Below are 72,089 nucleotides of genomic sequence, written 5' to 3' on the forward strand. Positions count from 1 at the left end.
TTTGGTGTAGTGAAAAAACCTCGTATTTCGTCCACAATGTCCATAGACCGGTGTATTTACATTACGAACACTTCCAACACTAGCTATCGGTGTAGTCTGTGGTCATAAAATACTCAGTCTCGACCCATCTCTACCAGAAATCCCTGACGAAGTGGTGAAACGACTTTGAACATCTCTTGACTTTTTAGATGGAGGAGTCGAAAAAGATCTGGTTATACTCCATTTGTCAGAATCTCGAATCTTAGATTTTGCTTGCTTTTTCTTCTTATGCATATCCTCAATTTTCTAAACCTTCTTAAAAAAAATAAATTCTTTCAATTCTAGAGCTTCTACTAACATATGTATATCCTCGTTCAGTCCCCACTCGAAATGAGTACACATTTTAGCTCCAATAGATACAAGTTCTCTAGCATATTTACTGAGGTGGATAAATTCTCATTTGTATTTAGCTACTAAATATCTCCTTATTTTAGTTCCATAAACTCTTTCTTTTTCTTCTCAAGATACAACAGACTGACATACTTCTTTTTAAACTTAGTTTAGAAGAACTTTTAATTTACTCGATCTTTCGAAATAATAGATAACAGAGTCATCCACCACTAGTATGCTTTCTTTTTGAGTAAAGATACAACACATCAATTCATCAAGAACCCGTAGAGTATTTTCTAGCCAATACTCGGCTTTCACGGGGTCATCGTCTTTCTTACCTTTAAATTCTTCCATTATACATTTACAAAGTTTATCAATTAGAAGGAGGTTAACAATTACTGAATTAGGACCTTGAGGATGAGGGTTGCCATAGGAGGCACAACCGGGGAAGGATGGTGTATTTGAGGTTGTGGAGTTGAAGGGGTAGCTCCCATGTATTGGGTGAACCATTAATTCATCATCTGGAAGAAGGTATATTTTTCCTCACTTCCAAGCCCTTGCAAAAAGACAAAAGTTTGGGCAACCCCTTGTTTGAAAGAAAGAACATTACTATCAAATTCATCTAATATAGCTCGATTGGATTCGACCGACATGGTTTATCTATATAAGAAAACATAGCCAATTCAGATTAGAAGGAATGACACTATCAGAGGTTATTTTTGCATGTATTTCTAGACTCAACAAGTACTACATTTCTATCCTAAAATTGACTAAATTGTGGCACTGATACCACGAAATGTAACACTCCTCACCTAACTTAATCGTCGGGTCTGAGCTACAGGATACTACATTCGTTGCTGGAGCAACTACAATTAATTTACAGTAAAATATTCATGCGTACATGTAATTTAGTGCCAAACACATTTATTTATGGTTAAACAATCAAAACCAAATCTTAATTAAGCTTATGAAAGCTCTTTTATTGACCCAAGCACAGAATATGACCAAATTGCAAAGTTTTAAAACTTCAGGGCTGACGTCGTGACATCATCTCTTTTAGGCTGTTACATCGCCAAGAAATTTTTCATGTCATGATGTCAGGCCATTGGACATCGTTGTAACACCCCAGCTCTGGCGGGTACAAGGTTTGGCGTATAGTCCTAAGGTAGTATGATTGGCGGAGTAGGCTTCACCCAAGTGCATCTTTCGGCGTATAAAGTGGACATGTACAGTTATGTGCTTAAATTAATAAAGGATCCTTGTCAAGTGGCGATGTTAGTTGGAATAAGATTATCGATCAAGTAAAATGGTATCGAGAGTATAAGTTTATGTCAGGGTATAGTGCATCTGTTAATTGTGGTACTGTGCAAGTTAAATTACAAAGTAAGTTGGTTAAGAACCAACTAAATGTGAACCAAGGTAGTTAAAAGATAAGGCGATGCTCAATTAGGTTTCTCGAAAGTTGTAGACTTTTTGATAAGACAATTCAGTAATGATGTGACATTTTTCAAGTTCCCATAAGGACCTTAATTATAATAATGGATATTCAAGTTTGGGAAAGGGAAGTTCTCTTCTTCTTTATTAAAAAATATGGTTATTCGAGGCTTGAAGAACCAAAGACATTTCTTTAAGATGATGTTGAGATCCCGGATATTATCAATGACTACTCCATGTCAAGTGGTTGTTGCAGTATCTTGATGAAGGTTGGATTTGGAATTCAAACTGCTATACATGGCTTTCAGATTAGTTCTTAAACTGACTCTTGCATGTGTATTGTTCACATGAGTTGCTTTTGAAGGAATTTTTTGAACTATGAAATTGAAATTAGAAAATTATAGTAAGAATGTTTGTTGGGAATAACATGTATATTTTGTGTGGAATCTGTCTAGTTTAAGTGTTAAGAATTCTGATGTTGAAGATGGTTGTATGGGTATATCTAGTAAATATGAAAAGAGATGTGAATTAGTTTAGGTGTATGTTAATGTATGAAGTGTTGAGTCTTAAATAATGTTGGTGTATGATGAGCCTGTCTAGTGAGCCTATGTATGTTCATTGCGGTAGATTCTAAAGGGGTCTGTCGGGACTAAAAACACGACCTCTTATATGAATTTTGAAGGAAAAGCTCATAGTCATGGCACCTTCCTAAAGGAACTAAAGGACGGTGATTACCAAATAGGGTTCTCTCGTGTATCCTTATCGTAAACATGTCAAGAAGGAAAAGCCTTTGTGGAAAAATATGAATGAAAGCCTTTGTGGATAAATAGGAAAGAAAAGCCTTTATGGCGAAATATCAAAGGAAAGCCCTTCTGGCAAAATTCCATAAAGAACGCCTTCGTTGTGCACTCTTAAAAACCGCCCTCATGGCGAACTATGAATGAATAGCCTATGTGGCAAACTCTGACATGATATCCTTTGAGATGAAAACCTGAAAGAAGGGCTTACATGATGAAGTCTACAAGCAGAGGCCATGTGGCATGTCCTAGTAAGGCTCTCAATGACGTACCCTAAAGGAATGATTCATGTGGCGGATTTTGTATTAAACTATTTTAGGGCAATTAGTATGGCTTGTAAGTGTAATTAGAAAGATCAGAAAGACACAATGTGTTCATGGGGTACGATAAAGTGTTATCCAAGACCATGATTCGATTGTGAATAATGAAGTGATGAGATGTAGAAGGGACGATGGGAAAAAAATAAAAGATCCATATTTTGAATAAGGATTTTTCTAATTTTATATCTGAAGGAAGGTACCTGTTATCTGTACATGTGATAAAACATGAATTGTGGTAAAATGATTGCTTTTAAAGTTACATATACAAGAGTAACAATGTCTTGGTCGAATGGACCTCTGTAAAGGAAATGGGTAAAGACTTATGAAAGATTAGATTGAAAGAGGTAAATGATGTATCGAAGATATTAGTGGGTACGTAATAAGTTCAAAGTAGGGTGTGGTATCCATAGAGAATGAAGAATGAAATTTTAAGAAAAGTATTCGCCAGAAACAAGGTGAAAGACCAGAAAAATAAGAACGCCATAACAATTTTTCAGTAACAATGTGCAAGAATTGTGCAGGTAAAGGATGTTTTCCTCACTAAGTTCTTATGAACATACCTGTTTGTGTGATATGTTACAGGTAAATTGATGTGACTCTGCACTAAGAGGGACGATGCCAGTACTACTCCAATAAGTGACTTATCGAGTCATTATGCATACAGAGCAAGTTAGCGGCACATTTAAATTTTAAATTGTTACCTAGAAATCCATGCTTTGGGGTATCTGTAATAGATTAGGTTTTTAAATAAGATATTGTTGCAATTTAATTACCTTGAATTTACTTTACAATTACTCATTGTATTTACTTATGTATTTCAATTTAAAATTTTGTAATTAATAAGTTGTAATTATCTATAAATTGCATAAGTAGATTAAGCTTATGTCTATATTCGTGTGGTATTATCCAAGATCTGGATCCGATTAATTGGACCGGGTTGAGGGTGTTACATTCGCAATGTCACATACTGTCTGTCGGTGTTACAACGAGGAAAAATGGACGTTGGAACGTGGACTCTATTTTGGTAAAAATGAACCATTTGGTACCTATTTCAATGCTTCCAAACAAATTTATCAACTTGTACATCAATTACCAACTTCATTTGAATCAAAACACTCCAAGAACATATCAATCAAGTTTAAATAACCACATCTAACTTCTTAACAACTTTTATCATCTATTCAACCATTAGACTTAACATACCATTGCCATGGCATACAAATCAATCAAATTCTCCAAATACCAAGAATTTACCTATATCAAACCATCTTGAAACATGCTAATTTATATGCTATACATACCTTAAACATATAAGTTAGAGTACACTCAATCAACTAGGCATCACAAATACCAAATCATGTATTTTTAAAACATATGCAAAACCAACAACTAGATCACATATACCAATTTTAATACCATATTCAACTCATAAAGACTTATATACATCAAGACACCTAAATACATGTCATAGCTCTAGGTTTAAAATGATAAAACATCTACCAGTTTAGTGATAGGATAGTGTGAGCTTCGAATGATCTAGCTTGACGCATTCCACAATCTACAAGGAAAAGGGAAAACAAACGGGTAAGCATATAAAATGCTTAGTAAGCTCATATGGAAGTTAAAACTTACCTTGATCATTTAAGCATAAACAAATATTCTATTATCTACCAAATTAACTTTCCTTGGCACTTGAATACATATCTATACATGCAACATCACCACAAATCAAATATGTTATTTAGGTTCTCGAATCGTAATATCGTCAACATTTGAAACATAATTACATAGCAATCTATATGTCAAGCATCATCAATACCATTTCATATTCAATTCATGATTTAAACTTTATTTTCAATCAATTGAACTTCGCCTGATGGAACTATAGTAAAACAAACTAGGACACATAAAAACGTAATGCTCACACAAGCTTATAGTATTTTAGGGTTACTTACACAAGCTAACATTATAACCGAGTGCTTACACAAGCTGAAGTTATTCGATGTTACCCGTCGGGGCTAAACATACGAGAGATATACTTCGAGAATATGCAACAAATGCTAGATCTCATAATAACTAGTAAAATCCTTGATTAATTATGCGTATAACCCTAATGGCGTACCATACATATCCTAACATTTTACTAAGTTCACTCGGGAATCATTTCTGTATAAATAACATTATCATTCTTGTACACCAATTCATATCTCATATAAAATGTATATTCAATCAAAATTCTCATTTCATATAACCAATACTCTCATGAATTTGCACTTCAGTCCCTTTTGTGTTATAAATGCCAAATTCACCAATTCATTTCAATCTAATACATAAATAAAATATAACACAATCAACATAACATTAAATCAGGTGATAAGTTCCATATGAACTTGGTCAAAACAACAAGCAAATTGAATCCTCAAAGACTATTCGACAATTTTGATTTTTCCCTAATTATCTCTGGTTTGATTCAATTCTTGATCTAAACAATTATTTTAGACAATTAATCAATACCAAACATTTTTGTATCACTCCATTATATGCATGAACCTATTTAATTCCATTTTTTGAATATATTATTTATGTATGTATAAAATACCAATCATCGTAAGGAATGCACCCTTTTTGAGACGCATATAGACAAGATACCATCTATTATCAACGTTATTACATCACCATCTTGAAGCTTCTCATCATCATCGTCATGCTTCTTTTTCCTAGAACCCTCTTCACCTAGAAGCATGTCCTTAAATGAGGCTTGATTTCCCCCATCAGATTCATTCACCGGGTCACCCATGTCAACTATATCATTCTCTCCTCGTCACACCTTGGTCGTTTCGCTTTGCCATTTCGATTGCATCAATAATGCAACTTAATTTCTCCTTAGGGTTTTTATTTGAGTAAAATTAGAGGAGATTATAAAGCTAAAAATTTAGTCCAAAGGAAGCTAAAAGACAAGGAAAACTGATTGAAAAATAGACATGAAACAATGACAGAAAGAAGAGTTCTTGGAAGTTATTGGCCATTAGTATCAAATTAAAATTTATTAGTTTAATTCGGTGTGATGCACGAAGTTATATTATATTATGATAAATTTTAAATTTAGTGTTAATACAAAAATAATATTTTTATTTTTTATTTATATTTAAAATATTTCAATTTAAAATAAGTTAATAAAAGTTATTATTATAATTTATACCATAAAAATCTCTAAAAAATAGAATTCAAAAAATAAAATCAAATAACCTAAATTAATTACCATTAAACTATAAACATTGACGTAATGATATATTATTTATGTATGTATAAAATAAAATTAGAAGAACAATAAACAAAGTTGATGTATGCATATAAAACACGTAAATATATGTAATCTCGAAGTAATTATATATTATTTTCTTAAATATTTTACTTATTTAAAAATAAAAAATTTATTTAACAAAATCATAGGAAATTTTGCTAAAAAACCTACTTTTATTTTATAAATTTTCAAATATAAAGTAAATAATGAAACACGTGCCCTATATAGCAATTTACACAAACTTCGAGACTGTTTTCAGCATGTTTAATTTGTTTGAAATGATATATATATATATATAAATTGTTAGTATGCATATTGTTTAACAAGCATACGTGGAATATTTGGATTTTAATATCCGTCATTAAGCTTTTGAGAAAAAACTCAGCGTGTGAATATTTGTTTCATGTGCAAGTTACAAAAAGTTCGAAGGTTGATTTTTGTATTTGTGCAACATCATTTCAAAGAGTTCTCAGTGAGTATACTTTGATTTGTAAAAACTTTTTGGCTTTTTAATAATCTATGGCTTGTACTTAGGCTTTAGTCGTGTTGTTTTGGATATTTGATTTGGATTTATGAGTTGTTTTTATTCTTTTCAAATATTGATATATGTATGGACATTTATGGTGACCTTGGTATTTATGTATATGATTTAATGTTGAGATTTCTAATGGTATGGTTTGATTAGTTTTTAGGCATGAATTTGCATGTATGGTGATGTTTTAATATGTCTAATTTGCTGGGATGTACTAGGTAATATAACTAACTTGTTATGTTGTCGGGATATGGTCCCTTTAGCGTAGTTGTTTTGTCATTCAGGCTTATAATTTTTTTAAATACCTAACTCCCTAGAATTCTTGTTTTTAAATTGTTAAATCATGTTAAATAATTTGATCTACCTTAGTGGTTAAGAGTTTTGATTATGTGCTTTAGGTTTTGTGTTCAAATCTCTTTTCTTAAATTTTTATTATTTTTGTCCCGGCCTCTAACTTAGACAATTTGGCTTATTTTAGATTCTGTATGATTATTGACAAGAATGGGTTTGTTGGTTCAATGGTAAAGTTTCAACTTATTCGGAGGTCTTGTGTTTGAATCCCATGCGTGCAAAGTGAAATTATTTTAGTTTTCCTGTCTGTGCCGCCCATGTGTTTGAAAGTGAGTTGAATTTAGATTCTGGGAAAATCTGATAAGGATAACTAATAGATTTAGTGGTTGGTTTTAAATAAGAATAAAATATTCTTTTGGAGAATTTTTTCTTCCCAAAACACTCACTCAACTGTCCCACTCTCTCCCTTTCTCATCTTTTCTCGTCCTAAGTTTGTCCCCCTCTCCCTCTCACGTTTGTTTTTCCCTCTTCTTCATTCTTTTCTTTTGTTACAATAAAGCAACGATTGTGTCGATTTCTTCTGTTTTCCTAAAGATTTCTTTTTAATTTTCTTTCCTTGTCTTCTTGATTCTCGTTTTCATTTTGTTTTGTGGTGTTGATTGGTAGCACCTCGTTATGGTGTGGTCAAGCATGTTTTAGAGGTTCGGTAAGGTCTCCTAATTGATGGAAGTAAGTTGTGTTTTGTAAGATTGGAAATAAGTTTTTCTTTTAGATTAATCAATTTTGTTGTACGGTTTTGTTTAGGTGAAGATTTGGTAATGACTAATCTTCTTGTGAATTGAGAATGATAGGGTCTATTCCTTCGTTGTGGTAATGACCGAATGCTTTGTAGAGGCGGATTATTTTTGTTAAGGTCGAATTCCTAATCACTTGTAGCTGTATTAGTTGCTTAGTTTTGGTAGATCATTGCTAATTTGTTTATTTTGAATATTGTTTTTAGGGTTTAGATTGTGTCATTACGTCGCTTTTTAGAAACAACTAGGTGTGTAAAAATATTATCGAAAAATCAGTGAATGGCACTAAGCCAAAAAACTCATGATCGTGTACAAGGCCATATGAGCCATACGAGCGTGTGCCAGGTTTGTTGTGTGGGCCACACAGGCATGTAGGCCCATTTTCAAAAAAAATTAGTTTGGGTCGTGTTTGATGTGCGTTTCAAGGTTAGCCACTTCGCAGGGACTGTTATGTGCTATGTATAACTAATATATACGAAATGTGATATTCTGCTGCTATATGTGTAATTTCTAAAAGCATGTTAGCATGCTCTGATGTGTACAGCATGTATGATTTGTGTGCATCTGGATATCTGGTTAGTGAGTGCATATCCATTGGTGCGAGATATCTATGTGACGGAGGAATTGTTGGTAGTTTAACGATCTGCCTTATCTGGTGGTCTTACCACATATATCTGTTATGGTAATTAGACTGCATTTTTGGTGGCTTGACCACCCATATTTGATTTTGGCAACATTGACTGCACATTTCTATACAGTGACATACGCTGACTTATTGGTGTGTGGGATTAGATGGGTATTTATTACCACTTATGGTGTGTTGGGCTGGACGAAGATGGTGAGTAGTCGATGAGGGTAGGATTTGTATCTGTTCTGTATTAAGTGTTGCATTGCATGATATGCCATGTCATCCGTATTTGGTATGATTATTATGTTGCATCGCATAGTACGCCAAGTTTTGTATTCTGTTTGATTTTTTATTTCTATGTGAATTTGCTATTTGTTTTGTTTGTATGGGCTGAATTATATACTGAGCTATGTAAGCTTACCTAATTTTTTCTGACTTCTTAGGTAATCAGCAAACATAGCATTAGGTGACGTACGGGAGCTCGAATTATTTTCTGCTTAATAATATATAATGGTTTATGTTTAATTCATTTTTGGACTTTTGGACTGTAAATCTATTTTTTGACTTTGGTTTATGCTTTTAGTTCATTTTGCCAAAATTTTGTATTTTTAACGTAAAACTGCAAAATTGTACGACTTATCAAATTAGAATTCGATTTTCAAAAATAAAACTCTAAAAATTTCTACTGCTATACCAAATAAATAATTAAGTGATTTTATTGTAAAATAAGTGTTTTCAAACTTGAGATTCTCTAAAAACGCGTAAGAGGTTAGCTAAAATTAATAATTTTAGATCACATGATTTCCAAAACTAGATTTTAAATTGGGTTTTCAAACGAGAAGTGTAATACCTCAAGATCTAGCCATAAAGTCTAGGTCAGGTGTGGGTTATTACATTTGGTGGTATCAGAATCAAGTATAAAACTTGGGTTGTGGCTTTGAATTCTTTAAAAACTCGAGTGTGGGGTATTACAATATGGATTTGGGGATTGTGGGTCAGTAACTGGGCGACTTCATTCTAATGGGGCTGAGCTGTTTCAAGGTGTCATTAGGATTAGGCTGACCATGACCGAGTATTGGTTAGAGGCCACTGAAAAAATCGTGGATGATTTAGACTGTACCTCAGATAAAAAATTAAAGGGTGTGGTATCATTGCTTCACGATGATGCATATTAGTGGTGGTAGTCTATTGTGTGGGGCATACAGGCTGAGCGTGTGACATGGGAATTCTTCGAAAGTGTCTTCTAGAAAAAAATGTTGGGGCAAGATATATTAAGGCCCGTAGGTTAGAGTTTATTGGGCTTAAGTAGGGAGAGATGACTATGGCCAAGTATCAGGCCAAGTTTCTGAGACTGAGCGGGTATGCTCAAAGTTTGGTAGCCACTAACTATGATAAGAGTGTCTGCTTTGAGGATGGACTTTGGTATGATTTGAAGGTGTTGGTAGCTCAACAGCAAGAACGGGCCTTTGAAATGTTAGTAGAGAAGACTAAGATTATTGAAGAGATTATACCTGTGGAGCGCGAGAGGAAGGAGCATGAAAAAGAAAATAATAAGAACAAGAGGAATTTGGGTTCTTCTAGTTTAACTTTGAGACCTAAGAAATAGGTTAGGTTTGATAGGCCTCAACAGGTTGAGGCAACATTTAATATTGGTGGGATTAAGGTTTGTGGTGGTTATGGTAAATGTTATCCTAGGGAATGCTAGAGTAGGATAGGAGCATGTCTGCAATGTAGGCCTATGAAACATCAAATTAAGGATTGTTCGTATCAGGTTGAGTAGCTACAAGCTTTGGTTCAAGGTCCGATTTTAGTCGTAGAAGGCAATTGAACAACCTCCAAGGGGTTATGGTCAGGTTAGGGGTGGTAATGGTATGGGTCGTGGACAGAGGACACCAGACAGAGGTGCTAATCAGACTAAGGCGAGGCAACCTACTTTAGTTTACGCGGTGAGGTGTTGTGAGGACAAAGATGCGGCCGATGTGATAGTCAGTACGCTCACTATTTTTACTTATTCATATTTTGCTATGATTGAAATTGGTTTCACCCATTCATAATTGCTAGCTCTATTTCTAGTAATTTGGGAATTCCTGTTGAGGATACTTTTAGTAGGGTTTTAGTAATTAGTCCACTAGGTCAGTCAATGCAAGTTAGTAAGAGTTATAGGAGGTTTCCATTAGAGATTTCAGGGGTAATGTTTTTGAGCGATCTGATAGAGTTACCATTTGGGGAATTTGATATGATTTTTGGCATGGACTGGCTTGTGGAGCATCAAGTCAGTTTGGATTGTGTTACAAAGAAGGTAACTCTAAAAATCGAGGATGGTATGGAAATTTTTATGGTAGGTGAGCATCAAGATTACCTCTCTAATGTAATCTCCGCTATGGTAGCTAAAAAGTTAGCTCGGAGAGGTTGTAAAGCGTATTTAGCTTATGTATATGACACAAGTGTTGTGAGTTCTGCTATTGAGGGTATTCGAAGAGTTACGAATTTTTTGGATGTCTTTCCTAAGGAGTTGCCTAGGTTGCCATCGAACCGAGAGGTGGATTTTGGGATTGAAGTTTTGCCAATGATAGCTCCAGTGTCCATTTCTCCCAACTGCATGACACAAAAGAAGCTTAAGGAATTAAAGGTGCAGCTTTAGAAGCTTCTTGATATAGGGTTCATTAGACTTAGCGTATCTCGATGGGGAGGACCGGTACTATTTATCAAGAAAAAAGATGGTACTATAAGGATGTGTGTGGATTACCGACAACTGAACAAGTTAACAATAAAGAATAAATATCCACTACTAAGGATCAATGATTTGTTCGATTAATTCTGAGGAGTGTCTGTGTTTTGCAAGATTAATCTACGTTCTAGATAACATCAGTTGAAGGTATAAGAATCTAGTATGCATAAGGCTACCTTTAAGACTCGTTATGGTCATTAAAGTTCATAGTTATGCCTTTTGGTCTGACTAATGCACCGAATGCATTCATGGATCTCATGAATAGGGTGTTTCAGCCATATTTGGATCGATTTGTTATGGTTTTCATTGATGAAATTTTGATATATTCTAAGTCTGAGGTTGAGCATGATGAACACCTTAGGGTAGTTTTGTAAATCCTCCGTGAGAAGGAACTGTATGCTAAGCTAAGCAAATGTGAGTTTTGGTAAAAGAGGTTATATTTTTAGGACATATAGTTTCTGTCAAGGGAATTCGAGTAGACCCGAAAAAGATAGAACCTATTCTAGAGGGGAAACAACCTAAGAATGTCTTAGAGCTTTGAAGTTTCCTCAGTTTGGTAAGTTATTATCGAAGGTTTATGGAAGGGTTTTCTGTGATTGTTGCACCTTTGGTAAAGTTGCTACGTAAGAATGTTCCTTTTATGTGGACTGATAAGCAGCAAGCAAGCTTTGAAAAGCTTAAGTCGATTTTGACTCAGGCATCCGTTCTGATACAGCCTAAATCCGAAAAGAGTTTATCATGTATAGTGACGCATTGCACATTGATCTCAATTGTGTTTTGATGTAGAAGGGTAAGGTAGTGGCATATGCTTCTAGACAACTTAAGCTGCATTACGGTAATTATCCAACGCATGATTTAGAGTTAGCAGTTGTGGTTTTTGCTCCCAAAATCTGAAGGCATTATTGATCACCTTCGGACGTACTAATGTCTAGAGTGTGAATATTGCTTTAAAATATAGAATTACAAGGTTATATCCATAAGTATATGGGTCTAGTTGTACTATAGTTTTACAACAGAGTGGGTGAGTACTCCGAGGATCATTCCCAGACGAAGGCTAGATCAATTTTAACCGACAAACTAAAATATCTAATTAATACTTTAATCAAGTTATAGTACAGAAACGTAAATAATAAATTTTTGGGAGTATTATAGTACTAATAATAAAAAGACAATAACATAAAAGAAAAACTAAATTTCAAGAGATAGAAAAAGTAGAAGAAATCAAATTTGATGATGGGTGATTAGCTTGCTTCGGCAATCCCAATCAACTATCGTTTCGGGTTCCTCATTAACCAACTAGTCGCTACTCTAGCAGGATCTTCCGATCTTCCACTAACATAACGAGTTGAGAAGGACTACTTATCTTCTAATCTCATAGTCTAGATTGGTTTGGGGTGAAGGTATTCATGGATGGGAAATACCAATTTTGGGTTAATTCCCGCCTTGATGACTTTCCAGGGTTGTCAAGCCTAGGGTTTGTTTCACGCTCTTCCTTTCCCAAATAGCTGATTCGTTGAGTAACCTAACAAAATAGTTAATAGATTAAGCCTCCACTCACTAATCCCCCATAGAAGGATTAGTTACTCATGGCTTTCATAAACAACATGGAGTAAATGGAAGAATAAAACATGGTGAAGGAATCGAATGTAGAGTTTAAGAAAAGTCTAATTTATATAAATTGTAATAGCCCATTTTGCCCGGGCCCGATTAAAACCCAATAAAAATAAAACCAAGTCCAAAGTCCATTTACAAAATTAAAGTCCATGTCCATATTACAGCAAAATTAACAGGGCCCAGTAAACTAAACCTAATTAGCCTAAGCCCAACACCCTAGCCCAACTAGCCTAAACCAACCTTGACAGAAACCCTAGCAACAACAGCATCCAGCAGCGCCGCAGTCAAGCCCAGGGCCTCCCCGCGCATGCTGCGTCTCCGCGCACGTGCGTTCCTCCTCCGTATGCCCGTAACTACAACAAACGAACCAACAACGAAAAAGAAAAGGATTAACAGAAAAAAAAGCAACACAACAAATAGGAGAAAATAGTTATAAATAAGAAAGTGTAAAAATATATTTCAATTTTTATTTTTTCACTGATTTCGGCTATAAAAGGCTGATTAGAATATGTATTCGATATCTTTTTACGCATATTAAATATAAAAGTAAAAAAAATATTCAAAGAAAAAATGAAAACAGAGTATTCGAAAGGTGATTTTAAATCTTTCCTTTGCTTTTTTTTCTCTTTTATTTACTTATTTGTTCATTATTCTAGTACGATAAAAAAAAGGGTTAGGAAGCGAAGAGATTACCTGGTAGCTAGATCTTTGTTTGCTCCATCATAATCGGAGTCGGGCAAGGGTTTGGAGAGCTTCTCAACAGCCTTTATACGGAGCGGCGCGGGGAACATGTTTTTCTTTTAGTTTTTTTTTAAATGATTGAGGACTGTTAATTTTAGGCTTAATTTAGCCTTTATTTGACAAAAGAAATGACGTTGCTCAGAGCCTGTTGCAGTGGCCATGAGACGACGCCGTTTAGAGGCTCAGATCCGCGTAGTGACCCGACCTAAGGGCAGGATCCACGCATTTTGGTTCATTGGTCTATTTGCGCAACGAGTTCCTCTGTGTTTTGTGTAGCTTCAATTTGATTTTCTTCAATTTTTCTTTAATTTGTACCGCATATTTGATTCTGATTTCATTTGGATCAAAGTTTAAACAGTGTCGTTTTCTACGATTGATTTTGAATATTTAGATTTTTGCGCTTATTTGCTATTTTAGTCCCTCATTTTTCATGTCGATTACAAATTTAGTTTATCTTTATTTTCCTTTTTATTTCTATTTGTAGTGTTTTTTTATTTTTATTTAAATTCCAATTTCATTTTAATCCATTATTATTATTATTATTATTATTATTATTCTATATTCTAAATTATATTTCATGTCTAATTTAGCCTCCAATAGTATAATTTTAAAATAAATTAATACTTATCTTAATACATTATTTCTAGTATTATTTTAATATTTAGCTTGACATTGTTTTTAAACTTATTATTAATATGATTTTTTTAAAAATAATATACTATTATTTTTAAATTATTACTAACATATTTTAAAATTATCATACATTATTTTTTTTAAATCCATGATATACTTTTATTTTCAAACTTGACATATTATTATTTAATTCATCACTTATTAATATATATATTTATGAAAATTTAATATAATTTATATATATTTTGATGTTTTATTTTTATTCTGTTTTAAAATTCACCTTTTGAATATTCTTATATATTTTTATTTTAAAACTTTTATATATAGGATATATTTTTGTATTATCTTGGTGTATCTTTTAAAAATTTGATGATGGATTTGTTTACTTTTTGAATATTAATATTGATATTTGCATAATGTGATTAAAATTGTTGTTGCTATTCTTGTTATCTATTGCTTGTTTATTATCCCTTAGTGTGTATTTAGATTATAAATTATATCTTTTACGTTATACATTACTATTCAATCATACTACATTTGTTTTAAAAATTTTGTTTCATTAGAGCACTAAAATCATTTTATTCCGTAAACTTTCAAAAATACTCAGTGTTCACGATTCTCGAGAGGATTATGCCCTAACTTACTGGGCTTCAATTCTTTTCGATGAATTTAGATAGCCAAGTATTTCTTTTGCAATAAAATCATACAAATTTTAAATAAAAGTTTTTCGGGATTTCAAAATGTTAAATCCTAACTCACTGGATATGACATTTTGCTACCTCGAATTAAGGATTTTTTTTAAAAATAAAGGCAATATTCAGTATTTAGGATTTTGGGAAATTGAACCCTAACTTACTAGGTTTTGATTTTTCATTTGACCCAAATAACCAAATATCCTTCTCAAAATGTATGGGTTTTAAAAGTCAAAAGATAAACTTAATTTTGAAGATTAAAAATGTTGCGCCCTAACTCACTGGGTATGACATTTTATTTCTTTGAAATAAGAGTGTCTTATCATTTAATTCAATTTATTCAAATTTTCTTTTAAAAAGGATCGTATTGTAAAATCTTTTCAAACTTAACAATCAATTCGATACCAATTTTGGGCGTTACAAGGGTGCTAACCCTTCCTCGTGCGTAACCACTCCCGAACTTATTTTCTCAAAATTCGTAGACCTAAAATCATTTTCAAGGTGATCCGATCACACCTCAATAAAAGATCGGTCGCGACTCCCATTTTCATTTTTAAAAGTCGATTCCCTTTTTCAAATAAAAAATGATTTCGACATAAATGATAACACAACTCCCGAGAAGTTGATCTTCTTTACAAATCAGATCTCTTGAAGGAAAGCAACGAACAAATAAGCTAAACTCTGAAAAACCTAAGAAAGAAAGAAAACGAAACTAAATCTAAAGAGAGAATCTAGGTTAATGGAATGGTGTCATAATATGTGCCAAAGGAGCCTATTTATAGCCTTCAAGTGGTCGTCATCCTTAACCCTGGGTTAGTTGACATTCTTGAGCTTTAAAGTTTGACTGTGTAGACTAAAACATCCCTACTTCGTATTTAGTTTCCATCACAGAGTTGATGTCGCGATACACCAGGACCTGTGTCGTGACATAGCAACCAGTATGCTCCTCTATAGCCATCTTTATGGGTATGTCGCGACACCCTAGTCTGTGTCACGACATCGAAGGCAAACTTGTGTTTTCTTCATTCTATTCCCTATGTTGCAACATCAGACCTCCTCTATTGTGACATAGCACCCAATATCGACCTAAAATGCCTTCTAATCATCTCCTGTACACTCACAAAGTACGTTAGCTCTCCCTTAGGCCTCATTCGGCCCTTAAGGTTAATAAAAGACGCAATTTCCACATTTTATTGAATGTAAGTAAAACTAAAGAAACTTAACTAAATTGTAATGAAAATACTTGTATTCAGACTCTTTAAGTGTGAAAACTAGTTTAATCTGCTACACTGAATTATAGTAGATCAATTATCTGTATGGTGAAAACTATATTATTTACACAGATCACAAGAGCCTCAAATACCTCATTACTTAGAAGGATTCGAATCTTAGGCAATATAGATGGATTGAGTTGTTTAAGGATTATAACTGCGCTATAGAGTATCATCCTGGTAAAGCTAATGTTGTAGCTGATGCTCTTAGTTGGAGATCAATGTATGAGTTGAGGGCAATGTTTGCTCACCTAAGTATGATTTGAGGATGGTGGGTTGTTAGTTGAATTTATAGTTAATCTAGCCTGGATTGGTGAGATTCAAGGTAAGCATCTTCTAGATGACTCTCTGGTTGTTTAGGTTCAGTTGATTGATGAGTGTAAGACTTCAAATTTTGGGTTTAATAGTAAGGGTGTTTCGTGCTTTAGAGGTCAGGTTTGTATGTCGAATGATAATGAGCTAGGGCAATCTATTCTGTGAAAAATGCATAGTAGCCCTTATGCTATGCATCCTAGTGGTAATAAAATGTATCGTGATCTTCGGGATTATGTATCTCGGTGTTTGACGTGCTAGCAGGTTAAGATTCAACACCAACTTTCTTCTGGTTTGCTTCAACCCGTTACGATCCCATTGTGGAAATAGGAACGGGTAACCATGGACTTCGTTAGTTGGTTACCCTCAGCACCCACTAAAAAATATTCTATATGGGTCATTATGGATCGATTAACTAAGTCTACTCACTTTCTTCTAGTTTGGACTGATTATTTTCTGCAGAAGCTAGTGAAGTTATACATCTCTGAGATCGTTAGACTTCATGGGGCTCCTAGATTGATTATCTCAGATCGAGATCCTCGTTTCACATATCGGTCTTGGAAGAAACTACATGAGGCTGTAGGTACTCAGTTAGACTTCAGTACAACATTCCTTCCACAGACTGATGGACAATCTAAGAGGGTTATTCAAATTTTGGAGGATATGCTTTGGGGTTTTTTTATAGAGTTTCGTGGTATTTGAGAAGAATTTCTGCCTCTGGCCTAAGTCGCTTATAATAATAGCTTTCAAGCTAGTATTCTAATGGCACCTTACAAGGCTCGGATGGGCGTAAGTGTCGCACTCCACTGTGTTGGACTGAGTTGGGTGAACGAAAAATTATGGGTCCAGATTTGATTAATGAGACTAAGGATAAAGTTAGATTGATTCTGGATAAACTTAAGGCAACTTTTAACAAACAGAAATCCTATATGGATCTTAAGAGAAAAGAGATTGAGTTTGTTGTGGGAGGTCAGGATTTCCTTAAGGTATCTCTATGGAAGAAGGTTCTCAGGTATGGACATAAGGGCAAGTTGAGCCCTATGTTCATTAGGCTTTATCAGATCTTAAGATGGTTGAGGCCAACTACTTATCAATTGGATTTGCCTCTGGAGTTAAACTGTGTACACGAAATTTTTCATGTCTCCATGTTAAGAGGATATCAGTCTACTCCATCTCAAAATGTGCCTATTGAGGAGATTGAGGTGAGGCTGGATTTGAATTTTGAGGAGGAGCCAGTGGAGATCCTGGATCGAGAGGTAAATGTCTTGAGAAGGAAGAGTATTCCTTTGGTTAAGGTTCTGTGGCGTAATCATGGTACTGAGGAAGCCACTTAGGAACCAGAAGACTTGATTCGTCAGCAATACCTACATTTGTTTGAGTTAGGTAAATTTCAATGCTGAAATTTCTTTAAGTAGGGGAGAGTTGTAACGCCCTAAAATTTTTATTTTTGAATTGTTAAATCATGTCAAGTAATTTTATCTACTTTAGTGGTTAATTGTTCTGGTTATGTGCCTGAGGTCATGTGTTTAAATCCCTTCTCTTGAACTTTTTTTATTTTTGACCCAACCTATAACTTAGAATATTTGGCTTATTTTAGATTTTAAGTGTTTGTTAACAAGAATAAGTCTGTTGGTTCAATGGTAAGGCTTTAGCTTACTTGGAGGTCCCATATTCGAATTCTATGCGTGCACAGCTAAATTATTATTGCTCTTCCCTGTCTGCGTAGCCCATATGTTTGAAAGTGGGTTGCATTTGGATTTTGGGAAAATGTGATAAGGATAACTAACAAATTTAGTGGTTGGTTTTAAATAATAATAATAAAATATTCTTTTTGGAGAATTTTTCTCCCCAAAACACTGCCTCACTCATCCCACGTTCTCCCTCTCTCATCTTTTTCCGTCCTAAGTTTGTCCCCCTCTCACTCTCACATTTTTTTCCTTGTCATTCATTCTTTCTTTTGTTACAGTAAAGCAACAGTTGTGCCAATATCATTTGATTTCCTAAAGATTTCTTTTTAATTTTCTTTTCTTGCCTTCTAAATTCTCATTGTCATCTTGTTATGTGGTGTTGATTGGTAACACCTCATTGTGTTGTGGTCGAGCGTGTTTTAGATTTCGGTAAGGTCTCCTAATTGATGGAAGTAAGTTGTGTTTTGTAAGATTGGAAATGAGTTTTTCTTTTAGATCAATCGATTTTGTTGCACGGTTTTGTTTAGTTGAAGATTTGGTAACGACTAATCTTCCGGTGAATTAAGAATAATAGGGTCTATTCCTTCATTGGGGTAAGTGACCAAATGCTTTGTAGAGTCGGATTATTTGTGTTAAGGTCAAATGTCTAATCACATGTTGTAATAGCCTGTTTTTCAGTGGTATCGAAAACAGTGGTTTCGAGGCCACCAAATCCATTGAGTAAGTTAATAAATATTGTTATTTAATATTTACAAGTCAAATATGGTTTTAAAAAGGCTTTTGATTTAATAAGTTATGTTATATAAGTAGTTTATTAAGTTTAAGTGGTATGACCCTAAGGTCAATGGTTTTAGAAAATGAGGTACCGGGACCTCGTTTCTATAAACTGAGCCATAAATATTTTTATAAATATTTAAGAAGTGTCATTAAGGTGGTATTAAAGTTTTGCTAAAAAATTTTAACGTTTCGATGGTTAATTAATTAAAAAGGACTAAATTGTAGAAGATGAAAAATTTGATCGCTATTTGATTTGAGTTATTAAATGGCTTCATTAATGAAAGTATATGTACTAATATGGTAAATATACCATATTACATATGAGTGGCTGGTTGGCTTTGTCTTATTATGAAAATATGCATGTTTTATTAATTAAAAATAAAACAAATTAAAAGGTAAATAATTAAAGTAACATTTACCATCTTTTTCTTTTTATGTTTTGCCAAATTTGAGAAAGGAGAAAGCCATTGTTGGACCTTCAAGCTTCGGCCAAGCTTCATAGGTTGCATGTAAGTCCGATTTATCCCCCTTTCTTGTAATTTTTATGTTTTTGAGATCGTTGCAACCAGCTAGCCCGTACCTTCTATTTTGAAACTGTTAAAGATTTTGAATATTTCCATTGATGAATCTTTTGAATTTTGATGTTAAATGATGAATTTGGAATGCTAATTGATAATTAAAAGTATTTTGTTAAGTTATTTTTGATGAAGTTTCTAATTAAGGACTAAATTGTTAAAATAGTAAAAGTACAATGATTTGATGTGAAATTAATAAAAATATAGGCTGATATCGGTTCCATGAATATTCAATTGTTATAATTTGGTATTAAAAATGGTTAATTTACATGCAAGGACTAAATTGAATAAAAGTAAAACTTTTGGGGTAATTTTGTAAAAATCTCAAAAATTACCAAATTGCATGAAATACATTGTTTTACTGTCTAAATTAATAAATTGAATGAAATTATTAATTTAGAGCCAGATCGGGTGAAAAATCGAGCAAAATAAAAGTTACCAAAATGCTCTTGAACTTTGGTATTTCTGCAGTTTAGCTAGGAAAGTTCGTATAAACTGCATTCTGTATAATTTTGATTAAAATGAATGTTAATATGTGATTATATTGTGATTAAATCAATATATATATGTTAGTATACAATTTACCGTGTTATGAAACGATGTAAATCCAACGACTTACGACGATTATCGAGCCTCGTTTGAACCTTAGGAATTCGTAGGATACAAATGACATGTCATTAGAGTTTACATGATTCGGATGCTAGTCCTGAACATCCTACCGATGGCTGAGGTTCGGCATGTGTTGCAGATACTCCACAGCTCGTATGAGCAGCATCGTGTAGCTTCATTTCGACCCGCAGCTCGTGTGAGCAGGCCCATTTTCACAACTCATGTGAGCATACTTATTCACAGCTCATGTGAGCATACATGTAAAGGGATTGACGGATTACAATTATATAAGTTAGCACACTATGAGTGAGCTATCCTGAGTATCCAACGATATTCTAAATGGTTCAACGGGCATTATTCAGATAAGAAACGGTAAGAGAATGATATGTATCATGACATGTACATATATGAAGATCTTAGATATTATGATACATGGAAATTATGTAAGTTGAGCTGAGTAATAAACTCAAGTGTTACATGTTGAGAATAAATGGTTATCAATGTTGAATTTATATGAAATATGTTCAAGTATGCTAACATGTGTTGTTGTTTGATGCTTAGGTATGTGCCAAGCTATTGGTTGAATGGTATTATGTTTACTTATAAGTTGCATTGAAATGGTAAGTGCTCAAATGGAAATATGTTTGTGTTCATAAAAGAATGGTAAGGTTTAAATTATGCAATTTCTTATGAAATGGTTTATCATGTGATTAATTCAAAAAGCGCTATATTTGAATGCATTAGCTTGTGGCTATGGTTGAATGATATGCTTATTTCTTGTATGTTATGCATATGACACGGGTGTGGAAAGGTAATGAAATAGTAAGTTCATATTTGAAGCGTAAAATGATGAAAAGGGGAATGATGTGGTGAACTGATGTTGTTATTTAAGTTAAAGAAAGTAAATGCAATGGAAAGTAATGAAATGAAAATGAAAATAAGAAAATTTGAAAGGGTTTAAAGTTATTTAAAATCCTACTATGCTAGGGATGATATGTCTATGTGATGTTGTGGACTTATTCACCTTGTGAGTTGTTGAATATGGTTTCATGAATCTTGCGGTATCAGTATAGGATTATTCTTAATATGCATAAATTTCATATTTGAAATGGATTGATATGACTAAAGTTTATACAAGCTTACTAAGTATTCATTACTTACATAATTGTTTTCCCTTACTTTTTAGATTATCGGAAGATTGATCGAGTAAGAAGCTAGTCGGAGATCCATCACACTATCCAATGATTATATTGATAGATTTTGATGTCTTGGTTAAGGTTATAATGACATGTATAGGTGAACTTATGGATGATGATTAGTTGGATGTTAGTTGATGTGTTTGGCATGTATATGTCATTTTGGGTGATGTAGGCTTGGTACATTTGGTGTCTTATTGATAAGTGTTAATTTGATAATGTGTTAAAACATGTTTGCATGGCCAAAGAGATATATAATGAATTGACCTCAACATGGTCAAGATATGGTATGCTTTGGAAAGGTTTTCAACTAGATATGGCATGAATCTAATATGGTGTGGTGATTATGTAGCAATTATGTTATGTTTTGGCATGGTAACAAGTTAATTGATAATTGGATAAATATGCACATGTATAGGTGTTTTTGGTTGATATTTTAGCCCTTATGTTTTGACTTGTAAATTTGGTATTTTGAATGATTGAAATGGTTTATATGTGGATATGAGTATGTGGCCTTTTGATGGATGACTTTATAGTCTTTATGATGCTTTGATGATGGAAGTTGAACATGGTCATTTTGGTATTTAAAATTTAGTTGGTATTTATGGCTTATGATGCTAAATGTTAAATGGTAAATTAGGTACATATGAGTATGGATTTGATATGTGTACAAAATGGTAAGTTTTGGCTAAACTAAGCATTTAGTTATACATGTTTAATTGTTGTGATTGAGGTGTCTTTTAGGCATATTGGTTGAATGAATATGTACCTATTTGGATAGCTTGTTATTGTATGGTTTGGTGTACTTTGGGATGCTTGATTACATGTGGTAAATTGGTTATAGGTGTGTGCATGAATAGGTATGTGATTGTCAAGATTGACAATACATTGTACAATACCCAAATTGAATTTATCTAAAATTCGTTTATGAATTTATTCACTTGCGATGTTCATGGAGTGACTCACCTTAACCTGAGGAAGTAACTATATATGTGTATGTAACTCGTATATTTTGATATGTTAAAATTTTGAATTCAATTGGTAATAGAATCGAAAGTTGGTATGTTAGGTATACGACTTATGTATGGCATAGTGTTGTAGCCCAATAAAGTGTAAATGTGGAATGATGGAAATGTGCAAGTGTACACAATCGCAATAAGTAATAAAGTGACAAGTAAATGTTGAGTTATCATACCCACAAGGATTGTACAAGAAAATTATTTATGAATGCAATTAAAAATACTTTGGTGAAGAAAAATAATAATTTGATTTTGAAGCAGTGATTAAAAACTAAGTAAAATAAAATAGAATAAAAATAAAAGTTACAATGCACGGTTTCAAAAGAAGGGTTTAATCAAGATGACATAATTGTGTTAGATTAATCACATTTCTTAACTTTGAATTGCTAAACTCATGTTCATGTTGTTACAAATAAATTCACGGCAACTCGGTAATTTGCTAACTACTACTCATACAAACTTATTAAAATAACTTTTCTCTTGAACATTTTCTAATGTCAATTCAAACAATTAATCAATCTTCATAAGCACATAAAATATTAAGTGAGGTAACAATGTATTCCTACCTTGAAACATTTTAATCACAAAAATCTTGCAAGTTATGCAAGGCTAATATATCGTCTAATACCGTCACTAATTTAACCCTCAGCTACATTAGAATATTAAACATGCATTGATTAAGTATTGTGTCAATTAATTACAATTTCAACACGATTAAATAATTAATTCATTAGTTACCTTACAATTATAATGCAAGAATAACTTAATCATGATTTTAATTAAACAACTTACCAAGGCTTATAACAACACAAACATAATTTTAATAACTTAATTGGATGAAATGAAATCAACCTAACACGAATTAAATTTAAGAAATATCAATTAAATTAAACATATCAACATAATAGGTATTCATAAACATGTTCATAACAACAACAATAAAAATTAAAGGATAGGGAACTAGAATCAAATCCGGTGTTTCTCCGAAGCTTGACTAGTTTGCTCTGCTCCTCCTTCACCGCTTGTTCTTGTTGAACCGAGGCTTCTATGAGCACTTGAATGCTGCTTCCAATGATGGTTGAAGGGCTCTTTTTCAAGAGGGGAAATCGGCAAGGGAAATGGAATGGAGAACAAAGGAAGGGTTTTGAAGAAAGAGTGTGAGAGAGAAGTGAAGAATGAGAGGATGAGAGGTGTGTTTCAAATGAGCAGCCAAGTGGGGGTATTTATAGGTTGATTAGGCTTCTAAAAATATCAAAAATCAGCAGCCATAGACTTCCCGCATGGCCGACCACACATGTGACAAGTTTGAAGGTTTCAAACTTGCTAAATTTAGCTAGGGGCATATCTAGAAAAGCTTGATAAGTGGAGGGGTTTTACTGCAAATTCAAAGAGACTTCAAGGGTTTTTTTTCAAGAAAAATAATCATCTAAATAAGCTGATTGGATTAGCATGTGTGATGGTTTTGGGCAACCCTATTGCTTGGTTGGACCGGTCTTCTCGATTTAGCACAACTAGACCTCATTTCATAATTAATTAATAATAATTATTTAACCCAAAATTAATTAGATTAAAATTAAAATTAATTATATTATGAACTAATATTCATAATTTGGGCCATCTTAGGCTGAAAAATTAATTCGTCTCGATGCTTCAAAATTGCTTCTCGATTTTGTTCTTCAAGTAGTGTCTGCCGAGCCAACTTTCGCCATTTTGTGCGAATCTATCAAAAATAAATCAAAATTAATTAAAATTAAACATGTTAATAATTTAAGTAAAATTTAATTATTTTATAATTATTATATATTTTTCAACAAGAATTACTATGAAATTGCATAAATTAAAGTTAAAAAGGGCATGAAAAGTGTGTATATTTTCATGTTTCCACACCCCAAACTTAATTCATTGCTTGTCCTAAGTAATGCACAAATTAAAGAGAATCTCCTGAAAACACCTTTGAAAAATTCCTTCAGAACAACATTCTTTCCAAAATTATGAATTTAGTATACTTATGCTCAAGAACAAGAAATTTGATATTTATGCTACTTAAGTATACATATCATTCAAATTAACCTCAATTATTATTATGATAGTAAAAATAGGCTAAATGTTTACTCAATAAAGACATGTTAAATCCCTACCAATTTGATTTTATTCCCTTATTTAAGATTAAGCAGCAGTCATCAAGTTTAATTTATGCCTTTATATGTTGAACATAGCAATTTCTCTCCACTAATGTAGGTAGCATAGGAACTTGAATCAATAGGTCTTTTAAATAGGTTGTAACGTGGCTAGGCTAAGGGTAGGTAAAAGATAGATAAATTTAGGCTTAAAACCTGAGACTCAGTTTCAATCAGACATTCAAAATACTTACGTTCAATATACCAACTTATTTTTCTTTCACATGCTCTTTTATACATCTATTTTCTTTCAAGTACATATGCTCTTCTCTCTTTTTTTCTTTTTCTTTTCTTTTCTTTTTTTTTCACGAGCATTTTGTTGTATGTACTACAATTTTTTGAGCATTTGATACTTCTTTTCAACTTCCCCAAACTTATTTTCAAATAATATTCTAAATAGTACTGAGTCTAGTGTTTGGGACAATTTAAAGATAATTAAGAGAAAAGTGATGGCTAAATATTGTAATGGTTCAAATAAAATTAGGCCATATAGTCTCAAAGTTGAGTTTCAAGGGATAAAAATTTATCAAGGTTACCTTGAAAAGCTCAAACGGTCCAAACAAAAGTTACCTAAATCATTTTTAACATTCCATGCTTCCTGGGATTTCGCCTCAAGAAATTACTAAGTCAATTCTAGAGACTTAAACTTTCATGCATGCCTAGCTTTCCTAAGGAACTCAAAATTTTTATGGTATGATTTATATACTTTATTAGAAGTACATTTATGTCATAATTCAACTAACATAACAATTACTTGAAATAATAGAACTTTATTCATACTGAAGTTTAACACACTTAACAAAAGTTCATATTTTTGAACAAAATATAACCTAATCATAATTAAAAGAAAATTTTATTCTAAGAGGAAATAATTTCAATTTTTTTGGTCCCCCTACTTAAGATGAACAATGTCCTCATTGTTAGAAGTGAATAGATACTATACACTAGGTAGGATTCTAGAAAAGAGGAGGCGATTCAATTTGTTTGCTTAAGTACCAAGCTCTCTCTAAATCCAATCCTAGACATGTATATATCTATTACCACACTTCTTATTATAAAAACTTGTTCATTTTTATTCACGATTTCCATCTCTTATTTTATTATGTGAAAAACTAAAAATCCTAAAATATCCTAATCCTAAAATAACCTAGGAAAGAAAATAACATAAGGTATCCCCCATTTCTTATTTATTTGCAGATCCTTTAGAATCCAACTCATCTTTTGCTCCATCATCTTTTTTTTTTTACATGAATTACTTTGTTCCCTCTTCGACATTGGACTCCATGGTTCAAATATAAAATCTGGAAACTCAGGCACAAAAATAAACGGGTCATTGAATATTTTTGTAATAGCGTTTCTCATTGAGTCATCCCATATTTTTGAATATATCCAGTAAACTTGTTGCTGCCACTGCATATGTTGCATTATGACCATCAACTTTGATAGCTCATCTCGAAGATCTGGGCGAGGCGATTGAGTTCTAAACATTAAGGTTGGGACGTCAGGTTCTGTTACTGGTTCCATTAGTTCTACCTTATTAGGGATTTCAGCTGACTCATTGGTTCGATCTTTGTGAGATCTTATTTTTCTTCTTTTTCGGGATCCTCACTCTCTTCAACTTGTTGTTGTAGAACAGAGTCTCCAACTATTCAGTAGAGGCCTCAATCTGTGATTGCGCCCTAGCTATAACCTCTCTTCTTTACGTTTGCAAGAATTTTAACTTTCAAGCACAAAATTGTAATCTTAAAGGGAAAGTAAGCTGGGCTAGAATGTCTAGCGGCACAATTTCACATTTCTCTTAGAATGATTTTTCCCATATCAATGGTCTTTGTAGTTAAAATTAAGTATAATAAGACCATCCGCTCTAATGAAATTTTAGTCCCATGTCAAATAGGCATAAGACTGAACCGAATGAAATAGAACCATACCTTCACTAGTGGTGTCAAATATTCTCTACGACAAATGTGAATTCCTTGCTTTGACACATCCACTTAGAACATGGAACTGTAAGTTCTTCAAGAATTCTTGCATATTTTCAGTCTCAATATTTCTTATCAAGGAAGAATATTCGTCGTCTTCGAAATTAGGTAATTTAAAGAATTCATTAATAGCTTTTGAGCTTATTGGTACCTTGATTCCTCAGACGAAAACTTCCGTTAATTCGCTTGAAGTCAAATTTGCATAAATTTATGAACTAATTCCTCATCTGCACTAGGTCTTTTCTCACAAAACAACTCCCAATTAAGAGCTTCAGCAATTTGTCGAATGCGCGCCATGAAATCGATATAGTTGCTTTCTTTCAATGTAAGTCCTTTTTTAGGTGCATTTATTGATTCTTGAAAACGCTTTCGTATCTCGCTTTGGCTTTTTCACAGTGAAATTTGTTTTGTGATTCGTCAATTTAGACAGAGGCATGAGTTCTTTTGCCAAGCATGATTAACCTAAACATAAGATGGAAACAAATATTTTCTCAAAAATTCAATTAGTATAAAATATTAACAGTTCAAACTAAATTGAAAAGTTAAATAATTTAAACAAATTAAAATTTAAAAGAAAATTTTCTTACCATCTTTGTATAAAAATTAAAACTCAAAGAAAATAAATATAAATCAAAAGAGGTCAGTTTAGGGATGGTTGGAGGGTGTCTTGATAGTGTGGTGCGTTAGGCAAGGGTGTGCTACTAGCAAGGGTGCGCACATGTTTGAAGCAACACACAGTAGCAGCGCGTGTCCTTGGCGTGAGTAGTTGTATCAGTTGGGCAGCAACTAGCGGCAGTGTGGTGCGATGGAGGCAGGTGCATATAGAGGTTCCACATAAGATTGTTTACATTTTTATAGAGGTTTTGTTCTAAATATTACATAATATAGGATGGGTTTATGGTTTGATTTACAAACTCTTTTGAGAAAATAATTCAAGACAGATATTTTAATTATTTTTAAGGGTTAATTGCTTTATATGTTTCCAAATTATTTTCATTAATAAATTTCAGAATATTTTTAAAATATTAATATCGTATTAATTAAGTTTTTTTGTCAATGTAGTCATCAATTTAGGTATTTAGTACTAGTTCGAACATGATGTAGAGCATATTTAGAATACGTGAATAAATTGCAAACACGTGTGCCTATGCATGAACAATTTAAGTTTAAAGCGTTAAAGGAACAAACAGTGTTAATAAAATTTAGAATGAGCGATAATTATATATGTGTTTACAGTTTATTTTATATGTTTTAAATATATTTTTAAGTTAAAGTGAGCAATTAACACCCAATCTATTGATTAGGTTGACAAAAAAAAATCTGATTATATTAATATTTTAAGCACTTAATTAGAACATTGGAAATTAACAATTTTTTATACATATGAAATCTAAAATTAGGCCATCTATTAGAGAGGAATAATGTGAGGTGCATATGGGCTTGGAACGAGAAATGTAGAATCGGCCACGTTTCGGAAAGAAAGTAAGAGTATTGCACTTTGGACCGATTCTCTCCCGCCCCCACGCCCTTCCTTGGCTGTGCGCCTTACGACTCTCCACTCATTATTACCCCTCTTGTTTTTATTTTCAATTTTTTCTTTTTCTTTTTTATTTTGTCATATGAGAATTCATATGTACTTTTACAAATAAATATAAAAGAAAAAACAATTATTTGATATATCAGAGTTGAAGTTAAAAATTCCCATTACATTATATTATAATCCAATAATAAATATAAAGTAACTTTATTTAAGAGTTCAATATTTTTTTATATTTCAAGTATAATTATGACTATAATTATAAATAATAAAAATGTAAATCAATTATAATCAAAACTAATCATTATAAAGCACATTTGAATTAATCAAAATATATTCGGTATCAAATTAGAATATTTTTGAAAATGATTTATATAAGGTAAGGCTTGATTCTTAAACTCTCAAAATTCTAGGACCCTGACCTTTATCAATAATGTTAAGGTCTCATTGGTAATCCCGATATATTAAAGGGTCATTTAATTCATGGAACGTAATACTACTTTTTGTAATAGGATTATCGAAATGTAAAATTACTCAATACATTACTAGGCATGTTATTATCTTGTTTGATTCATTTAATTACAAAAGTTATATTATTTAATTAATGAAATCCATATTTACTGAATTATCTTTAATATAGAATTTTTTTGGGTGAAAAAGTAGAAAAAAAAAAGCAAATTACAAAAGCTAGACCATCCTCTCTAACAGAGAGATCGCAAGCAGACATAACCCATAATCTCTATGTCGGACCAATTTGATCAAATGGTCAGCTTCCTGATTTTCCTCTCTAGAAATTTGGGGATTTTTACTTAAATATTACAAAAAAATAAAAAAATAACCAAAATATTATATATATATATTATTTACGAAAATATTACAAAAAAACAAAAAATAGAAAAAAAAGATTGCGTGATGTGACAACACCCTAAAGGTGCCATTCTCATAGGCGGCACCAAAGGTGCCATTCCCATGGGCGGCACCACTTGTGTTATAAACACGAGATCCGTCCAGCTGAAGGAGAAAAATAAGAAGAAAAATAAGAGAAAGAGGAGGTGCTGCGGAAAAAGAGAGAAAAAGAGAGAAAGAGAAGAGGAAAAAAAAAGGTATTTTTTAAAAAAAAATAATTGATTATATTTTTTAAAGTGATAAAATGCTGAGAAAAAATACGAACAAATGGCCGAAGTAAATAGTGTTTTACTAACTTTTTTAAAAATTCAGAAAAAATTAATACAAAAATTTCAAACAAAATGTACTGAAATAATATAAAATAATAAAATACGAAAATAATATATTTTTTTGGAAGTAATAAAATTCGGAAAAATAATACGAGTAAAGTGTAGGAATGTGAGGCATCCGCCCATGTCTACAACATCCGAGTTTGTCGTCCGACAAAGCTCCCGATACAACACTGCTAGAACGGCGGAGCCCCACCTATACGAGCGAACACTAGACAAATCAGCTAATAGGGGCAAGTACATCAAATGCACCTTGTTGTTGTTTCCATCGAGCATGAGTACTCCCCACACGGAAAATGAAAAGTGTGGGTCTCCGGGCGCCACCGCTCCACTAGCGCAGATAATAAATCATAGCGCAAGCCGGAGGTCCAGATCAATGCTGCTGTCCCAAAACCGGCTTGCTCCAAGTACGGCACCAATCGTGCATCCGGAGCTTTCTTTAAACCATTCACACGGCCCCTTATTATTCGGTACGAGTCCTAATCCAGTTAAATTACAAAAAAATATTACGATAACATGATTTATTTCTATATATTACGTATATCCTTTTTAAATAAATAGAACCCGTGATTAACAAATAATAAAATCATACTGCCTCATTAGCCGCATCAGATATGTGTCTACTCGGTTTAATCAATGGATCCATTGCGATGCCTGCAAGTTGAAAAAAAGAGTTAGTAAAACACTCTTTACTTCGGTCATTTGTTCGTATTTTTTTCTCGGCATTTTATTACTTTAAAAAAAATCATAATTTCTAATTTTATAACTTTACATTATTTCAGTGCATTATGTTTGAAATTTATTAATTTAGTATGTTTTTTAAATTAATTTAGTGTAAAAAAATCTTTATTATTGCCCTTTGCTCGTATTATTTTCCCGAATTTTATTACTTCTAAAAAATATATTATTTTCGTATTTTATTATTTTATATTATTTCAGTACATTTTGTTTAAAATTTTTGTATTAATTTTTTCCGAATTTTTAAAAAAGTTAGTACACTCTTTATTTCGGCCATTTGTTTGTATTTTTTTCTCGGCATTTTATTACTTTAAAAAAAATATAATCAATTATTTTTAAAAAAAATCTTTTTTTCCTCTTCTCTTTCTCTCTTTTTCCGCAGCACCTCCTCTTTCTCTTATTTTTCTTATTATTTTTCTCCTTCAGCTGGACGGATCTCGTGTTTATAACACGAGTGGTGCCGCCCATGGGAATGGCACCTTTGGTGCCGCCTATGAAAATGACACCTTTAGGGTGTTGTCACATCACGCAGTCTTTTTTTTCTTCTGTTTTTTTATTTTTGTAATATTTTCGTAAATAAAAAATATATAATATTTTAGTTATTTTTTATTTTTTTGTAATATTTAAGTAAAAATCCCAAAAATGTGTCTGATGTCCCATTGTTTAAAACACAATAGTATTTGATGAATTCTTCGAACCAATGCAGAGTTGGACCCTTCAAAAGATCCTTTTTGAATAGCTATAAATGCTTCAAGACAATCAGATTGAATTGATACACTGTCATAGTCTCGCTCCACAATCAAAGACAGGCCTTCCAGAATACTCCACAACTTAGCATAAAAAACAAAATAGCTCCCCAAATATTTATTATATCCAAGAATTTAATCTCCACCTCGATCACGTACTATTCCCCCTGTCGTCGCGAATCTAGCTTCCTCCAGAACGGAAGCCATCTATACTTAAAGGACATAGTCATTAGTTAAAAAAAGAGGCAAAAACTTACCTTGTGGGACGTTTGTCTTACCCCCTTTAGTAGAAACATATTACTTTGCCCAACTATACGACTCCTTGATAATTTCATTATCACTCCATGAAGTACCTTGAAAAATAAAAATATTGCGGTTTTTCCACAAGCGCTAAGCAATGATCCCAAACAGACAATGCTAGTCAACATCTCCCAAATGCCAATCCTGCTGATTTTGCAAATTTAGAACAAGCCACTCATCAATGATATTTTTAGAATTTACAATAAAATTAGTCAAATAGTATAGATCTCAAGATGTATTTAAAATTCATCTTGTAAAATCATTTATACTTATGAAATTAAAAAAATTATGACGAAGTATACATATTTTTAATATAAGTGTAAAAATTAGACTTATTAAAAATTGAAGTCTTCGATAATTGAAGCTGATGTAATTTAAAGATATAAATATTAGTTTTTATTAAAAAATATATTAATATAATTGAAATTCATCTATTTTGTTAAAAAAATAAATATTATTAATTCAAATAAATTGTTCGTTAATTTCATATAATTTAGAAATCTTACATTACTTTACGAAGAGATGACATTAAAATTACTTCTACATTACCAAAGCTTTGTATTATAAAAATTTAGCACAGTTGAAAATATAGAATTACCAAATTAAAATAAGTTTAAAAATTCAAATAAAAAAATATAGTTTTGAAATTTTTTATTACTGCAAAAGGTATAAAATTTCTATCAACAGTCCAAATAACAAGGAAAGAAGGCAGAATAGTTGTTTTATCTCATAGGTGTCTATACTTTTTGTAAATTTGAAATTTAGTTTTTATATTTTTATTTTTAAAAATTTAAATTTTTATTTCTTAAAATTTAAAATTTAAGTTTAATTGTTAATTTTTTTTTTTAAATTTAGGTTCACTATAACACTAATTTTTTAATTGTATTACTATCGAGTGAGTACTTTTTTATTATTTCAATGTCACTCTATTAAATTTAACAAAAAATTTAACATTATTAATAATTAAACTTAAATTTAAAAATTTTAAAAATAAATAAATAAAATTCTTGAAAATAAAAATATAAGGACTAAAGTTTAAATTTATGAAAAGTATAGAACCCTAAGACATATTTTAATTTAATTATGAGAAGAATGTACAAAATGCGCGCGTGGTGGTAATCTTCTAGAAAGATTCTCTGGGACCTCATCTCCCTTGATTTTGCTCCCTCTATGATTAGAGTAAAAAAGAGAGTCTATTTTGCATCTCAGTCCTTATACATTTTTGAAAATTTTAAATTTAACTATTCTACTTTTAATTTTAAAATTTTAATCTCTTGAATAGTCTGATTTAAAATTTTAATATAAAAAAAATTAATTGATAAAACCGTTTGTTAACTTTTATTAAATTTGAATGTGTTAGTTCTTTAATTTCTTTAAATCAAATCATTGAATATTGAAATATCATATATTCGAATTTAGCATAAATTTATTAATTAGATTTAAATTTTAAAATAAAAAAAACTACATAGACTAAATTTCTTGAAAAAAAAAGAGATTAAAAAAAATATGTATAACTACAAATGCATTAAAAAGAAAGCATTTTATGTATTTTTTAAATTTTATTTAATTTTTCTTACATTCTATTTAGAAACATGAAAATTTAATTTTTTTTATAGCTACAAGTGTCATAATTCACTCTATTGTTTGAGACTAATTCTATTTGAGTAGAAGTAGTATTTAAGAGAAACCTTTCTAATAGTGATAATTTCAGAATTTGAACTCAATCTAGATATTTAAAAACAAGTCGACTTTACTCCTTTCAGTCGACTATCAGTGAAGATTGACAATTTATGAATTGCTTTCAAAGTGGTCCATATCAATTTCATTTTATGTTTTATATTTTAATTTCCCCCTAATTTATTTTATACTTCTATCCCTTATCCTACACTCTCATTTCCCATTATTTTATTTTTATTTTTCGACCCCTTCCAAATGCAACCAAGCTGTTGAACATAGAGAACATTGAGCTTAGAAATTGAGTGACCTCTTTTGTAGGGTATTATTGGTAGTATGGCAGGAAGTGTTAGTTGGAGCAGGGAAGAAGAGAAGGCATTTGAAAACGCAATAGCAATGCATTGGATAGACAAAGAGGAATGTGAAGAGCAATGGGAAAAGATTGCTTCAACGGTTCCTACTAAAAGTCTTGAGGAATTGAAGCTTCACTACGAATTATTAGTGGAGGATGTTACTGCAATAGAGGCTGGTCATGTTCCACTTCCTTGTTATAAAGGAGAAGAACCTTCCTCTTCTGCTAAGGATTATTTTCATGGACCTTCCATGGCTCCTAATTCTGATAGGAGATCCAATTCCGGTTACGGAAATGGGTTTTCGGGGTTAACCCTTGATTCTACTGGACATGGAGGGAAACAGAGTTCGAGGTCCGACCAAGAAAGAAGGAAAGGAATCCCATGGACTGAAGAAGAGCATAGGTATTCCCCTCTACTACATCTTTTCTGTTTTTTTTTTTTCTTAAATACTGACTTAAGTATTGGAACGTGACTCGAATTAAGACTTGAGTGCCCTAGGATTTGGGGTCTTATAGAAAATAAAGATATATGCAATGTGACAAGCAACATTACATGTGTCATTCAGGTTATTTCTACTTGGTTTAGACAAGTTTGGGAAAGGAGATTGGAGAAGCATTTCAAGGAACTTTGTGATATCGAGAACTCCGACGCAGGTGGCTAGCCATGCACAAAAGTATTTTATACGCTTAAATTCGATGAATAGAGACCGGCGGCGGTCCAGCATCCACGACATCACGAGTGTTAACAATGGGGATACGTCTCATCAAGCGCCTATCACCGGCCAACAGGCTAACACAAACTCACCCGGTGCAGCGGTCATGGGGCAATCAGTGAAGCACAGGGCTCAGCCGCATTTGCCGGGTTTAGGCATGTACGGAGCGCCTGTTGGGCGGCCGATTGCTGCTGCTCCAGGGCATATTGGATCTGCTGTAGGAACTCCTGTTATGCTTCCTCCTGCTCACCATCCTCATTCCCCTCCTCCTTACATTGTCCCTGTTGCTTACCCCATGGCACCACCTCCTATGCACCAATAAGTTCAAAATTCAATTAATGATTTAAAGGTAACCTAACAAGTTGTGTTTTTGTGAACATGAAAAATATGCAGAAGGAATAAAGCAGATGAGAGAACTCTTCGTTTTTTTGCTGTAGTTATCCATTTTTCTGACTGCAAAAAAGGTACATGTTATTTGACTACAAAGTCCCCTGCCCAGATGAGTCTTTTCACTAAGCGAAGCAATGAAACTGGCTTTAAAAAAATAGCCAGATGGGTTATTTTGGGCAAATAAGTGTTGTTTATGGCTTCCTCTCATGATAAAATGTAAAAACAGTCTTATTTAAAGGCTTGTATTATTCCTACGGGTTCAGTAAAGCGCTTTCAATGCTTTTGTTCTTCATACTGACTGCAACTTTGGGAAGCTTGAACTTAGAGTAGCCCAATAGTAGTACTTCATTCGAATCTTCAAACGACAACGTTATCGGCTTCACAACCATTCGAGGCCCATATGAACACCGCCGCCGCTATATAAAAGGTCTAGGGAGGCTTTTAGGCCCTTGGGCAAATGAAGACATAAAGCCTCTGATTTCACTCCCTTTTAATTTAGTCCCTAAACTATTATTTTCTCAATTTCCTCTTTTTTTCCAATCAACCCTTGGCGTAATTTAATATGCAATACCATAAACAAATTAGCATGATAAAAGAAAATTAGCAAATTAAGGTACAATTAATATAATTAAAATGTACAGAAAATCAAAATCGAATTTAAATTTAACACATCACTAAACACATGGTTGAATAATCAAATCAAATGATTGATATATTTTTTCAAATGAGTTCATGACTCATACAATTATTAAAAATCTAAATTATTAACTTGATTGATATAAACGTTGTTATCAATATAAGACGACGTGAATTCGAGTACGAGATTGTGAAAAAAAAAACTAAAAAAGGACTATTAATATATATAAAAAAATTTATGAATACCAAAGACAAAACCTAGTGGACCATGGATACATTTCTACCTTCGAATTTGACCCAGAACTCATGGGTAGTTTTAGATTATTTCCTTTCCTTTTTGCAGTCACAGCCCTTCCGCTTAATTCAAACATTTTCTCTTCTTTATTCCAAAACCCACCTCGTCCTTGTAATGTTTTGCCGATTGCCGCCGCCACCCTGATATCCATCATTATTCACTCGATAATTGATGGAGGCTATGATAAAGAAATATCAGCAGAAATTCAAGAAAGCAAAAGATGAAATGAGTAAATGGGACGACCTTCAATCTCGCTTAATTTCCCACTTTCGAAATGCTTCTTCCATTATTTCCAGATTACAGGTCTGTTATCCCCTTTGTTTCTCTCTCCCAAATTTTGTTTATTTATTTTATTTCCTTCAAAAAACAGTTTTTTTTTTGTTTTTTTGTTTTGGTGATCAGATTATTCAAAACTCTAAAAACTATGCCAGTTTAAATTGTGTTGGAGGAATGGAAGCTGCAGTGATGCAAAAGCAGATGGATTCTTTGCAAACCATTTTACTTTCCATGAAAAATACAATGTAAGTGTTTAAGTCTCTGTTTCTATTTGCTTTTTGAGAATATAAATGACACTATGATTAATTTATTGAATGATTGATTGAAGTTGGCAAACAAACAAGGCTAAATCTTAGGTTTGAACTAGAAATTGTTTTTAATGTGTTATGTTTTAACTTTAGTTTTAAAAAGATTTTCAGGGAGGACTTTCGCGGTGTTGTTCTTTCCCTTGAGAAGCTTCAACATGATGGTAAACAGCTAGCAAAAGGTAGCTCCAATCAGATGAACAAGAAACAACTGCAACATAGAATTGGCGTAAAACCGACTCTTACAAATTGCATAGATGGGCTTGTACTTCTCCATGAAATCTATCACGACGAGTAATTAACCGTTTCCTCTTTCAAAAAATTTCCCGAGGATGTATTCTTTTCAATATGCTGCAAGTAGGAATGTGTTTGGACCTATTTATGTTTCCCTAGATTTTTCATGATTGCACTTTTCACTGTCTGTGGTTTGAGCAACTTGCTTTGATTGGGTTTTGGTCAAACTCTGAGGTAGCAAGATTCTAAATGACTGATTGTTTTGTATTTGCTAGGTACCTTCTTAAATCATCATTGGTTTCTGCACTTTCAGCTCTTACCTTGAAACCCAAGTAAGGGGAACTCATTATTTTGCTCTTGCAATTCAAAAATGTCAATAAAATTGACCTATTGTTGTATTTTATTTTATTTTTATCTTGCTAAAGGCTCCATATGGGTTCAACTGCAGCCCTGTAAGGTGCAAGGGCACCATGCCAAAGCATTTGGGTGACAAGGTGGGTATGGTGAAGTAATTCCCACTGTGTTGCACCCCTCATCAATGATTGGACACCCTTAATGAGTCCAATAGAATATGGTGCTTGCAAAACGTGATTGTTCTTTAGATTGAAGAAGTATGATAAGTAAAATTTACGTTCATCTAAACTTAGTTTCTATAGCCTATGTCTTTAGCTTGCCTACTTTTTGTCATGTAATACATGGAATAATACCCATGTAAGCCCTCGAACATCACCTTGAACTTGAAAATAAGCTCCCTATCTTTATTTCATGGAACTAGGGTAATAAGTTTTTATTTTTTTTTTGTAAATTTGTAATGAGAACCTTGACATTATAAAATATAATATTTTCTTGAAAACCTTCTTTTGTTGACTGATGTAATCTCTAAAAATTGCTAACACGAATTTATTTGGATGAACTAGATGACAATTACTTGAGAGAATCCTATTTTAAATAGTGTTGGCAATTGGACTTTATTTGCCCATTTTCGGTTTTGATGAGTAGGATTACAATGAAATGAACGATCATAATCTTAATCCACGCAATGACATATGGAGAGGTTATTTTTTGATGTTATCCTAATAATTGTGCTTAGTTATACTTTTTCCACTTGAAAATATGATTTTTTGTTAACTTGCTTCCTGGTTTGTTAAATTTATTTAAACTTGATAAAAAAAAAAAGGAATTTCTTTTACTACATTCTATAATTCATGGATTTGTAATGGTTATGAATCTTTCTTGATGTTGCAGTTCTGGTGATCTGGGTGCCCTCCACCAACTTTTGGTTGATCAACCCAATATATTAAACGAGGAAGGTACATTTTGGACAACGCATAACTTATTTTTTATGTTTTTAGCTTTACTTACCTTTCTGATCAATGCAATATACTAAAAAGGAAGGTAATATTCTGGAAAAGTTAGTCATGCTTACCTTTAGTTATCCTGATTTTCTGTAACAATCAATTTCTTATAATCATAATTATGGACAGACACTAATAGGTGGAGACTGTTGTTCTTACCTATATGATATCTTGGGTTATCGAGTTAACTTCCTATAAATTCATGTCTAGAATAAAATCATTATCAGGTATCTAACCCTGTCAAGTAAGCATTTCCATAATTCCACCTTTGATTTGTACACTTTAAAAAGAATGAACCCACAAGGATTTGGACTGCTCAACAAGAATCTCTGATCCTGCTGAAACAGCTGCACATTAATAGCAATCTTTAGTCCTTTGATAGATACTGAAGATACTGAATATTAATATTAGTTATACTCAAATTAGAACGTATCTCAATACTCTTGCATTATTGAATGGAACAAATTTCTATTTAGCCTTCTTTGGAACTTTATACCAAATGCTGCTATAGTAGCTTCAACTAATCAAATAATATAACCACAAATTTTAGCCTTATACTGGTAATTATTGTGATTTGTTTGCTATATGGAAGTTTGACTTCTATCTTTTCCTTTTTAGAATTCTTTTGCATCATTGTGATATTAATTATTTTTATTTGTTTTTCTTATTTTTTCAGTTTGATGATATTGTATTTGTGCATATTAGTTTCTAACTTCTGCTTCTCATATTCTCGCTTTGCAGTACAATACATATTTGACATCGTATTTGCGGAAGAGATATGTTGATTTTATGCTTGTCTGTTATAGAGGTAGTAGTGTACTTGTACCTTGCTACTGAATTTTTTTAATCTTGAAGCTGTGAACATCACAATATTCGATTCTTTGTCATATAAAGCATGGTAATTGGAAGCTTTCCTTCGATAAAGAGTTAATTGTGACCATCATTGTTTGATCATTGATCATCGTGTCTAGTTATTTGGAAAGTATTTAATGCATAAGTTGGAAAAATATCTTCACATTTGATTGTATGTAATTTGCAAAAATAGTAACTCTTGCAAAAGAATTGCTTCTAAGGTTTACTGTTTTCTCATGGAACGATGTATTTATGTTTGAGGTATGACTTCTCTTATATTTTGCTAATCATAGTTGTACATATGTCACGAGGCTAGAACTTAAGTCTTGTAAATCGCGCGGTCTTAGGCAGAAACTTAGTTTCAAATTTAGCTTAACTCTCGAAAAGTGAGAATTCACAAGGAAATTCTTCAAGGCACTAGGATAAAGCGGAAGCAAACTCGAAAGGCAAAGAAGCTATGAACGAATAGAAAAGCAACAAACATCAAGGGTACGTTTGGTTCACTGTAATTGAATAGAGCTATAAGGGAATAGAGCTGTAATAAGTAATTCAATTGTTTGGTTGAATGGAATGGAATAGAACTGTAATAGTATTTTTGTGTTTAGTTGAATGGAATGATGTTGTAATAGCATAAAGAAAAAAACTAAAATGACTAGAATACCTTTATTAGAATTTTTTTAGGTAGATGATTATTGTTATTGTTATTAAATTTTAATAAGATTATTAATAAAAATAATAAATAATTTAATCATATTTTAACATAATTAATAAATAAAATAATATATAATTTAATAAAATTCTTAATATAATTATTATATGAATTTACTAAAATCATAGTATATAATACTATAAAATAATATATAGTCTACTGTATTATTTTTAAATTGCAATATATATTTAATGTGCTAAAATATTATTAGTGAAACAAATAATTAAATTATTCGATTGTAAAAAAATATTAGAAGTAATAAATAATTTGAGAATTATATTTCACATCCAAACATAATGTTCATATATTAATAAAAAGTTACATGATTTCATTAGTTTATATGTCATAATCCATATGTTATAAAATTTTATAATATCAAAAGATTACAACATTGTAATGACATATATCATGTCATTCTACCATCCCAGATATTACGAACACAAAAAGTTGCCAAAATATCATTAACACAACCATGATGTTTAATGGTCGGCAAGAAATCTTCTGACCCATTCCAATCACATCAGCTTTGCATCCATAGAAATCGTTTCTTTCTTCATGAATATTTGTGGTAGCTACATCCTCAACATTTATTTCTTCAATAATATCAGTGGCTGTTTGAACATCTTTCCTAGTGGCTCGATCTTTTAAATAGATGGCAGTAAGTTGGTCATAATAAGAGAAACTATGATGTTTGAATTGACCGGCTTCTTTATGACTCTATAAAAATGAGAAATTCATATTAGATATAAGTTTAGTCAAAATAAGATAATAAAGATTTGATATAATTCTTACATTTATATATGAGTTCCACACCGCATCTTCAGCAACAACAAGTTGCCTATGCTCATCCCAACCAAAACTGCTATTGTTTTTTCCGTTAAGCATGTCATAAACGATTGACCAATCCCTTTTCAGTATCCTAATCCTCGATTGAATATTAGGTTTAGCCTTCAATATGACATTGGGTAAAATTTTTTCTAACATTTTTTCTAACTCATTTAAATAACCGGCTTTGAATCTCGTATCAGCATTAAAGGTTCCAACATTGTGCAAGTCGACCATACAGGAAACCAATGCAGCATCTTCTTTTGGAACTCATTTCCTTTTGGTTCCTCGAGAATTTTGGGAAGAATCATTTGATTGTGGAAAACCTGACATAACTATCTTAAGAAAAAAATTAAAATTAAGTTCAATATCATGAATCAAAATGTCAACATTTTATAAAATTATAGCACATGATGAATCAAAAGAAGATAAATTATAGTTCAACAAGTCTAGTACAATACAAAAAACAATTCAAACTCCACCAAAGTTTCATAAACTAGATACATGAAATAACATAAACAAATTAACGTTTATTATTTTTACCTTAAACCTAACTAATTTCTAGATGCTTGCCATTCATCGAACATTTGGTTGGGTAGTTCTATCCTCCAAGTAGCCCATGCATCCTATAGATGAATATTTATGATATTTGGTTCATCTTCATCTATCACATCACTAGGTAATCCTTCTCCCAACTCTGATTCAATAGGATCAATACTCATATAGGTTCGAATAAAATTATGGAGCAAACAACATATAATAATTCTATTGTACACCCTCACAGAATAAAATGATGGACTCCTAACTATTCCCCATCTATGTTTTAATAACCCAAAGCATCTTTCAATAACATTACGTGTTGAAGCATGTTTCATATTGAAAAAATCTTCCAGAGTACTTGGTTAGTAACCATGACGCCACTCATTCAAATGATATATTTGTCCTCTAAAAGGTGCAAGAAATCCCTCACAATTTGTGTATCCAGCATCAACTAGATAATAACAACCTATAAAAAAAAACTATTTGTCATGGTTAATTCCCCAAAAAAGTATGATCTTAAAGATTAATTCAAAGTCCTCTAATTTTGCACTTTACCATGAGGAACTTTTAATCCATGTCTCCTACTAATGGCATCTCGAAGAACCCGTCCATCAGCAACAGAACCTTCCCAACTAGGAAGAACATAAACAAATTGCATATCAGGTGTACAAACACCTAACATATTTGTTGCTATGTCACCTTTTCGCGTTCAATATCTAAGTTTATCAACTGTTGGAACCCTAATCTTGATTAGGTTCCATTTAAAGCACCTAAACAATTCTATATCACATGTATAAAACCTTGAGTTAGAATATTATATTTAAATCTAAATCAACTAAATTATGTACAAGCTATATATAGAACTCACTCCAATACCTTGAACCATTTCCACATTGGGTCTGTAGAATTAGCTGTAATTGGCTCTGCCTTTTTAAATAACACATCTTGTAAGCGTATGATAGCATTTAAAACATTATGAAATGATCTGCTAACGGTTTTCCCGGACCTATTAAAGTGATGCTTGATAACTTGATTTTTAAGGTGATGGGAAATGATATGTAAAAACATTGCCATTTGCTCATCAACAAGCATGTTCCTTGACGACTTCAATCCCCCTAAAGTTTGTAACATCTCACATAGTTTAAAAAAGGTAATTCTATTCATCCTAACTTATTCAATATAGGTATCGTCACTAGCATATATAAGTCTTTTCACATAATCTTATTTTGCATAAAAATCTAAAATATAGGATCTAATCCGGTCTATAAGTATGTAGGCCATGGATGACACCCAATGTAAGTAAGAACCAACTCGCAATTGTACACTTTTGCAACCATATTGTCAATGCAAAATCAATTCTTTTACGCCTCACACTTTTGTACTATTAAAGGCAGACGAGCCATTACTGTAAATTATTAAAGTGTTACATATCTTAAAATCATAGTAAAAGAGTCACATTTCTCCAATACTAATTTCAATAACAGTAAAATAAAATCAAAGAATTTAATTGCCAAAGAATTTTTAATCAAACAATATAAGAAATATAAAATATTGTTTGAAGACCAAAATTAAATATAACATAAATTAAACATATCGAAAATAAAAATAGTTTAATAATATATTAAAAGATTAAAATAGTTTTAAATGAAACATATCAAAAATAAAATCATATAGAAAATTAAATATAACCAAAGTGTTCTTGTTTAAAGTAAAAAGATCAAATCCGAATTATAAATGTAGTTTAACATGTATATATTGTCTTTCCCGTATTACTAGAAAAGAGTAATGGTATCATCATTGTAGTGGAGATATTTGTTTTTGTCAGTTACCTGATACTTGTCTGTCCACCTGCATCAGTAAATAATAAAGATGATATCAAAACAAGAAATTGACTATCACTTGTGTTAAAAATATTAAAGCTCCAAATGATAAAATATTAAATCATATATGGACAACATTAATATGACATTTTCGAGCAGCTTAAAGACACATTTGGAAAATTTGAAGAACCATCCGAACAGCCACATTCAAACATCTTTAGGCAAGGCTTATATTAAACTACGCCTAACATGTTTATTTCATCATGCTTTGAACAACAATAAACAACCATTAGACATTATATTAAATCAACTTTTTAACACATTCGAACAACTTACAATACATCATTCGAATATCATAAATCACAACTTTCAGACACCATAAATTGTACCATTTAACACCTAAATTTTTAGCTTACTAACATCATAAATTCATATCCATTTGGACATCATTAGTTAACATTTAACAATTTAGTTTCACATTGTTCAGAACATTTTAATTTCCTGATCACTTGGATGATCTTTAATTATTATTTGGACAACAATAAACAACCATCGACCAAAACACCTAAATTGGTAAGAAATTAGACAGCATGCATGCAAACTGCATGCTTCAGCAGTTCCCTCGACAGCTAGAAATTTCACTAAAATTTTACTTAATTCCATCACTCATACCAGCATAAAGATGCAACAAAACAACCAAGGAAGAAAAGGTAAAGGACTCAGTATCATTTATTTAATTAAATAAATAACATATGTAATTGTTGTATTTTTAACAAGTTTAAAACATCTTTAAATAGGGAAATTAAATGCTGAAAGTCTAGCATTTAGACAGAGGCCAAAGTTGACATTTAACCTCTCATAATTCCCTATTATTTCAATCAGTAGCAGTCCATCTCCTCAACAAATTTAAGTATATTCAATTCAGGAATTTCATACTTAAAATTTCAAACTTTACATAGGCTTAAAAGATTAATCGAAGTTGCCACTGGCCAGCAAAATATTAGTAAATAATGAAGGAATATAAAAACAATGCATGTTTGTGAAAGTTACCTGATACTTGTCTGTCCACCTGCATCAGTAAATAATAAAGATGTTATCAAGATAAGAAATTGACATCACTAGTGTTAAAATATTAAAGCTCCAAATGATAAAAGAAAGCAAAATTCCAGCACACAATACATATCACAAAAGGAAGTGGTTGTTCAAAATAGCAAGTTCAGTCAATTAAGCTTAATTCCAAAAAAAAAAAAGCAGGTAATACAGTAACTACACATTATATATAAGAAAGATTTTTTGTCATTTCCATTCACCAACTAACAAAATCAATAAAACCACAATTCATTTACTAATATAGACTATCCTAATTTGAAGGGGACTAAAAAACTAACCATTTCAAACCCATGAAGCGTAGACCTGCATTATTCCCTCTCTTCATTTTTCTTAAAATATCCTTCTACAACACCTATGTATAACTCATTTACAGACAAGAGTCTGTGGATATATGAACCCCCCAAACTTTAAAAAAGAAAAAAAATTGAACATACCCATCCGTGTTGGACGCATACCAACACTCACACTTAAGTCCAAGTAACATAGGCATGGACGATCATAAGATAGTAGCTACATTTATGTTAATAATATATATTATGCTTTTTCTTTTAATGAACTAGTAGCCTGAACCATAATGGTGAGAATCAACAGCCAAAAACAAGAAATTTTAGCCACCTAATTGATAAAGTGAAGAAATGAGTTTTAAGCAAAGAGTTTAAAATTTCGTTCCTAATAAAATGAAGAAAAGAAACACTGTCTAACATTTCTAGTAGCTTTTTTTCATCTTTTTCTCCATTTTCTTCGCCTTTGCTTCAATTTAAGTACCCAAATGTTAAAGAAGGAAAAATCATAAAGAAGGAAAAAAATAAATTACCTGAAATATCTAGGTCTCCTCTGCAATCAATGGAAAAAAAGGGAAACGTAGAGATGGCTGGAAAGAAAGTTACAGAAGGAGAAGATAAAGCGAAGGGCAAAAATTGGAAAATGGGAAAAAGAAAATCAGAACAGGCAGATGGAATAGCTAACCAGATCTGAAGGCAATGAATAACTATTATAGCTTTTTCATGTAATAGGGCCTGAATGGATTCAGACTGTAATGGTATTACAGCCAACCAAACGTTAGTTTGGTGGTGAGCCCACCGAATTGGGGGGGAATGCATTCCTATTCCCCCAACCAAACATGCTGCAAGTGTTTGAGTAAATGTTCTCAAAATCATTTTATTACTTTGGATAATTAAAACTGAGTGAGTAGAAGACTACTAATTACAGTTGAGTTCTCCCAAATCTAAGGTACAATTTAAATTACATTGACAATCGAGATTTAAACCTATTTACAAGATGAGAGTTCTAAAGGATTTAAACATTATACAATTTTTATCTTTTAGGATTACAAAATATTCACCACGGTAATTCTAGTTTTATTGGAGTGGTTTATTGGGCCACCAATTTTTCAAGTTGATGAGATTTTTCATATGTTTCATGAACTGGGTAGTTTAAGTCAATCAAATGAGCATCATTCAATTAGTTGTTCTCTATAGGCGATTCTGTGTAATGGTCATGAGCATTGATTTGCAGCTTGTGACATTTTCTGTCACTCATTCTCGCGACGCCCTCGTCACATTTTTGAAATGATACTGGTTTAATTCGTCTTGAAATTCCTTCAATGCCTCGGCTGTTTCCTAACCAGTCTCCTAGTTTGGTAGTCTCACCCCTTAAAGCATTTACCTCAGCTTATGTCTCTATCGTTGTCTAACTTGAACTGTTTCTTTCCTTTGTACATCTCACTTGTAAGAGTGCACCGCTTTTACTTGCTCTCATTGTGACTTGCCTTGATTGGGATCCCCTTGATCTACATGAAAAGACTTTGACACACCCATATTGAACATTGGGTTAACTTTGAGTATTGTCGCTAACTTCAGTTTGTAAGCTCCTCGACTTACCCGCTTCAGAACTTTGAAACGACTTTTGTGTCTTTGCCAAACCAATGGTAAGTCATAATTGAAAATAATAGGAAATTGTTTGAGATGTATCTTTCTCATAATCTTTACTTTATTTAATTGCTTAGTTTGTATTACAACTTTTCCCACAAAGTTTGATGCACAACCCATCTATTTCATAAGTGGTAGCCTCATTGATAACTCAACAGGGTTGATGTCGGTTGTTGCCCTTTTAACATTTTCAATGGGGTATTTTTAGCACTTCGATCTATCAAGTTAATGTTTTTGCCACAATGAACATCCTCTGCTAGCTAGATTGTCAATAATACCTTGGTTCCACCTTTTCCATCATGACTCACCAACTCAATGCATTGTCGTTGATGAGTGTCTAAGATACATATACAATCAGAAAAAGGAACCAACAAAGAACTAATCTTGTTATTGGAATTTAAGCCAAGAATAAAGTCGTAATCATCTAAATGAATTACCTCAAAGTTTTCATTGCCTTTCCACTAATTGGTTTGTAGTTCAACTCTTTACGTTATTCCCATAATTGAGACCTCTTTAGAATTAACAATCTTGATTTTTTTAGTCAATTTACTAAGAGACCAAGCTTACCCGTGGCTTTTTTCAACATGAGCATGTCTGATGCCCCCATATAAACAAAAGCACTCATTCTTTGACTTGCGATGTTGATGTCGACAAACATTAACCATTTTTGCTTGTGATCTCCTTTCACTTTCGCATAATTGAGTATCATTAATCCAAACCTTAATGCCTTATCCTCAACAGGCTTTGCTTAATCTTCTTTACTGATCACAAATAGCTTAAACTGCTCTGAACAGTCTCACATCTTATGTGGACTACAACATAAGAACCATTGTGTCAACTCTTTCGATTTGTTGTTAGGATTCAACTTCCCATTATGTGGTTTTCCATTGCCACCATTTCCACCATTGTTTTTAACATGTGTTTCTTCATCTCTTTTACCATTTCCCTTCTCTTTGGGCTTGGAAGGCTCTAACTTGTCTTTTCTCGGAATAAGCTCAATTAAGGAATCTACTACATTCATGGCTTTGGTAAATTATTTTACCCCTCGACACTATAACTCTTGTTTTGCCCAAGGCTTCAGCTCATCCATAAAGGAGAAAAATGCCTATTTCTCTCTCAAATTAGAAATTTAGAGCATCAGTTGATTGAATTTCCTCACATACTCCCTAACTGTGCCTTGTTGCGTAAGCCGACACAATTTAGCCTGGGTCTCATCCTCAGTATACTCTAGGTAAAATTGCCTTTCAATTTCGTTTGAAACTTCTCACAAGTCCCAATTGCAGCTCCACCTTGTTTCTTATCTATGGACCTACGACGCTACTATAAAAGAGCGAAATTAGTAAAATATATAACAACAATATTTATCTTAGTAGCATCATCTACGATGCATCTGGCACGAAAGTATTTTTAGAATATGCCCAAAGACCAATCATGAGATGATTGTAATCATACACTCATGTTACCTTATTTATTAATATAAGGCATTTCCATTATTATTTTAGTTTATTTTTCTATATATATATAAATAAGCTGAATTGTAATAAAGTCCTAAGAAAATATGATTGTTCCTAAAAAGGTCCTTAGTTAAGTATTATTGTGGGCTTGAACAATAATAATGCATTGAGACTAATGTGCAGTTGATTGATGACAAAGAATTGTTATTGACAGAGTGATGTCAAAATCAATACATGAGTATGTGTTAGAGAACAATATATTGGATGGACTTGCTATTAGTATGTTTATTGGATTATTATGTAATAGTTAAAATATTACTCATAATGATAACTATGTATATGATTCTTAGACTTGAGATCATCATTATCCCAATATCGTGAGTTGTATATTTTGATACAGTTAAAACATCTATCGTAACAGGTTTTACTATAAAGATTGATGTTGGATATACTACAATCCATGTAATGGGATATGGTTGATCAAGAAATCTACATAATGAGAGTAATATCTTAGGCCTTTTGATGGAGTGAAACTAGAAATGCATGACCATACTTGAATAATTTGATATGAGATATCACACTTATTTGTTTATTGTAGTCTGCTCAGAAAATTAAGAAATATGAGATTGGACTATACAAGTGTGACTATTCCATTACTTGTGTCCAATCTAGATATTAAGGATAAAAATATATAATACATGAAAAGATTATCACAGAAAAGTTATGTCAAGTCACCAATTCTTCTAACTTGGGTGGTAATGATGCAGTGCTAGACGTCATTCATTGCTTGTAATGTTAGAAACGTTCTAGTATTACTACTTACGTTATAAGAGCCTACAGGGTCACACCCTATAGTTGAAACATATAAAATCAAAATACATTTGGTATTGTATAGTTAAATATTAAACACATTTTATGTACAAACTTATTGTGCACAAATAGAGAACATAGATATAATCAATATATGAATTTAATTCATACAAAATATTAATTGTATATATTTTACTAAATTTATTAATATAAATAGTTATATTAATTAATTTCGGTCAAAATATAAAAGATATGAAAATTAATATTTTTTTGGAAAGAATATAATTAATATATGAATTTGATTCATACAAAATATTAATTGTATATATTTTATCGAATTTATTAAGATAAAAAATTATATTAATTAATTTCAATAAAAATATAAAAGACATGAAAATTAATCTTCTTTTAGAAATAATATAATTAATATATTACTTTGATTCATATCAAATATTAAGGTCAAAATATAAAAGACATGGAAATTAATATTCTTTTGGAAAGAATATAATTAATATATGACTTTGATTATACAAAATATTAATTGTATATATTTTATGGAATTTATTAATATAAATAATTATATTAATTAATTTCGATCAATATATAAAAGACATTGAAATTAACATTCTTTTGGAAATAATATAATTCATTTTTTTAACTTTCCATTTGCCTTCTCTATTAATAAGGGAATAATCTTGATTTTCCTTTTTAATATGTGATATCAAAGAGGATAAAATGAGGATAATCCCTTTGTGTGTTAATGTTACCAATTTAATAATTTAAAAGGTCTAGCAACTATTTTTAATTCTCTCTGAAAAATTCAAGAGAAAGTAGTTGTTTGTTTTGTACGAGGTGGACTATGTAGAGTGATACGGGGTTGCGCGCGGACCAAGATCGAGTTGCCAAGTCACGAGAAACTCCTACGAAAACCCTAAACAATTAGATCTGAAACGAAACAGAAAATTAAAAGATTAGATTTTTGAATTTTCAGATCTGAAATAAAATCCCCAAATCAGCAAAGAATCAAATTGAGAATAGAAATAAGTGTTAGGGTTCTTGAAACCCTCAAGGAGATTGTGATTCTGCCCAATTGAACACCAAGATAGTTTTCCCCAAATTTCGACAATCTAATTTCACCCAAAAAGAGTATGGAAAAACCCTAGAAATTGGGGATTTTTGGGCTGATTCCTTAAGATAGAAAAAGGCTGAAAACACAATAAGAACAGAAAATAGATTAGATAATGATTCAACACAAGTAGAAATAAAGAAAGAATTGACAGTAAGAAATTAAAAGATAAGTCCTAAGAAGCCTTGAAATCTCGAAAGATCTCACAACTCCCTTCAAACGGCTCTAATCTCCCCTCCAAAGAATATCAATGGCAAGAAGAAGGTTGAAGATGGCTCCCACAATCACAAGATTGTTAAAACAACTTCTAAAGAAAACTCAAGAGAGAAATATTGGAGAAAACTCAAAGAAAATTCTGCTCTCAACAAATCTGAAATTTTAATAATAATGATAAGTGTTTAACAAGGTGGACAGCCATGCCTTTAAATAGGCCTTATAACTAGTCCTAATCTAATTAGAAAACTAAAATAAAAAAAACTCCTAATTATTTTAATATGGAAATTCGATCAAAGGTCATTTTATCTGGGACTCTTGGACTGAATATTGACATAAAAATTTAAACTAAGTAAATAAAAATAAAACTTTACAACTTGGGCCACTTTGACAATTTGGCCTGATTTTCAACTAAGTATGGATGGATTTCTTGATTGGGCTGGGAATTTGCTTATTGGGCCTCGCCTTCAAGAATTTGGGCTTTTGTGACTCGTATCATTCCCCCCTTCCTCAAAAAGATTCGTCCTCGAATCTAAAAAATCAAATGAACTTGACTTTCCTCTATCGAACGGGACTAATGGCAATCGAGTCCACTGAGAAGAATAGCCATGAGATAGTAAATAGCAACGGAAATAAGCTTGTAGTCCAATCATAAGCATAATAGAACAGGTATAACCCATGTGAATGGACAGATTCAGATTACCATGCAAACAATCTAATTTACTCACCAGTGCCTCGTCAAATATTTGAAACAAAGATGGACATGTTTTAAGGCATTCAGTCGTCTCACATTGTTCCCACAAACCATGAATAAATTGCGAGTAATAAATCAAATGGTAAACATAATCGTCACAAGTAGGTATTTGAAAAGATTCACATGGTTCACAGAGTTGCATAATCATACCATGCATTAATCGACGGTCTATAGATTCACTCACACATGCATTATCAAAAACAAGAATCTTTTTATCAACTATCAAAACAGATAGATCATCAATAAATAAAATAGGACAGTCAAGCACGTTTCGATCTAAGTGTTCATCAACACGATCTTTATCACTATCCGAGGAGTACAAAAGTGTTTCAAAGGTTTCAAGCATCTTACCTCGATAAGCAGAAGAATAAGGGTCGATTTTACCTTTTTCATTTAAAACAAAGCTTCGCTCATCGGGGGCATAGTGTAGTCGAATCTTCGTTGTTGAGTTAACGTTTGTCAAATGGAACTCAAACTTCATGTACAACCACATAAACTATTTAAGGCACGAATATAAATTGAAAACAAATTTGGAAAATTTCGTTACCTTATTCTCCAAAACAGATTTGGACAAATTCAAGGATTTTACACAAGGTAAATCAAGAGAATAACAAATCACGTTTCTTTTCGTAATGACTTTATCAACCACAATCGAAGAGTAATAATTAATCGGATCAAAATGAGGGGATCTTTTAAGAACTAAGTCACCAAAAGTTTTATCAATAATTTTCAAATCTGCACTGGACTCGGTTTCTAAAATTTCCTTACCTCGCTTACCTTCGGGATCATGTAGTGTGATTTCATCTTTGCTTAAGTTGATCGTATGAAAGCGTCTTTCATTTGAGAGGTATTGAAGTTGAAAGTTATCTTTCGATCTTTCGGGAACCTGAAAAGTAGCAACACAAGAAAAATTCATATCTTGGTTAGTGGAAACATTCCTCACTACCCTTTCCACGTCTTTTTCTTTTGTTTCTTTTTCTAATTCATTTTCTCTTCTTTCTTCAATTTCTTTTTCACTCTCAATCTCTTTTTGCTCTTTTTCATTCTCTTTTTCTTTTTCCTCACTTGTTTTAACAGAATTTTTCAGTTTGATTTGGTCCTCATGGACTTGTTCCAGAGTGAGCGGCACTAAGGTGAGTTTCTTTCCTTGATGCTTGAAAGAATATCTATTGGTACGACCATCGTGAGTGACTTTTCGATCCAGTTGCCACGGTTCTCCTAGCAACAAATGGCAGGCTTGAATAGGCATTACGTCGCACACAACTTCGTCTTGATACTTACCGATAGAAAAGGCGATGCGCACTTGTTGAGTGACCCTAAATTGGCCTTCGTTGCTAAGCCCTTGTAGTTGATAAGGTTGTGGATGCTTGGTAGTGGTTAAGCAAAGCTTTTCCACCATCGTCGTGCTGGCTATGTTCGAGCAACTTTCACCATCAATAATAACTCTACAAAGCTTACCTTGTACGTGGCAGCGAGTATGAAAGAGATGTTCTCGTTGCTACTCGCTCTTTGGTTTTGCCAAAGATGATTGTCCATGATCATGACAATCATCATCCATTCTAGGGACACGTTGAGGGTTGCACCTATGGGGCTGGTTATCCCTATCTTCCTTAATTGGATCTCGATATTGATGTTTTTGATTCACTCGTACCTCATTCAAAGTAGTATTCAATGCTTGAAGTGTAGCATTTATTTGTGTGATTGCAACAGTATGTCTGTCTAACTGTTGTTGGACTTTCATAAGTGCATCATTATTATCACCTTTAGACATCTTCAAAACCTGTAAAAAATAAACACTCAACACTCAAAAATAAAAGTTATCAAACCTCACCATTAATCACTCAAAAAGAAAAATCAAATTCTCAATGAGGTCGAATTCAATCTTGTGAGTTCTTTATCAGAGTTTATATCAACCAATTAGAGAGTGTGAACCAAACTACCAAAGAATCCTAATTTGCACTAGGATGCCAAAAACTGACGAGACACCAATTGATTCGTGTTGCACCGAGGAAGAATTGGGCACACGTTTAAATCCTACTAACACAAAAAACAAGAAGGTGTTAGATATTGTAAAGGGAGAATAAAAAGCAAACAAATGAAAACCTACAGCTAAGAATCAATAAAAATTGTTGAAAACAGAAAACCCGAAAAACTGCGGAGTAACTTGACAACTTCGTTCGAGGTGTTCCCGATCTCAAAAAATCACAAAATTAAATCTGGAATGTCTTAAAATATTGAATTTTTTATCTGGAAAATTTGGGCACCAAATTCAACCCGCTGAATATTTTTTTTAATTTTTATTGGATTTCGTCTTTTTTCAATTTTTTGACTTTTTCGACTTATTTTTTTGCGGGAAATATTTTGTATATTCAATAACAGTGCCAAAAATATGTATGTAAAATTTCAGATCAATCAGAAAACGTTTACCCACTCAAATGAATTTTTTTTCGAAAATTTTTCTGGGTAAAACTGCTGTTTGTAATTTAAAAAATAGAGATCAGTTTAGAAATCAACCAAGAACACCCAAAACGCCCAAAATCTGATACCAAATGATACGGGGTTGCGCGCGGACCAAGATCGAGTTGCCAAGTCACGAGAAACTCCTACGAAAACCCTAAACAATTAGATCTGAAACGAAACAGAAAATTAAAAGATTAGATTTTTGAATTTTCAGATCTGAAATAAAATCCCCAAATCAGCAAAGAATCAAATTGAGAATAGAAATAAGTGTTAGGGTTCTTGAAACCCTCAAGGAGATTGTGATTCTGCCCAATTGAACACCAAGATAGTTTTCCCCAAATTTCGACAATCTAATTTCACCCAAAAAGAGTATGGAAAAACCCTAGAAATTGGGGATTTTTGGGCTGATTCCTTAAGATAGAAAAAGGCTGAAAACACAATAAGAACAGAAAATAGATTAGATAATGATTCAGCACAAGTAGAAATAAAGAAAGAATTGACAGTAAGAAATTAAAAGATAAGTCCTAAGAAGCCTTGAAATCTCGAAAGATCTCACAACTCCCTTCAAACGGCTCTAATCTCCCCTCCAAAGAATATCAATGGCAAGAAGAAGGTTGAAGATGGCTCCCACAATCACAAGATTGTTAAAACAACTTCTAAAGAAAACTCAAGAGAGAAATCTTGGAGAAAACTCAAAGAAAATTCTGCTCTCAACAAATCTGAAATTTTAATAATAATGATAAGTGTTTAACAAGGTGGACAGCCATGCCTTTAAATAGGCCTTATAACTAGTCCTAATCTAATTAGAAAACTAAAATAAAAAAAAACTCCTAATTATTTTAATATGGAAATTCGGTCAAAGGTCATTTTACCTGGGACTTTTGGACTGAATATTGACATAAAAATTTAAACTAAGTAAATAAAAATAAAACTTTACAACTTGGGCCACTTTGACAATTTGGCCTGATTTTCAACTAAGTATGGATGGATTTCTTGATTGGGCTGGGAATTTGCTTATTGGGCCTCGCCTTCAAGAATTTGGGCTTTTGTGACTCGTATCATAGAGGCTGAGACATTTTCATTGTGGCTTGGAATCGACATCGAATCAACAACATCCTTTCAACATTTTCAGTAAAGAAGGTATATTTTCAACCTTATTTTAACTCGATCATGTCTTATACATGGATTCTTAGCTGTGGATCGTCGTAACATTTTTCCACTGTGCAAGAGGATGTATCAGTGGTCCCAATAGTGGTATCAGAGTCACTTGTACGATACGAATTCAAGATTAAATTTATTGATTGTTGCGATTGTATGAGATACATGTTTTATACTATGTTTGATATGCACGGTATTTGAAAATGCATGGTTATAGCCTGATAACCCATTTTATTTATTATTTGCAAAGGTTGTAATTTTATAAATACGACCTACGTGTCATGCCTTTCTATATTTGTCTTGTACTTATCTTCTCATATTACTCCCTCGTATGTAAAACTAGTTTCTATAATTGTAAATAGTACGAGTTGATACAGTTTAGTAGAAAAGAAGGTTGGGCTACTTAAAGTGGAAAAGAAGCTTAAGAAGCGGCACAAACCCTTAGGATTCCCTACGATTTTTCTATTGGCTTGGGAGAAACCACCTTAGTTTTATGGGCCATAACCATTGCATTTATTTATTGCTTTATATTTTTCTCGTATATGATACAAGTGATGCTATGTTAGCATGCATGTTATAGTGTCACGGGGCTAGAACTTTAGTCTTGCGTTCCGTGAGGCCTTAGGCGGTCCTTTCTATGCAAACATGCCGAAGTTAGCCAAACCACCAAACAATTGAGGATTCACAAAGAATTCCTCCAATTCACCAATTTATATAGCGGAAGGAACTTAGCTAAAAGAAGGCTTAAAAGAATAGAAAGCCAAATAAAACTATGCACGAGAGGTATTTGAGTAAATGCTCTCAATTGTATTACTTTCTCTCAAAGATTATAAGAAACAATAAAGAATGGAGTGATTTAGAAGTGAGGGGAAGACTCTCTATTTATAGTTGAGCTCCCTCAAAGTTAACGGTCAAGATCAAGTTACATTAAAGAACGAGATTAGCCTATCCCTTAAATCAAGAGATTTACAAGATTACATAATCAAATCAAATATAATTTTATAAGATATGATTCCTCTTAATCTTCTAAGATTAGTTTCCATTTCTACCAAGGTAGCTTATGGTTTCATATTTTCATTATTGGGCCACCTAGACTTCAATCTGACAGGCTTCTCCAACAACTTTTTGAATTCGGCCAGTTCTTGTGGGCCAAATGATCCCCATATAATCGATAGAACTTTATGAGATACATTTAGTGTCATGGTCATAGGCTTTGAATTGTGGTCCGTGACATTCTCCCCTACCTATTCTCGCAATGCTCTCATTGTGCCTTTGGAATGACATTATCTTGATTCACTTTGGTCTCGTCTCAACGCCTTAGCTTTTTCTTCCTTTGAAACTTTTGCCTTGGCTTTCGTCGCCTCTTAACTCAAACTGTCCCACTCGTTGGTACATCTTGATGACAAAAAGCCACAACTCTCTCTTGCCACATTCTGATTCGCTCCGAACAGAATCCTCTTGATTCACACCACTTGGCTTTGAATTGCCCACAATCCCTCGACATCATTGCTTAAGAAATTTGAAAAGGCCCCAACGTTCTTGCCAAGTTAACAATTTAAAATGCAAAACACTAGCATAGTGTTCGAAATGTACCTTATCGTATTTACTTTGGTCAACTGTCCAACTTCCATCATCACTTTCCCAAAGTTTGATGCACAACTCACCTCTCCTAAAGGTGATAGCTTTTTCGATGTGTCAAAAAAAGTGAGCCTCATTGATCCTAACTCTAAAGTTTCCATTGCTACTTCTTCCTTTAAGTCTGATGCCAAATTTAACTCTTCCATAGGTGGAAGCCTTGCTGATGACTTGGCCAACTCCATCACTTTCCAAGAATTTAGCTTCATTGGTCCTAGCTTCACTATTTTCAACGCCACTTTTTCCCCTAAGTCTGATGACAAACTCACCTCTTCCTTGGGTAGAAGGTCCTCTGATTACTCAACAAGCTCTGATGTTGCCTTTTCTTTCACCACGATTTTCTTTAGATAGTTCCGTAACTTATGCGACCATGAAATAAGAAGCATTTTACTCGCTTCTTCTTGCTCTTCTTTGTCCTCTTGGCTTAAACCTTTTTGATGCGAGCATGGACATGGACTCAACCAAAACAACTCATGAAACATTACAAGATCCAATTGAGATGCCAACAGGACCAATTACTTGTGCACGAGCTAAGAAGTTCAAGGAAGCTGTCACGTGTATCATTGATCGAGTTTGGGCAGAAGCTGTCACGAGACTAATTGATCAAGCTTGGGCATACACTCTATGCATCCCATGCAATGTGCTTCAAATAAAGCCTTAAATCAATGTGTTTAATTCGGTAGCTTGAAATAAATATTGCTATCTATTTTAGTTATTTTAGTTTGTGTATTTAATTATGTCTTAGTTTGAACATCATTAATATGTGTTTTAATTATGTGTCTTAATTTTGAAATCATTAATGTTTTTCTAAGTTCAAACAAATTAAAGTGTGATTAAATCTTGTCTTAATGCGCATTTAAACATTGTCTTAATGTGGGCCAGGTTGTTCACATTGGTTGCTACTAAGAAAATTCCTTTCAAGCTGATGCATGCATAATTGATGTTCAATGAACCACATTTATGGAGCTCCATGTACTTTGACGTGCATGCATGTAGAAGGTGCTGAACATAACATTCCAAGTTCCATTTCGTGAAATGCCAAGGCATCAAGTGTGTCCACACTTAACCAATCGGTTGGCTACCAAGTTCACACCTATAAAGCCATTCAATTCTTGATGTTCACACTTGAAGACTCTTCATGCGACACAAGCAATAATAATGAGCTACATATCTATTCGATTTTCCAAGTAGCATCAATTCATGTTCACACCATTTCAACCGTTCAACTCCATGAACATTTAACTAATCTTCAAGGTCCAACGAATTGGCTGTTTGGGAATGCAAATGTCACAATGTGAATAAGGCTGCTGGCGTTACCTACATCTAAAAACTCTCAAAGGATGTATTGGACAAATTAATGGTCATTAAGCACATTCAATCTGATTGTTAACGTGCCTATTCAGCTGATTTCTTGTACAACCTATAAATACTAGGCTTGAAACACTTTGTAGGAACTTTTGATGAACTTTTATCTTATTGTGAGTGTTCTCTCTCTTTTTTCATATTTGACTTAAATTGACTTATCAAGTTTTCTTGTGGCATCAATTTGATTCTTTCTTTGAACTTATCACTTTTTAGAAGTGTGGCGTTCACCCTTATACTAACTGGTTCCTATCTTGCTAGATAGAGGGTCACGATTTTCTTTTGTTATCCTTATCATAATCATCCTATGTGCTAATATAATAATTGGGTCAATATTGTCCTTTAATATTGGTTCATTCTTTAGCCCTTAAACCGAATTAAAACTTCTCCATTCCCAACCAACAAAACACCCTTTTTACATAGCCTGCCATTCCCATTTTCAACCTATACATAGCCCATCGATTTAAGACTTCTTAATTTCGATCGGGAACTCTTACGACTCATAATCAACAAACAAATATGAGCTCGTATCATTTGGTATTAGAGCTAGTTAAATTAAGTAAGTATCCACGTTTTTATCTCTCCCGGGGTTAGAATTTAAAAAAATTGAAAAAAATGAACAAAAAAAGAAAAAAGAGAGAATTCAATATATTTGTAATTACAAGATCAAAATACAAAAGGGGAGACTTGAGATAATAAAAAAAACAAAAGAGCTAGTTTAAAAGTGTTTATGTTCCCAAGTATCAGTTTCTTACCATAACAATTTCAGCCACACTTTAAATTAACCTCAAATTAACCTTAAATTTTACTTCTAAGCCTTCCCTATCATCTAACCATAATCCCCACCTTTACATTACTTTTGAAGCTGATTCCACAAGGTTTGTTGCTAAGTCTAAGGCAGTTACATAAGAACTTAGAGAAACGAGCAAGAGTGGCAAAAGACAAGAGTGCGAGAGAGCATTAGAGGGGATAAAAGCCCATCACGGGAGGAGTGAACATATCTTTTTGAGAGTACTAGTGACATCTTTGTGTGAGAAGGCATCATGCCTCAAAGTCCTGACATGAGTAATGCTGGAGACAGTGGTGTGCGTTTTGAAAGGAATATTGTTGTTGGTGGTGGTGTGCGCCCCGAAAGGAATGTTACTAGTGGTGGTGGTGTGCCCGATTTAGCATACCAAGCACTCATTCGTGAGATGGACCAAATGCTACAACGCCGGCTGGAGCCAATGCAAGAATAATTGGACCAATTGGAGGAAAGAGCCAAGTGGGAATGAACTCTCCAAAATCAAAGGAGGGAGCGAGGTCGTCGAAGGCTGAATCAAGAAGATTACTATGAGCCTAGCGACATGAAGAGTGATTGAGCCTCAAATCATAGTAAGAGGCGTTGAGGACAAAGAAATCAAGGGCCGAGGGAATGAAATCAAGTTGATGACAATCTTAGCAACATTAGAATGGCCATTCTTCCATTCTAAGGAAAAACTGACCCCGAAGCCTACTTAGAGTGGGAAAAGAAGATTGAACTCGTCTTTGAGCGTCACAACTACTTGAATAGAAAAAAAGGTTAAACTTGCAGCCATTGAATTCTCCGACTATGCCATTATTTGGTGGGATCAACTAGCCATGAGTAGGAGAAGAAATGGTGAACGACCTATGTCTATATGGGTTGAAATGAAGGTTATCATGCGAAAGAGTTTCATACCCGCCCATTACCATCGAGAGTTGTACCAGAAATTACAAAATCTCACCCAAGAAAATTAAAGCGTGGAAGATTATAACAAAGAGATGGAAATAGCCATGAGTCGTGATAACGTTGAGGAAGACCGATAGGCTACCATGGCAAGGTTTCTTACTGGCCTTAATTGAGACATCGCCAACATGGTTGAATTGCAACATTATGTTGAGATCACTGATATGGTGCACATGGCGATTAAGGTGGAAAAATAATTGAAAAGAAAAGGTACCACCCGACCCTTTTCTAACTCTGCTTCTACATAGAAGTAGGGATAATGAGCCTACAAAGAGGATGCCTCCTATCGAACTAAAGACAATATTGGTGCAACCAAGACCAATAAGCCAAGTGGTGAATCAAATAAAGGCAAGAACAAGGTTGTGACCAATCGAACTCCAGATATCAAGTGTTTCAAATGTCTTGGGAGGGGACATATTGCTAGTCAATGTCCAAATCAGAGTGTGATGATTCTAAGAGACGATAGTGAGATCGAATCTAAAATTGAAAAGGAAGAAGAGCCTAAACCACCTACCGATGAGGAGGATGACTTGGAGTATGCCGTGGAAGGAGAAATCCTTGTCATTAAGAAGAGTTTGAGCCTCCAAACCATAAAGAATGAGCAGCAACATGAAAATATCTTTCACACGCGTTGCCATGTCTAAGGCAAGGTATGTAGTGTGATAATCGATGGAGGTAGCTGTACTAACGTTGCTAGCAGCATGTTGGTCGAAAAACTTGGCCTAGCAACCACCAAACATCCGCATCCTTACAAGCTACAATGGCTTAATGATGGTGGTGAGCTCAAGCTTACTAAGCAAGCTGTCATTACTTTTTTGATTGGCAAAGACAAAAATGAGGTTGTTTGTGATGTAGTGTTGATGCATGTTGGTCATTTTTTTGGGAGACCATGGCAATTTGATCATCGAGTCATACATGATGAGTATACCAATTGATATACCTTCAAACATCTTGGAAAGAATGTTACTTTGGCACCCCTTACTCCGAAGTAAGTCTATGAAGATCAGCTCCAATTGAGGAATTCTTTTGAAAAATCGAGAGCAAAAGGAAAATAGGGAAAAAATGAGAAAGAACAAAAAGAAAACAGAAAAGAAAAAAGAAAAGAAAGAGGTAAAAATAAGAGGGAAAAACAAAGAGTGTGAAGTAAAAACACAAGAGGAAAAAGAAAGAAAATGAGAGAGTGAGTTTTGAAAATTGAGTGTTTATGCAAAAGAAAGAGAAACCTGAAAGTCCTTGCTTTTCAAACAGCCCGTGCTTGTACTCATGTACAAGGAAAGTTTGTTTGGAACTAATGATTTAGATAACTATCTTCTTACGTCTATTGTGTCTTTGCTGTAGGAATTTGAGGACGTGTTTCTGGAAGACATCCCTAGCGGTTTGCCACCAATTAGGGGCATCGAACAGCAAATCAATTTTATACTAGGAGCCACTATCCCGAACCGGCTAGCCTATCGAAGTAACCTCGAGGAAACCAAAGAGTTACAAAGGCAAGTAACTGAGTTAATAGAAAAGGGGTATGTTTGAGAGGGCCTAAGCTAATGTGTCGTGCCTATACTTTTGGTACCTAAGAAGGATGGCTCTTGGCGCATGTGCATCGACTATCGAGAAATCAACAAGATTACCATCAAGTATCGACACCCGATCCTAAATTTAGATGATAAGTTAAACGAGCTAAGTGGAGCTTGACTTTTCTCCAAGATAGACATAAAGAGTGGTTACCATCAGATCGGAATGAGAGAAAGAGATGAATAGAAAACTGCATTCAAAACCAAGCATGGTTTGTATGAGTGGTTGGTTATGCCCTTCAGCCTAACTAACGCATCAAGTACATTTATGCGATTGATGAATCATGTCCTTCGATATTTAATTGGTAAATTTTGTGTGGTTTATTTTGATGATATATTGATTTATAGTAAGTCTTTGGAAGATCATATTCATCATTTAAAATATGTGTTGGAAGTATTGCGAAAGGAAACCATATTTGCAAATATAAAAAAGTGTTCTTTTTGTACTAACAAACTTGTTTTTCTAGGTTTCGTGGTTAGTTCGAAAGGTCTCGAAGTCGAAAAAGAAAAGGTAAAAGCAACTCAAGAGTGGCCACGACCTACTAGCATTAACCAAGTAAGAAGTTTTCATGGTCTTGCTAGTTTTTACCAAAGGTTTGTTCCTAACTTTAGCACTATAGCTGGTCCTTTAACTGGAATTATTAAGAAAAATTCTATCTTTCATTAGGGTGAGGAACAAGAGAAGTCTTTCGTAATGATTAAAGATTGTTTGACAAATGCACCTTTTTTATCTTTACCTGATTTTACAAAAAATATTTAGATTAAATGTGATGCTTCAGGAATAGGGATTTGAGCCATTCTAACACAAAATAGGTGTCCCATAGCCTATTTCAGTGAGAAATTGAATGATGCCACCCTCAATTACCCAACGTATGATAAGGAGATGTACACGTTGATCCGAGCGTTGGAAAATTGGCAACACTACCTATGGCCGAAGGAGTTTGTCATTCACACTGATCATGAGGCATTAAAACATCTCAAGGGGCAAAATAAATTGAACAAAGACATGCCAAGTGGGTGGAATTTCTTGAATCATTTTCCTACAAGATTAAATACAAGAAAGGTATAGAGAATGTCGTTACCGATGCTTTATTAAGAAAGTATGCACTACTTAATAACTTAGATTCTAAATTACTTGGGTTTGTGTATCTTAAGGAGTTTTATGAAACTATGTTGATTTCAGTGAAATATATAAGGCTTGTGAAAAAATGGAATTCGAAAAATATTATAGGCATGAAGGATACCTCTTTAGAGAAGGTAAGTTGTGCATTCCTTAAGGACCATTCGAGATGTTCTTGTAAATAAGGTGCATAGTGGAGGTCTTATGGGGTACTTTAGAGTGACCAAGACTTTGGCCATGCTCCACGAGTATTTCTTTTGGCCCAAAATTAGGTGAGATGTTAAGAGGGTATGCAATCATTGTATTGCTTGTAAGAAGGCGAAGTCTCGCATTAAACCTCATGGTTTGTACACTCCCCTACCTATTCCCGAAGAACTGTAGGTAGACATTTCAATAGACTTTGTACTAGGACTTCTTAGAACTAAGAGTGGAAAAGACTCCATTTTCGTAGTAGTTGACCGATTCTCTAAGATAAATCACTTTATTCCATGCCATAAGACTAATGATGCTTTGACTGTAGCAAATCTATTTTTTAGGGAAGTGGATAGACTAAATGGCGTACCAAAGACAATTGTTTCGGATAGAGTTGCCAAATTCTTTAGCCATTTTTGGAGGACTTTGTGGGGCAAGCTTGACACCAAGCTATTGTTTCCCACAACATGCCACCCCCAAACGGATGGCTAAACTGAAGTGGTTAACCAAGTCCTATCCACCTTGTTGAGAGCAATCATTCAGAAAAATCTTAAAACATGGGAAGAATGCCTGCCACATATTGAATTTGCTTACAATTGATTTGTGCATTCGACCACTAAGCATTCACCATTTGAAGTTGTCTAGAGTTTTAATCCTTTAACTCCCTTAGATTTAATTCCCTTACCTACTAATCAATTTGTGCATGTAGATGGGAAAAGGAAGGTTGAGGTCGTGAAGAATCTACACCAAATAGTGAGGGAAAACATTAATAAGAGAATTGAGTAGTATGCAAACAAAGCCAATAAGGGATGCAAACGAGTAGTCTTTGAACCCGGGGATTGGTTTTAAATCCACATGCGACCCGTTCAAAGAAGATCTAACTTGTTGCCCCGAGGCAATAGACCTTTCCAAGTGTTGCAGAGGATTAATGAAAACTCATACAAATTGGACCTCCCAGGTAAGTATAACGTTAGTGCCAATTTCAATGTTTCTGATCTTCTTCCTTATGGTATAGGGGATGATTTGGGGACAAATAGCTTCGAAGGAGGAGGAGATGATGCGAGCATGGACGTGGACTCAACCAAAACAACTCGTGAAATATTGTAAGATCCAATTGAGATGGCAATAGGACAAATTACTCATGTACGAGCTAAGAAGTTCAAGGAAGCTTTCACTAGTATCATTGATCGAGTTTGGGCAGAAGCTATCACAAGACTAATTGATACGAGTCACAAAGGCCCAACCCAAGTTCTTGAAGGCAAGGCCCAATAAGAGGATTCCAAGCCCAATCAAGAAGTCCACCCATACTTAATTGAAAATCAGGCCAAATTGTCAAAGTGGCCCAATTCGTAAAGTTTTATTTTTTTAAATACTTAGTTTAAATTTTTATGTAAATATTCAGTTTAAGAGGCCCAATTAAAAGCCCTTGGCTGAATTTCCATTTAAAGATTAAAGCAATTAGGAGTTTTTTTTATTTTTAGTTTTCTAATTAGATTAGGAAAACACTTGAGAGGCCTATATAAAGGCTTGGCCGGCCACCTTGTTAATTACTTCTCAATTATATCAAAAATTTCAGATTTGTTTAAGTGCAGAATTCTCTTTGAGTTTTTTTCTCCAAGAATTCTCTCTTGGGTTTTCTTTAAAAGTTATTTTAACAATCTTTTGATTGTGGGAGCCATCTTCGGCCTTCTTCTTGCCATTGATATTCTTTGGAGGGGAGATTAGAGCCGTTTGAAGGGAGTTGTGAGATCTTTCGGGATTTCGAGGCTTCTTAGGACTTATCTTTTAATTTCTTGCTGTCAATTCTTTCTTTATTTCTGCTTGTACCGAATCTTTATCTAATTTATTTGCTGTTCTTATTGTGTTTCCAGCCTTTTTCTATCTTAAAGAGTCAGCCAAAAATCCCCAATTTCTAGGGTTCTTGCCGATTCATCCATACTCTTTTTGGGTGAAATTAGATTGCCGAAATTTGGGGAAAACTATCTTGGTGTTCAATTGGGCAGAATCGCAATCTCCTTTGGGGTTTCAAGAACCCTTATTAACACTTATTTCTATTCTCAATTTGATTCTTTGCTGATTTGGGGATTTTTAATTTCAGATCTGATTCATCTTAATCTTATTCTTTGTTTTGATTTTCAGATCTGTTCATTTAAAGTTTTCGTAGGAGTTTCTCGTGACTTGACAACTCGATCTTGGTCCGTGCGCAAACCTCTATCACTAATTGATCAAGCTTGGGCATGCACTCCATGCGTCCCATGCAACGTGCTTCAAATAAATCCTTAAATCAGTGTGTTTAATTCGATTGCTGGAAATAAAGATTGTTATCCATTTTAGTTATTTTAGTTTGTGTCTTTAATTATGTCTTAGTTTGAACATAATTAATATGTGTTTTAATTATGTGTCTTAATTTTGACATCATTAATGTTTGTCTAAGTTCAAAAAAATTAAAGTGTGATTAAATCTTGTCTTAATGTGCATTTAAATGTTGTCTTAATGTTGGTCAGGTTGTTCACATTGGTTGCTACTAATAAACTTCTTCTCAAGCTGATGCATGCGTAATTGATGTTCAATGAACGAAATTTATAGAGCCCCATGCACTTGGACGTGAATGCATGTGGAAGGTGAACACAACATTCCAAGTGCCTTTTCGTGAAAAGCCAAGGCATCAAGTGTGTCCACACTTGACCAATCGGTTGGCTACCAAGTTCACACCTATGAAGCCATTCAATTCTTACTGTTCACACTTGAAGACTTTTCATGTGACACAAGTAGCAATAATGAGATACATAACCATTCGGTGTTCCAAGTAGCATCAATTCATGTTCACACCATTTCAACTGTTCAACTCCATGCACATTCAGCTAATCTTCAAGGTCCAATGAACTGGCTATTTGGGATTGCAAATGTCATAATGTGAACAAGGCTGCTGGCGTTACCTACATCTAGAAACTCTCAAGGGATGTCTTGGACAAATTAATGGTCATTAAGTACATCCAATCTGATTGTTAACATGCCTATTCGACTGATTTCTTGTACAACCTATAAATACTAGGCTTGAAACACTTTGTAGGAACTTTTGATGAACTTTTATCTTATTATGAGTGTTCTCTCTCTTTGTTCATATCTGACTCAAATTGACTTATCAAGCTTCCTCGTGGCGTCAATCTGATTCTTTCTTTGAACTTATCACTTCTTAGAAGTGTGGCGTTCACCCTTATACCGATTAGTTCCTATCATGCTCCATAGAGGGTCACGATTTTCTTTTGTTATCATTATCATAATCATCCTAAGTGATAATATAAGAATTGGGTCAGTATTGTCCTTTAATATTGGTTTATTCTTCAGCCCTTAAAACTGAATTAAAACTTCTCTATTCCCAACCAACAAAACACCCTTTTTACATAACCCGCCATTCTCATTTCAACCTATACTTAGCCCATTGATTTGATACTTCTTAATTTCAATCGGGAACTCTTGTGACTCATAATAAACAAACTATTACGAGCTGGCATCACTTTCCCTTGCTCGAACCAAGCTTCTTAGGCTCCTTTTCTGATGCATCGCCTCCTTCGATAAAAAGGACTAAATCACATAAAGTGCAAAAGTTGAGTTCTAGTAGCTAAAAGTATTAAATAGCTATAGAACCTGATAGTAAGAGTCCTTATATGGAAATTAGACCATTAATGAAGATAAAAGAATGTGATGGCTTGAAATTTGTGTAAATTTTAATGTTTTTAAAGGTTAATTAAGTAAATTGGTAATTAGTGATAATTAAAATAAATAAAAAGGCATTCATGTTCTTCATTTCATCAAGCCACCACTGAAAATTCATTGTTATCCTAAGCTAGGGTTCGACCATCTTCATTTTTGCTTGATTGGTATGTATTTTTTTGTCCCATTTTTAATTATTTTTATATTTTCGGGTCGTTGTCGCTTACTCTAGCTAGCTCGGGGACTAATTTGTGAAACTTTTAAACTATTAGGATTTTACCATTAATGAATATACATGATTTTTGATGTTTAATGATAGAAAATGGATAGTTGTTGTTAGATAAACAACTTTTGTAAAGAGAATTTTGATGAAAATGTCAAATAGGGATTAAATTGAAAAATAGAAAATTTTACATGGGGAAATTGTGAAATCAATGAAATATAGGGCTTGCTAGGGACCTAATTGATAGTCGACCATAGTGGGTTGTGGTGGAATTTCATGAATTTCGATTTTTATGAGTTAATGACTAAATTGCAAAGACAGACCTCGTACGACTTTAGATTGGGGTAAAGAGAGTCTCGAATTAATCGCCTCTGTATCTACGTATACTCATCGAGGTAAGTTCGTGTGATTAAATTGTGATTATATGTTTTATTTTGAAATATGTATGGATTTTAAATTTGCTACATGTATACATGGTTGCATATCGAACTACGTACGACTACCGAGCCCCGTTTGAACCTTAGGAGTTCGTAGAATATAAATGACGTCATTAGGGTTTACATGATTCGGGTGCTGCTCCTGAATGTCCTACTAACTACTAAGGTCTGGCATGTGTTGTGGATACTCTATAGCTCGTGTAAGCAGCATCGTGTAGCTACGTTCTGACCCACAGCTCGTATGAGCAGGCCCATTTTCACAACTACTGTGAGTATACTGATTTACAGCTCGTGTGAGCATAGCGATTTATAACTTGTATGAGTATACCAATTCACAGTTCATGTGAGCATACATGTACAAGATTTGACAGATTACAGTATATGAGTTAGCACACTATGTACGAGTTATCCCGGGTATCCAACGGTATTCTAAATGGTTCAATAGGCATTATTTTGATACAAAATGGTAAGGGTTCATTATGGACTATTACAGGGATACATATGAACCATATGAAAATATTGTTACATGGTATATGGAAAATTAAATTGGATGATACATGTATATGAAACTTAATCAATTGTTGTGCTCACCCATGATTATTAGTTTGTATCTGTATTTACATGGCTAACATGGTTGGTGTATATATGCTTAGGCATTTGGCCAAATTATGTTGGGATATGCTATGTTTATCTTACCTATTTTGTGATTAAATGGTAAGTTATGTTTTAATTTATATAAACTTACTAAGCTTAAATGCTTACTTAGTGTTCTTTCCGTGTTTTATAGTGAATCGAAAGCTCGTTCAGGTTGGAAGTTTGTCGGAGCTATATCACACTATCCATCGACTCTTTTGGTACTTTCAGTTGTTTAATTTTGGTTATAATGGCATATATAGGTATTTTGGCTAATGTTGGCCATGTGGTTTGGTTGTTGGAATAGCCATTTGGTTTGGTTTGTGATTTGGTACTTTGATGATGTTATGAGCTTAGTTTATGGCATGTAAATATTAGCTTTATAATGGTTTATGTTTGGCTTAATATACTTGAATTTGGAAGATGAAATTATAGTTTGATTATGCATATTGTATAAGTCTTGTGATTTGTTCTGAATTGGTACTTTGTTATGAAAGGCATATATGTCTATTAGTGTTAGTGATTGAATGGCATTTTTGGTACCATTTGATAAGTTTTGGTATGTTTTGATAAGTAAACTAAATGGCATGTATTGATGCAAATGTGCCTATAAGTTAGTTGCTCATTTTGACCAAATAGAGTACATGGTTAAACATGTTTCCATGTTGTTATTTGAGGTGCCTAAAGGCATATAGGTTGTATGTGAATATGCCATATAGATACAAATATGCATGATTTTGGTGCCTTGTTATGACTTATATATATGTGCATTTTTTGTTGTAGGTACATGCCTTGTTGGGTGAGAAAAATAGCTTGTAAAATGATCTATTTTCGTCCACACGGGTAGAGACACAGGTGTGTGTCTCAGCCGTGTGTGACACATGGCCAAACGACATAACCGTGTGTCCCCTGTAACTTTCAAAGGGTTGCAAGTAAGACTGTTACACGGCTTAGCATACGGCCTGGCACACAGGTATGTGGGATTACTTGGAAGGGTACACGGCTTGGCACATGGGTGCGTGGCTTGGCCGTGTGACCTAAGTCAGCGAGTTACATAGGCACGGGTTAGGAAACGGCCATATGTCCCTACTTCTAATGCCCACACAGCCTAAGAAACGGGCGTGTCTCTCACACGGCCTAGCCATACGGCTGTGTGACCCCTGCAGTGTTGAAAATTTTTAATGTTTTCTGAAAAATTCTCTAAATTTCTAGTTTAGTCCTGACTTATTTCTAACGTGTATTTAGGGCCTCGAGGCCTCGTAGAAGGGACAATATGTATGTTTTGAATTGATTTTAATATGTTTATTGATATGATTTGAAATGTTTGAAATTTATGTTCGTTTCATTTGAAAACTCTGGTAATTCTTCGTAACCCTATTTCAGTGAAGGATACGGGTTAGGGGTATTACAGTAACCCTGACAATTCTTCGGGAAACACATCAGCAAATTTTTTAACTATCGGTACCTAATAAATTTTTATTTAGATACTCGAGAATCAATAATATATGCGAGATACACTTTACAACCTTTTTTAATCAATTTCTATGCCGACAATGTTGAAATTATATTCGTTGCATAAGTTGTTCCGTAAGCCTCAACACGTATATGCTCACTATTCTGACATTTCAAAGTGATTTGTTTATATCAACAGTTCACTATAGCTTCATGTTCAGTCAACCAATCCATACCCAAAATGAGACCAAAATCATGAAATGGTAATAACATCAAATCAACAGGAAAGTAGTAACCCCTAATTTTCAGCAGACACATTCTACAAATCTGACTAATTAAAACACACTGACCCAATGGATTTTTGACTTTGACCGTGTAATCAGTTGACTTGAAAGGTATATACATTCTTTTTGTTTACTAATGTAGTGCATATACAGGAATGTGTTTACCCAGGGTAAATCAAGGCATATACATTAATATCAAAAAGAGAGAATGTACCAGCAATAACGTCTGGAGTAGAAGCTTCCTCATTGGCTCTAATAGCATAGGCCCTGATAGGTGCACTTGCCTTTGACTACCTGGTCATATCAATAGCTTTTCCTCAACCAGTTGTGACACTTCTACTATTACCTGACTTCCTACCTCTTTGTGAAGTGGTATCAAGTTTAGCAGTTTGATTCCCAAAATCGTATCGCTTTGGACAATTTCTGAGGAAATGATCCGTGGAGCCACATTTGAAGCAAGTTCTCATTTTGAATTGACATTCACCAAAATGGTTTTTACCACAATGCTTACAAATGGGTTTCTCAAAATTTCTAGCATTGCCCACACTAGCAGCTGGTGAATGTAAAGATCTTAGACTGCTTGGTCGTTGTCTATCTCTACCGTTGAACTCTGAAGGTGAAGTGAATCGACCAGCCTCATTAAGATATTTCTTCGCTGGAGAAGTCTGAACTGATTTAGTTGGCCTTCTTTTATTGAAATCTTGAAATCTCATATCTGACTGCTTTTTATCTTTACAAATCTCTTCCATCTTTTGTGCTCACTTGGACTATTCCACAAATTCCCGCAATTTCAAAGCTCCAACCAACATTTGAATTTCATCATTCAACCCATATTCAAATTGAATACAAATTTCCTCTTTAGTTGTGACAATATTTTGAACATATTTGCTTAAACAAACAAATTCCCGTTTGTACTCTGTCACTAATCGGTTTCTTTGTTTCAACTCAAGAAACTCTTTCTTTTTCTTCTCTAAATATAAATGGATAACATACTTCTTCCTGAATTTCGTTTGAAAGAAATCCCAACTAATTCGATCACTCGGAACCATAGCTGTCAATGTAAACCACCATGAGTATATTTCATCTTTCAGTAACGAAATTGCACATTTCAAACTATATTCAGGTGAACAAATTAACTCTGTAAAGACTCTTTGTGTATACTTAAGCCAATATTCAGCTCTGGCAGGACCATTATCAACTTTACCTTTAAACTCTTTGGCCCCAAACTTATGGATTTTATCAACAGGATGTCAATGAACCATTGCATGTAAGGGTTTTGAGGGTACGGGGGTGCCGGAGAAGGCACAATCAAGGGTGGAGGTTGCTGAGCCACAAGGTTGGCTCTCAAAAAACCGCTAAACCATTGATTCATCATATCGTAAAAGACATTTTTCATTTTACCATTGATTGATTGTGGAACTGATAAGGTCGTACGCTACTTAAAGCTTCATTCATAATGAAACGATTTGATTCGGTCGACATCTTGTATCTATAAGAAAAATAAAGTCGAATCGAATCAAAAGCATCACACTATCACTGGTATATATGGCATGTCTATTCTGGACTCGATACGTATTACGTTAGTCCAGAATCAACTAAACCATAGCTTTGATACAACTAAATGTAGCATTTTATACCCAGTCCAATCATAGACTTAAGCTATAATGTAATACAACTATAAAACTTTAACATTATTTATAGTTTAATGCAACATAACTAAAACAACTCATATGCAATCATTTCCATGTTATTTAATCAAATCGAAATCTAAAATGAGCTTATGGAACATTTAAAACAAACCAGGAACAAATTTGGATTAAAATGAAACTTTTACAAAATTTTGAGTAAAAAGTGAAAACAGGGGGTCACACGGCCGTGTGGCCAAGCCATGTAACAGAGCTCAAATCGTGTGGCCAAATCATATAACTTAGGGTCATACAACTGTGTCACCAGGCCGTGTAACTCTTTGAGACCATGTAGACCTAAAATCACCAAAATTAAACAAAGCACAAGGCCGTGTCATACAACCGTGTAGTGCATTGTGTCACAGGTCGCGTGTACCCAAAAAAACCTTTGAACACAAGCCAATTCACACACCCTTTCTTATGTTCCAAGGCATTCATTAACTAACATTCAAACCTATACAAAATGTGTCGAAACATGCCAAAATATACCTATTCACAATAAAGCTAAGTGCCTAACCAATATGCCATCATTGTCACCACAATTCAAACATAAATAGCAATCATTCAAACCAAAACATGATCAAATAATTAAACTCATTCAATTATCAACCAAGTTCTAAATTCCATTCATGCCAAGATATTAAAATGTATTCATGTCACCACAATTCAAACATAAATAGCAATCATTCAAACCAAAACATGATCAACTAATTAAACTCATTCAATTATCAACCAAGTTCTAAATACCATATACCAAGACGCATTCATTCATGCCAAGATATTAAAATGTATTCATACTTCATTCTAATTTCCTGAATTACTAAACCAAAAGACCATTTCACCCAATAAAACATCAAATAATAAAATACCATTTCTATAATACCGGTAGAGGTGAGCAAAATTTGATTTGATTCAAAAAACTCGATAAAATTTTCAAATTTTGAATTAAATAGTTCGAGTTATTTGAGTTAATCAACTTATTTGGATAAACTCGAATAAAAAATTAAGTTTTTCGGTTTAACTCGAATATGAATTACACAATTCAAGTTATCCAAAAATCCGAATAAGAAAAGGTAAAACTATGCCATTTTGATAAATGTTTACCTTTTCTAAAGTTAAAATTCAAAATCATTAAGTTAAAAAGCAAAACTACGTTGTTTTGATAAATGTTTACTCATTAAGTTAAAAGGCAAAACCATTATATTGTTTATGTAGTTAAATAATTTTATACTTCATTTACTAGTTAAATAATTGGTTCATGTAAACGCAACATTGAGTATAAATAATAGGATTAGTTATGATTCGATTAAAAAAAATTCAAATTGAGTTCGGTGGCTAAAATAGGATTCGTCAACTCGGCTAACTTGAAAATTTTTGACTCGATTCGGCTCGAATCGATATAATACTCACCCCTAGATACCTATTACCAAAATAATGTTTACAAACCATATGGGATAAATCATTGTCTTCCAAAATATAAACCAAAATGATGTTCCAAGCCACATTACTACATTCATCACAAGTTTATCATTAAACATGAAATTTAACGTTATGAACCAACGTGAGCAATATTAAAAATCCAACCAAAATTTTAAGTTTATCAACTTCAAAACCCTATATACATGCCACAAAACTGAAATAACAAATGAAGAACTACCAAAACAGAAGCTTGATAGTGTGAGCCTTGAGGTTGATCTGTCTGACCTGTTCTGCAAAACGTTAACTACAAAAGACAAAAACAATCCTAGTAAGCTTAAATATCTTAGAAAGTTCTTAGCTAGTATTCCAATCAACTTACCTCAATGAAACATTTGAAATTTAAAATCACTTAGAATAGCTAAACCTTTACGAGAACACATGGAATTAATACTAAAGTAGCTCATCATATACTTCAAGCTCATTAATGATTCAATTAAAATCATTCACATACATAAATTTCATCGCATCCATACCAAAATGAACATTCATGCTTGATTATATTTCGATACAAACTTTCTAATGGATAAGCACTGAAAATATCAAATCACTATAAGATTAAATACAATTTTTATAGCCCGATGAACTATACTAACATGACTCGGATACTCGAGGTACCCATATCACACTAAAGGCACTGAATTGCAAACCCGTACAAGCACGCCTTCAAACCCTATTGGCATGTTAATCGTATCCTAATCGTTTAGTACGTTCAAACGAGCATTTTAATAGAGTTTACGACATTTAATAATTCAGAGGCAGTTCCTTAATATTCATACTCATATTGTAAATCAGTTATGTCTAATTCCAAGATCGTATAATTCATGTTTCACAAATATTCATCAATTTCCAAATAAGTACTCTATCACCTTGTACTTAGCTGTAAACAATTTATAATTTCAATCCAATATTAAATATTCAACAACAATACAATTAAAACTAATCCAAAATAGCATAGCTTATATATATATATGCATTCGTGTATACTATGAACTTACCTAGTATATGCTAACGGTTGACTCATAGGGACTAATCTGCGATTTTTCCTTATCCCCGTTTATCCTCTGTACAATTCAATTCTTGATCTATATAATGATTAAATTCAATTTATCAAATTCAAATACATTATGAAATTCATTTTTATGCAAGTGACTTATAAAATTTATTTTACAAATTTTCACTGAACTTTTATACTTCGTTTAATTTAGTCCCTAAAATCGAAACTTTTTAAATTTTCACATTTAACCTCTAATACTTAAAAAAAAATTTAAAAACACCCCTGATCAGCTTTTAAACATTTAAAATTTCTCAAATTTACATGCTGGATTTTATAAACTTTCATAATAGTCCCTAGTTTCAAAAATAAAAAAATTCCTTTACAAAATACTCCTAAACAACAACCAAGATTATGAATCTTCCAACTAACTTCAAGAACATCTTAAATTCAATAATGGAAAGTCCTAAAATCTTCAGCAATTTTACAAAATAATCCCTGTGTTAGCTAGATTAAGTTGCAACAATCTCAAAATCATAAAATTTACGAGG

At 33.2% G+C, this 72,089-nt stretch overlaps 2 protein-coding genes across 7 annotated transcripts; both read left to right on the top strand.

Annotated features, from left to right (window-relative positions):
• Positions 1–32,803: 32,803 nt before the first annotated feature.
• On the top strand, positions 32,804–34,454 carry LOC107888844 (transcription factor MYBS1). Its single transcript, XM_016813091.2, has 2 exons — positions 32,804–33,462; positions 33,626–34,454. The coding sequence occupies exons 1-2, from the start codon at positions 33,044–33,046 to the stop codon at positions 34,092–34,094; spliced, it is 888 nt and encodes a 295-aa protein (XP_016668580.2). The 5' UTR covers positions 32,804–33,043; the 3' UTR covers positions 34,095–34,454.
• Positions 34,455–34,569: 115 nt separating this feature from the next.
• LOC107888845 (uncharacterized protein At5g43822) lies at positions 34,570–38,398 on the top strand. Of its 6 annotated transcripts, XR_001681518.2 has the most exons (7): positions 35,092–35,396; positions 35,496–35,614; positions 35,771–35,968; positions 36,184–36,240; positions 36,357–36,402; positions 37,154–37,218; positions 38,005–38,086. XR_001681518.2 is itself a non-coding variant. In XM_016813093.2 (6 exons), exons 1-6 carry the CDS (start codon positions 35,265–35,267, stop codon positions 38,046–38,048), a joined length of 597 nt encoding a protein of 198 aa, XP_016668582.2. In that variant the 5' UTR covers positions 34,570–35,264; the 3' UTR covers positions 38,049–38,398. The 6 variants fall into 6 exon arrangements, 5 of the variants coding, with proteins under 5 accessions (XP_016668582.2, XP_016668585.2, XP_016668583.2 ...); XM_016813093.2 differs by lacking the exon at positions 36,357–36,402 and having other exon boundaries at positions 34,570–35,396; positions 35,789–35,968; positions 38,005–38,398; XM_016813096.2 differs by lacking the exon at positions 36,357–36,402 and having other exon boundaries at positions 35,084–35,396; positions 35,525–35,614; positions 38,005–38,398.
• The last annotated feature ends 33,691 nt before the right edge of the window (positions 38,399–72,089 follow it).

Source organism: Gossypium hirsutum, chromosome D09 (genome assembly GCF_007990345.1).
Source record: "Gossypium hirsutum isolate 1008001.06 chromosome D09, Gossypium_hirsutum_v2.1, whole genome shotgun sequence".
In the NCBI taxonomy this organism is placed as follows: Eukaryota; Viridiplantae; Streptophyta; class Magnoliopsida; order Malvales; family Malvaceae; genus Gossypium; species Gossypium hirsutum.

Bases quoted from the DNA above. Each gene is read 5' to 3' on its own strand.
- LOC107888844 (XM_016813091.2), top strand. From the start codon at position 33,044: ATGGCAGGAAGTGTTAGTTGGAGCAGGGAAGAAGAGAAGGCATTTGAA. The intron at 33,463-33,625 runs GTATTCCCCTCT...TGTGTCATTCAG, and splicing joins TGGACTGAAGAAGAGCATAG to GTTATTTCTACTTGGTTTAG.
- LOC107888845 (XM_016813092.2), top strand. From the start codon at position 35,265: ATGGAGGCTATGATAAAGAAATATCAGCAGAAATTCAAGAAAGCAAAA. The intron at 35,615-35,770 runs GTAAGTGTTTAA...TTTTAACTTTAG, and splicing joins CTTTCCATGAAAAATACAAT to TTTTAAAAAGATTTTCAGGG. The intron at 37,219-38,004 runs GTACATTTTGGA...CTCGCTTTGCAG, and splicing joins CAATATATTAAACGAGGAAG to TACAATACATATTTGACATC.